Source organism: Galeopterus variegatus, unplaced genomic scaffold (assembly GCF_000696425.1).
Source record: "Galeopterus variegatus unplaced genomic scaffold, G_variegatus-3.0.2 Scaffold3965, whole genome shotgun sequence".
NCBI lineage: Eukaryota > Metazoa > Chordata > Mammalia > Dermoptera > Cynocephalidae > Galeopterus > Galeopterus variegatus.
The window spans coordinates 140,296-204,478 of NW_007730076.1; the positions used below are offsets into that span (position 1 = coordinate 140,296).

The 64,183-nt window shown below is 36.9% G+C and overlaps 3 protein-coding genes across 5 annotated transcripts; 1 reads left to right on the forward strand and 2 right to left on the reverse strand.

Annotated features, from left to right (window-relative positions):
* Nucleotides 1–5,577: 5,577 nt before the first annotated feature.
* LOC103601970 (chromosome unknown open reading frame, human C4orf46) lies at nt 5,578–8,052 on the reverse strand. Its single transcript, XM_008586372.1, has 2 exons — nt 7,780–8,052; nt 5,578–6,285 (listed from the first exon to the last, which is right to left on the reverse strand). The coding sequence occupies exons 1-2, from the start codon at nt 7,963–7,965 to the stop codon at nt 6,130–6,132; spliced, it is 342 nt and encodes a 113-aa protein (XP_008584594.1). The 5' UTR covers nt 7,966–8,052; the 3' UTR covers nt 5,578–6,129.
* Nucleotides 8,053–8,387: 335 nt separating this feature from the next.
* Nucleotides 8,388–43,816, forward strand: ETFDH (electron-transferring-flavoprotein dehydrogenase). The gene is made up of 13 exons (XM_008586373.1): nt 8,388–8,696; nt 16,215–16,355; nt 16,782–17,011; nt 20,942–21,023; nt 21,448–21,566; nt 25,798–25,875; nt 33,758–33,904; nt 35,158–35,298; nt 36,627–36,770; nt 39,712–39,880; nt 41,974–42,156; nt 42,429–42,650; nt 43,471–43,816. Exons 1-13 carry the CDS (start codon nt 8,663–8,665, stop codon nt 43,632–43,634), a joined length of 1,854 nt encoding a protein of 617 aa, XP_008584595.1. The 5' UTR covers nt 8,388–8,662; the 3' UTR covers nt 43,635–43,816.
* A 536-nt stretch (nt 43,817–44,352) lies between these two features.
* PPID (peptidylprolyl isomerase D) lies at nt 44,353–58,874 on the reverse strand. Of its 3 annotated transcripts, XM_008586375.1 has the most exons (10): nt 58,432–58,589; nt 56,365–56,505; nt 54,967–55,073; nt 52,905–53,093; nt 51,897–52,019; nt 51,632–51,738; nt 49,444–49,585; nt 45,758–45,844; nt 45,620–45,662; nt 44,353–44,731 (listed from the first exon to the last, which is right to left on the reverse strand). In XM_008586375.1, the coding sequence occupies exons 1-10, from the start codon at nt 58,514–58,516 to the stop codon at nt 44,643–44,645; spliced, it is 1,113 nt and encodes a 370-aa protein (XP_008584597.1). In that variant the 5' UTR covers nt 58,517–58,589; the 3' UTR covers nt 44,353–44,642. The 3 variants fall into 3 exon arrangements, with proteins under 3 accessions (XP_008584597.1, XP_008584598.1, XP_008584596.1); XM_008586376.1 differs by lacking the exons at nt 44,353–44,731; nt 58,432–58,589 and adding an exon at nt 58,801–58,874 and having other exon boundaries at nt 44,847–45,662; XM_008586374.1 differs by lacking the exon at nt 44,353–44,731 and having other exon boundaries at nt 44,847–45,662.
* Between the last annotated feature and the right edge of the window lie 5,309 nt (nt 58,875–64,183).

The window sequence follows — 64,183 nt, forward strand, 5'->3', positions numbered from 1 at the left end:
AAGAGCTAGAATGCACTGATTCGGAAACTTAACTTTTAGGAAGGAAAGGTTTACATGTACATGTTTCAGTCTAAGGAGAAAATACTGTTATCAAGAGATGGCTTTACCTTCTGTTTGCATGGCCAGTTCATAAGATACTTTTTAGCTAGTCGTTCTTCTCTGGTCTATAAATGAGCTGTTGGAATTTTTTGCTTTCATAAGGTTGAAATCTTTAAACAGGAAAAAAATGTTTTCGGGTAGTTTTAAATACACCAAAAATGTATGAAAATACTTGGACCAAAAACATAATGCCATTATTGAGTATATAATTGTACAGACTTATTTTGAAAATAAGTGACCTGAAATTTCATTCTATTAAAAACATGGATTGCTTTGGGTTCTTTCTGTTCTTACTTGGAAATATCCCAGTAACGTTTTTTTTCTACATGAAGAATATGGTACACTTTCAACAAAAATCAGAACATACAGAAAGCTATAGTTCTGCTTATAATATTGAATCATATAACTAGTTATATAAAATAGCCTAATTTTTTTCTTTTAAAGAGCCTGCAAAAAATAGATAATAAAAAAGCTTTCAAAAAATGAAAACATTTAAATTCTTTTATGAGAAAATTTTAGGATTATTTATTATTTAAAAGATTTATTACTAATATTAAGTAATAGAATAGGAAAATATTTTTCTTAAAAAGGATATCTAAAAAAGAATAAAAGCTATAATCATAAAGATGGGATGGAAAAAATTTACTTCTACAAAAAGCATGATCCTGACCTGTTTAAGGCTCTTAGAGATGCAGTAAATTTACAAAATAAATATCTTTCTTTAGTTTTTAAAATATTTTTAAATTATTTTCTAGAAGTCACCTGGCTTCCTGTCTACTCAGTCACTCTCCCACCCTTTCACAACTCCTTAATTAATTAATTAATTAATTAATTAATAATATACCACATAATTAGCTCCTACTAACTTCCATACAAAATGCAACACAAGCACTAAGTTAACCCAGATACAAGTCAAGATTTTCTCTCTTAAAAATATAACTTTGTTCCAAAATTCATGGACCATGCTCCAGGTCAAATTAATCTTCTAAGTCAAAACAGCCAAAGTTGCTTTAAAATTTAAAAATTTATTATCAGGAAAACCCCAACTTTTCATTTTAAATTTAAGAACCCCTAAGACATCATGCTAATACATAATCTCTCCCAAAGTAATAACTGCATAAACCAAAGCAATTTAGACACCGATGAAGTTGAAGGCAAAGAATAAAGGTGAAGGGGAAATATGCAGCTGGAATTGTGAAGTCCACGCATTTTACTTGACAAACTAGTGAGGTGATACTTGAACGAAATGAACTGACCCACTTTAAATAAGAGACCTCAAAAATACAGTTATTTAATTTTTACTCAGTTGCTCTTCTTTTTGAAAAAATCTTTCACTACAAGCGTCATTTGCTCTCATGGTTTTAAGCCTTTTTCCTACCTACAGACTATGGAAATCTCATTCATTTCCAAGGCTTCAATTAGAATGTATATGCTGATGATTCCCATATTCTTGCCTTTAACCTGTTCTCTCCCCTAAATTGGTCACTTAAGTATACAACTGCCAACTAGACATTTCCACTTGGGTATCTCACTAGCTCCTTAATGTCATTATTATGTATGGATCTGGACTCTGGACACCTGATTCTTCTCCCCTAGACCTTGTTTTGGTGAGTGGCACCCAATGGCCCAAGCTAGAAATCTGGGAGTCATCCTTGACTCTTCCCTCTCCATTACCCAACATATCAAATCACCTAGTCCTCCCTTGATTCTACCTCATAAACATCTCTTAAATCCATCCACTCCTCGTCATCCCAATTCTCAATACCTAGTTTAGGCCAGTATCATGTGTCATTAGAATATTTGCAATAACATTCTAACAAGTTTCTGTACCGCCAGTTCTAATTTGGTCAGGTGATCTCTATAGGCTTTTTGGGCTTTCAACAAAAGTAATCTCAGGGAAAAATTAGAAAGTTATACAGTTACTAGAACAAATATTCCATTTTTGAATGGTGTATTAATTACTCTGGTTTCTCCAAAGATTAAGGAACTAGCTTACACAATTATAAAGGCTGGCATGTCTAAAAATCTGCAGAGCCAATATCCCAGTTCAAGCCCAAGTGTAGAACCAGGAAGGGCTAATGTCCCACTTCAAAGGCTATCGGGCAGGAAGAGGTGATATTCAAAGGCCATCAGGCAGAATTCTCTCTTGCTCAGAGGAGGGTCAGCTGCTGTTCTTCTCAGGCCTTGAACTGATTGGATGAGGCCGCCCACGTTATGGAGGGAAATGTGCTTTACTCAGTCTACCAATTTAAATGTTAGTCTCATCCAAAAACATCCTCACTGAAAAACACAGAATAATGTTTGAATAATTTTCTGGGTACCTGTGGGCCAGTCAAGTTGACACATAAAAATTAACCATTACAGATGGGGAGTGTAAATGATAAACCTGAATATTAGTAAGTCTAACCAACAGCTAGGTGGCTAAGTGTATAGAAAAGCACACCAATTTTGGTGTCAGAAACCCACAAGCAAATTACTTTTATCTCAGTCTGTTTTCTATTCTGTAAACAGAAATAATATCACTTTCCTCAATAATATCAGTAACATAAAATAATATTTATAAAGTTCCTAACATATTACCTGGCACATATTTCATACTCAGATTTTTTGAAACTAAACACATTATATTTAATGTTAAAAATTTAATCTTATTGACTTCAGTCTCTTGAAGCTTTTAAAAATTTACATTATTCAGAATACTTAGTTTTCCTCCAAAGTTTGAATAGAGCTGCTGAGCTAAGAAAAAATTCTGAAGTCTTTAAGAAAATGTTTATGCTTTGAGCTCTCCCCAACCTCTCCCACGAAGCAGAGCAAAAATAAATATAAAAAGGGATCATTTTTTTAAAGCCACTCTTAAAAATAAGACAAACTCCATGGACCACACACGGTAACACAAGCTATAAGTAAGCTGAGCTGTGAGTCTTCCAGACTCCAGATACTAGCAGCTGTGAATTTCGGTGCTGAAGAATAAACTAAAAGCACCCACAGAAAGCTCACTACCTGAGAGGTTGTCCTAAGCTGTCCGCAACTTGGTAGAATTAGAAATCGATAACGTTGTTCTTTTCTTTTATAACTTAAAAAAAAATACATTGGAGGGGGAAAAAAAGAGAAAGTCACATACCATAAAAAGTACTACTTATAAAAAGTACACACTTATAATACAGCTAAAACAGGGAAACTTGCAGGGCGTCTTACCATGGGGTTAAGCAAATAGATCTGTAAGGGAGAAAATATAATTTCTTCTCAACCCTCATAAATTTGTAGTTGGAACAAACCCCTGTAACAAAGGACAGATTAACAAAAGAAAAACAAGCAAGTTTCTTAACATGCACAGTGAGCATCCCATTAGGGAAAACCTCAGTGAAAGGGAACTCTGGCTTATACAGCATCTTTGACAAAGAATATTTTAGAGAAGTGACAGGACAAAGGCTTCCAGAGGTGGAAAACCATAGAAAGGTAAATACATGGGAAGAAATTAATCGAGTCAGATTTGTTTGTAGATTCTTCTGGTGCTGTCTCAGAGCTAATTATCTTCTCTCATGAGTACAGGGAAGTCATCTTTCTCAAAGAAATGTTCATGGTTGCTACATGTACAAAAGGGCAGTTCAGATAGAACTTCTGCAACTTGTTTCTCAAATATCTTCAGTTTGAAATAATTACTATGCCAAATCGGCATATTTTGAGGTGGCATGTTCCGGTTTCCTTCAGATCAAAAGAATGGAATGAAGAGAGAGCTCAGAACCTGGCACTTATATGAGAACCGAATGACAGATGTAGCATTTGGAACACTGGTACTTGGAGGAACAGCTATATACATGTAAAAGCAAACAAAACAAGATCCCAAAGTCACATCTCAAGCAAAAACAAATTTCAGTTGGATTAAAAACAAAAATTTTTAAACTTTTGGAAGGTCATATAGGACCATGTCTTTATGGTACTTCCTATAGAAAATGCAGAAAGAACAAACCATTATGAAAGATTGGTAAGATTACATTAAAATTTAAAACCTTTATTCAAGGAGACTCCATAATCAAAATACAAAGACAAACCAGACTACAAAAAAGAGAGTTGATAGATACATAACATCATTAGTCAGTATTCAAAATATGTAATATCTACAAATTGACAAGGAAAATATAAAGCAGAAAAGTAGGCAAGAGATATGCCCTCGAGAATCACACTGCATTTCCTCAATATTCTGGCGGTTATACAAGTCAGCACTATATAATGTGAGAGAAGGCTAAACAGGGACATGAATACCAGGAGGCAGGGGACCACTGGGACCATCAGGAGGCTGGCTACTACATACATAAGACAATATTATGTAGTGCTTTGAAAACATACATATGTATTAAAAATATAAAAACACAAACCAGAATTTATACCACCTCTAGGACAGCGGTTTACCTCTGGGGAGGGAGGGAAGGAATAAGATCAAAGAGCTAACAAAGCAAGCTTCAAATGTACCTAATATTTACATTTAAGTATATATATATATATATATATATGTTTTTAAAAAATATAGCCAAATACTAACATTTATTAAATCCGCATGGTGAATACATGGGTGTTCTTTAAATCATTCACCTTTCCTGTATGTTCGAAATATACCAATAAAAAGCTTTAAAATAATGAACCCAAATAAATGGAAATAAAATTTGCTTTTAAAAGAGTTTATTTTAGCACATTTAAAAAATTGCAACTTTCAGGACATATAAGAAAAATATTTTTCTAATATTGAAATAAGCATCTCTTTGATATAGAAATCACACCATATGTGTGATCTTTAAAAAAAATTAATCAAAGACTGTGATCTAACATGCTAAATAAAACTATTCTGTGCCCATCCATTTGTCCCCTTTCATAGCCCCATTGTGGGGCTTTAGAATATAGTTCTGTACATCTCCATATCTACAAAGAATTAAAATGCTATATCAAAGATGTCCAGAAGTGATATACAGTAGAGAAATAGTTGGCCTAATAGTTAACACATGACACAAACCACCAAAAAATAACATAAAATACAGGGTAAGTAAAATAGAACACTGTCACTGAGGTCAAATAATACAAAAACAATCAAATCATTAAAATTTGATGTATTGGAAACAAAGTAATTTCTCCAGAATTACTACATAAACAATTTGCAAAGCTCTAAAAGTAATAGCATAGACACATACATTTGATAAGGCATGGTAAAGGACAGCAACCAAACATATAAAAATAGCAAATACAAGAAATATTCACCATAAAAGCAGCTAACTACAGAAATAAATAGGGAAAAAAATATAGAAATAAACAGGGAACAATAACAGGCTTGCATTTTCTGAAGTAAAGTCTTTCTTAAAAAAAATATCATAGAAGGGCAAAAAACACTTATCATTTATTTAAAAAGCTATCATCAAAGTTCAAATCCCCATAAAAAAGAGAATGTTTTCCTTCAAGTCAATGAAGTTCTAATTCATTTATTTTTAGAGAAACAATTACAATCTTCATGTTAAAAATAGCTTTTAATTATGTTTGTCAATTCTTTTATTCAAGAAATATGTAGTGAATGTTGTGTAACACTGTCTTAGGTGCTAGGGATACAGAAGTCAGTAAGACACAGTCACTGGATCCACCACTGGCAACCTTAGTTAAAGTTACCTTGCTCGGTCCATAAAATGAAGCTCAACTTCAAACTCCACCATTCTTGGCATCTTCTTGTAAAGCAAATAATGTTCTAACTAGTTTGCTACTGGTAGCACTGTGGCACTATTACCTACTGATGAAATTAACTTTCATAAAGGAATAAAGGATTCTATGAAAGTTTAGATGGCAGAAGGTATATAAGGATAAACAAATACTGGCCAGCACCAAAAATAACATCAGTATGATGCTTTCACAAAAATCAAGAAAAGCAAGAAAAATTTCATTCTGAGAATACAGAACTGCTAGAAAAATATCATCCTATACATGTGGTACATGTGCAAATATATATGAGAAAGTATGAATTATTACACAGCCATTACTTAAACGACTAAGCATGCCAAATTAGTTGTCAGGTTTCAAAGAATCGTAGCCTTCTTTCAAGAGGTCCCGCCAAGTTTTAAGGAAACGTGCATTTTCTGTACACTTGAAGGCAAGTTCCTCCACTTGAGCTGATACTGCAGACGTGGCCTCAAGAAGTTTGGTTAATGAAAATGCTGCCTGAAATTTAAAAAAATGTCAAATAGGAGTTTATTTTCTAAATTGGCATCTCATCTTATAAATAGTCTAAAAATAACTTCAAACCCTGAATCCAATGCCCAAGTTATTTTCTCAAAAAGCTAAAACACTGGTTCTTTCAGGGGACCCAAGGAGTTCTCTAATATTATATAATATCAATATTTGAGGAAACATGTCTGCTAGAAAAATATCCATTATGTATGAGACAAGTTAGCATTTTTGTTTTAATTTAAAATACACTGTTCTCATTTAGCTCAAAATGACTTGGACCCCCTGACACCAAACACCAGAAATATCTGAAGGACTTCACCATACACAGCTCTTACTGATATTTGAGTAATAAGGGCATTGTTCCAGTATTTTTACCTGTGAACACTTCAGACCAAGACCAAGAAAATGTATAGATCAAAAAACAGATACTCTGACCTCTGACAAATAACATTAACAAAATCACACAAATGCAGAAAATATCCAAATCTTGGTGGAAAACTCACTTTTTTAATCAAATGTTTTCTTCACCTATGCTATAAAATAACACTGTTCCTAGATAACACATCAGCATTTCATTCTACATATTTACTTGTAACCAGTCTTGTTCGGCAAAAATAAAAGCTGGATCAGTACTTTAGTCATAAAAAAAAAAAAAAAAAAACTTGTCCAGCAATGACATAATAGAGCTCATTCCTCAGTTTCCAAACTGTGGTCTATTCCACAAAGCTGTCCCAGGAAGGTTAGGCCCTACAGACCCCACTCCACGTGACCCACTCAAGAGTGTGTAAATACTGAAACTGTGACCCCTCTCCGGTGGTATGTGTGTTAGGGCTGGGAGGCGGGGTGCTAGTTTCCAGGAATTCGAGATTTAACAAAAACCATCCAGCCCAATTATGCATTCTAGCAATCATAGGGAGGAGTCCTGCACTAAACCGTTAATGAAGCCAATCGGGACTACAGGGGCCTAACTAAGCTCTCCAAGCCGGGTCCAGCGCAAAGCAAGCCCGAGGCAGACAGTGAACAGCATCGTGGCTGGCTCTGGGCAGGTGGCCAGCTAGAGCAGCGGGCTCTAAATCCCACGGAAAGAAATCACGGCCCGATCCTCGGCACCAACAGACAAACTGCTTGCACGGTTAAAACTGTTCTCTGATGGGAGAGGAGGGGCGGAAGGAGAGCAGCAGGCGGCGCACGTGAGCTCTCGGGTTACTGCGGCTGATTGAAACCAGAAGGCAAGGCGAAAAGACGACGGGGGGCAAGGGGGCGGTGGACGCCCCCTTCCTCCACCCTACGTCTAAAGGCAGAATCCTCAGGGTGGGGTGCACTTTAACTGTTGGCATCCCCCCTGCACGCTCAGGAGGCAGGAGAAGGGCCAGTCGCGCGGGGTCGGGTGGACGGACTCCCCCTCCCGAGCCCACAGGGTCTGTCTTCCGAGAAGCGCTGACTGGGGCCGCGGTCCCGGGACCTGTCGCGCGACGCGACACTCACGTCTCCGATCTGCAGCTCCACTGCCTCTAGCGGATCCACCGTTCGGCCGCTACTCCTGCTCGGAACTGTCCAGCCCAAACTCACTGGGACGCTGGGGGAAGACGCGGAAGAGGCGTCTGAACACGAGGGAGAAGAGCAAGGCGGCGGGGGCGACGAAGCAACCCGCAGCTCCTCAGGCTCAGCCATGGGCAAGGGCTGGGACTGCAGAATACGATCAGAGCAGCCGAACCGACAGCAGCGTCTTTCAACCGCTCGCGCTCAAAGCCCAGAGGCACCACCTCGTCCCGCCCCAAATCCCGCCCCAAGTCCCGCCCCGTCTCTTCAGAGTCCCAGCCCAGAACCACAAAGACTTCATTCTTCGGGACAGCCAATCACATGTCAGCCAATTCACATTGAGCAGCTCTCTGCTCCTGCGCAGACCTCCAGTCGGACTCGGAGGGCGCTGGAGGTGAAGACTACAACTCCCAGGAAGCCGTGCGCATCGCTCCACCTCCTGCTTTCACTGCGCGTGCTCCCTGCTAGGGGCTTTGTGGGCCCCTCCCGTAGCACTTTGGCTGCTTTATCATGCGTGGGTGAGAACGTGGTTCAGACCAATCCGCAGCCTGAAGCCGCGGGCCGCGCTGGGACTTGGGCTCCCTTTTCTTCTCGTTTGTTCCAGGACCCGGAAGCCTCTGCTGACCGTCGGGTCATGAGTGGCGCCGGCGCAGAGCGAGAGGGAGGCGGGAACGCCGTGAGCAAGAGCGGTAGGCTGAGCGGAGAGCCAAAGTGCAGCGGCGGAGTTGGTCCTGCGCGGCCGGTGATGGCGCCCCCCGCGGCCTAGAGGTCCAGCGCCCGGAGACAGTCCTTCCATTGTATCCGACCAAGAGTCCTGGCCACTTTGAACATGTTGGTGCCGATAGCCAAGCTGTCCTGCCCGGGTGAGAGGGAACTCTGGATGGGGATAAGGGGAGGAAGGTGAAGGAGTTAAGGCGAAACGGACAGTGCCCATCTGTAGGCTGAAGGCACCGTTTCCTTTTCAAGCTAAATTAGGGCAAAGGTGACACTGTCTGCGCCTGGTGGTGGACCCGGTCTTCCTCCCTTGGGGTTGCCCCAGTTGAAAGAATTAACTTCTAGGCTAAAGGTCATGAGCGGAGGAAACTTGTCAACAGGTTTCCCCCTCCCCACTTCGTGGACTCCTGAATTCACTCTTCTCAAATCCTGGTCCTAATCCTCATCCCAAAGCATTGAAAATGGAAAAAATAATATTTGCACAGTTTTTCTCCTCGGTCCTGACCTTACTTTTTGTCTTTCACCCATCCTAGTTCAGTCTTAAGAATTTGAAATCTGATCTGTCACATCATGATTAACATTCATATGCTGCCCAAGTCACTAGGTTATATATGGAGCCAGGAATTTTTCTACATTGTCTAAAATTAACTCTAGGGGCTTTATCGTTTTATGGGTGTTCCTTGAACCATCACGATGACCGATGGGTTTGGATACTTTTTAGTTTTACTTAAAAACCAGGGCTGGCCGGTTAGCTCATTTGGTTAGAGCATGGTGCTGATAAAACGAAAGTCTAAGGCTTCAGACCCCTGTACCGGCCAGCTGCCAAAATTAAAAACCAAAAAATTTTTTTAATTCAAACAGAAAAGTTTACTAAAGAATCTTGAATTCTGTAATAACTGGCTGATTTTTTTAAAGTTTTGCTTATAGAACATTTAAACCGGTATACATATTGCAAATTGAAGTATGTTATGTAAATTTCACGAAAGTAGAACTTTGTTAAATTTGGCCTAATATATTAAGAAGTTAGATTTTGTTTAAAGTTCGTGTTACCCATGCATCTATTAGTACACCTGATGTACAGATATACTTTATGTTTTTTGGAGCATTAAAGTAGTCAGATGTTATCTGCTCCGCAGCCTAATTTAGATACAATTGGTCTTAGGCCCAGTGCTAACCAAATTCTTCTGAAATTACCCTTTCTGTTTTCTTTGGATGCTAATTTATTGACATTTTCATAACCTAGTGTTAGCACTAGTGGCAACAAAGAGTTGGACACAAATGTGCTATCAGTGTGACTTTGATATGGTGATGTTGTGAGGTTAATGGATTTTGTGACCTCATTTATCAACCAAAATTCAGCCAAGGTGGCTAAATGTTCACATATCCAAAGTGAGATATCAGATTTGTTTTCAGAAAAGGGGAAAAGGTTGTGACTTTTTTTTTTTAATCCCCCAGAGGAAATCAGACTACATAGTTCCAAATATTCTCAAGAAAATCATTAGCCTACAAGTAGTGGAGTTAAAGTTTGTCATATTCCAATCATCAGTTTTCAGAAGTAAATGATAACTTCTGTACCTCTAACTACAATGCATCGTATAATAAATATTCTTTTAAATGATGAAAACAGTATATTTGAACTCTGGAACTGAGTCCTCCTATAATATCTTTACTTATGTGTCTTATTTACTTTTTTTCAAGATTTAGGATAGGTAAGTTGTTATCTAAGGTTAAAAAATGTATTCCTAATACTATAGTTTCTAGTATATGTTTGCAGGTAGAGAAAATTAGTTTCCTTGTCACTTTTTTTTTTTTTTGAGATTGATTATCAAAAACAGACTTTAAGTGTTTAAAAGGATTTAAAGTTCAGCTGCTCCAAATCTCTTTCCCTCCTGCATTCATCATAATCTTTTTAATTATTGATTGTCTGATGCCAGGTTATTACTTTTTTATTTTTTCCTTTTTGTCTTTTTTTTTACTGACCGGCAACGGGATCGCAACCCTCGGTGTTGCGCCCGCTCCGTGCTCAGCCAGTGAGCGGGAACCGGTCTCCACATGGGATCCGAACCCTCCGCGGGAGCGCCGCCGCACTCCCAAGCAGCACACTCTCCAGTGCGCCACCGGGCCGGCCCCAGGTTATTACTTTTTTTAAAAAAATTTATTGGAAAGAATAAAACATCAACACATTTATTGTGCAGTTGAGTGCTAAAGAATAAAAATAAATAGGCTGTGACAGGCTAACTTTATTAAAACATGTCATCTCTGCATTTAATCAGAAAGAAAGAAAGAAAACAACTTGATTTTACCACAGCCTTATGTTCCATGACTTCAGAGATAATTTCAAATTGAAGTATAATCAGAGCTTGACAGCATGTTTGAAAGGACTGAGATTGAGTTTGGCTAGAGATCATCTGAATTTCTATTTATCTGCTATAAATGGGGATTGTAGCTACCTCGCCTCATGAAGTTTTAAAGGATAAGGTGTGGTACTAAGATTGAAAATTCTTGACTGTTGAGTATGTCCATGAAAATGTGAATTGTATTATATACCCTAAATCCATGTGAAATTCTTTACTATTTGTTACAGTCCATTTTTAGAAATTGTTCATTTGCTGGCTGGCCGGCCTGGTGGCGCACTGCTACAGTGCGCCGCTTGGGAGCGCGGTGGTGCTCCCGCCGAGGGTTCGGATCCCACATACAGACTGGTTCCCACTCACTGGCTGAGCGAGGTGCGGGCACGACACCGAGGGTTGCGATCCCGTTGCCGGTCCCAGTCCAGTACAGGCGCGACACTGAGGGTTGCAATCCGTTGCCGGACACGAAAAAAGACAAAAAGGAAAAAAAAAAAAAAAAAAAGAAAGAAAGAAATTGTTCATTTGCAAATAGATACTCTATAGTAAGAGACAGTATAAAAGTTAGGCAAGGCTTCATTGTTATTATTGCTCTCTGCCAGAAATTAAAGCAGTGATTTGCAGATTCTTGGATGACAGTTGAAATTGTAACTAGGAAGGTACTTATTCAGTTAACAAATAGGTATAGGCGACTTGCTTTGTGTAAGACATATACTGGATCTGTCATTATTGTATCAATGACCTAAAAAGAAATTGAGACCAAATACATATAGCAAGGATTTATTGAGCTAATATGATGATTGCAACCAGGGAGATGTGTAGGTCAGGTTGCCCTGAGAAATGCTCTCTGAAGGGCCGGCCCGGTGGCGCACTGCTACAGTGCGCCGCTTGGGAAGCGCGGCGGCGCTCCTGCCGAGGGTTCGGATCCCATGTGCAGACCGGCGGCTCACTGGCTGAGCGAGGAGCGGGGGCAACGCCGAGGGTTGCGATCCCGTTGCCGGTCCCGGTCCGGTACGGGGGCGACACTGAGGGTTGCGATCCGTTGCCGGTCACAAAAAAAGACAAAAAGACAAAAAAAAAAAAGAAATGCTCTCTGAAGAGGGCCAACAGAGCTTAGCATTTTATTACCCCACTTAATTACTTCGTCAAGTTGTCTATTGGCTGTACATGACTATAGATTTGGAATCGTTACTAGGTTACATCCTAAATTCAGGGATCTAGAACGTGGGTCATAAGAAGCATTCCAGGTTATTTTATGGCTTTCCGGTACCATCTTTTCTGCTTTAAAGAAAAAATGGTCTTATAATGTTTTCCAGGACGGGTGGACATGATTACTGACTTAGCCCAAATCTCCCAAAGCACTATAATTTAGCTGACCCGGTCAGAGCAGATTTTTTGTTTACCAGTATCTACAAGACAAAGACTGACCATAAACTTCCGAGCTGATTCAGTGGGGAGTTAAATAACTTGCTGAAGCTTTCATTGCTGTTAAATTCAAACATAAAGTAGACAGATTCTAAAGCCAGTGCGCTTAACCACTGCCTTTCCATATTGCCCTTTTTTTGGTTTTGTTTGAATTAATAAACTTTTTTTTTTTTAACAGTTACAGGTTTAAAGAAAAATTGAGCAGAAAATACAGGGTTCCCATGTAACTCTCCCTGCCTCCCCAACCCCAGTTTCCCCTATAATTAACATCTTGCATTGATATGGTACATTTGTTACAATTGATGAGCCAATATGAATACATTGTTATTGACCAAAATACATTGTTTACCTCAGGGTTCACTCTGTTGTAAATTCTATGGGTTTTGACAAATGTACAATGACATTTATCCACCGTTAATTAGAATGGGCACATAGATCGTTTAAATTTTAGTCAAATGATCTTATGATTTTTGAGATTTTTGTAATACTTAGAAAACCCTTTCCAAATCCTAATTCTAAAAAAAATTACGTGTTTTCCTCATAATATTTTTGTATGTGACTGTAAATGTGCTTTTTTTTATAACAGCTTTATTGAGATGTAAGTCACATACCATTGCAATTTATGCTATTTAAGATTCAGTGGTTTTTAGCATATTCACAGAGTTGTGTAGTCATCACTACAATCTACTTTAGAACATTTTCATCATCCGCAAAAGAAACCCCATACGTATGAACAGTCACTCACCAACCTCTCCAGCCATATACTACAACTAATCTACTTTCTATCTCTATAGATTAGTCTATTCTGGATATTTCATGTACATAAATTCATATATGTTCTTTTTTTGCAACTGGCTTCTTTCACATAATATATTGTTTTCAAGGTTCATCCATGTTGTAGCATGTGTCAGTACTTAATTTCTTTTTCTTGCTGAATAATATTTCATCTTATGGAGGTATCACTTTTTATTTATTCATTAATTGATGGGTATTTGGGTTGTTTACACTTTGGGGCTGTTAGGAATAAATCAGTTATGAGCATTCATGTACAAGTTTTTGCATGGATGTATGTTTTTATTTATCTTAGATATATACCTAGGAGTAGGTCATATGAAAACTCTATGTTTAACGTTTTTGAGGAACTGCCAGACTGTTTTCCAAAGCTGTTGCACCATTTTTTTAAATTTGAATTTATCAATATACAATGTAGTTGATTTTCGTGTCCCTTTACCAAATACTGCACCGTTTTACATTCCCACCAGCAGTGCATTAGGGTTCCAAATTTTCTACATCCTTGCCAACATTTCTTGTTATCTGTCTTCTTGGTTATAGCCAACCTAGTGGATGTAAGTATCCCATTGTGGTTATGATTTGCATTTCCCTGACTGCTGATGTTGTTGAGTATCTTTTCATGTGCTTATTGACCATTTGTATATCTTCTTTGGAGAAATGTCTATTCAGATCCTTTGCCAGCTTTTTAATTGGATTATTTGGTTTTTTTATTATAAGACATGAGTTCTTTATATATTCTAGATATAAGTTCCTTATCATACATATGAAAAACTGTTAATTAAACTATAGACTATTCAGATTTTCTTGTTCTGTTCCAAGATTCACTCCAGGGCACAACATAGCTTTTAGTTGTCTTATCTCCTTTGTCTACTTCAATGTGACAGTTCCTCTGTCTTTTCTTATCCCTCTTGACCTTGACATTTTTGATGTGTACTGGTCAGGCTTTTGTGGAATGCTTCTCAATATGAGTTTGTCTGATGATTGGTTATGGTTAGACTGAGGTAAAAGAGATGTTGTACCACAGAGGTGAAGAACCTTCTCGTTGCATCGTATGAGCAGGTATGTAATATCAGTATGTCTTATTGCTGATAATGTTAAACTTGATCACTTGGCTAAAGTGGTCTGCCATATTTCTCTATTGTAAAGTTAATATTTTTTCTTTCCATGCTCTACTTTTAGAAGCTAGTCAATAAGTTAAGACCAGACTGAAAAGGAGAAGAATCAAGGAATTTGTGGATATGTCACCATAATCTTTTATACTTTGAATTTCTCTGTTAAAATTTTCAGCAAATGGAATTATTTTGAAATAAGGAGCAGAGTATACTTTTTCCAAATGGAAAAATACCAAATCCCTATGTGTATTCTATGGGGGTACTTCAAAAGGGTGGTGGGAAAATAGAATTAAGAGACAATACAAATTCTTCCATGAACTTTTTGAAGTACTCTTGTATTTCTCAACTCTTTATTCTGTTTCTCTTGTTATTCTATCCCTTATACTATAATAGACTTCTAGTTACAGTTATCGCTTAATGATGGGGATACGTCCTGAGACTGTTAGGTGATTTCATCATTGTGCAAACATCCTGGAGTGTACTTACACAAACCTAGATAGTATAGCCTACTACACACCTAAGCTATATGGTATAGCCTATTTGCTCCTAGGCTACAAACCTGTGCAGCAGGTTACTGTATTGAATACTGTGGGCAATTGTAACACAAAAGTATTTGTGTACCTAAATCTATCTAAACACAGAAAAGGTACAGTAAAAATGTGGTATAAAAGGTTAAAAAAAAAACAAAAATAACCACGGTGCACCCATTTAGGGCACTTACCGTGAATGGAGCTTGCAGGACTGGAAGTTGCTCTGGGTGAGTGAGTGGTGAGTGAATGTAAAATTAGTAATATGTAAATATGCTACATATTACTAATCAGTGAGTGAGTGGTGAGTGAATGTGAAGGCCCAGGACATACTGTACACTGCTGTAGACTTTATAAACCCTGTACACTTAGACTCCACTAAATTTATAAAAAACTAAAGTAATTGCACTATGATGTCACTAGATGATAGGAATTTTTTACTTCATTATAATCTTATAAGGCTATCATCATATATGCAGTCCATCATTGACTGAAACATATGAGGTGCATTACTGTATTATATAGTTTCAAATATAAACTTTTATATCTATCAGGGCTAGTACCATGGGAGGATTTTCTGTCCTTTTTTTTATAATAGGAAAGACTATCAAGGAGAACAGAGGCAGAGAAGGGAGTCAGAAATTCAAGATACAGGAAGAAGGGAGATCAGATGGAGGAATTTTTCTAAGAACACAGGAGAGATAAGCCTCATCATTCAAGTAAAAGAATTAACCTTAGTGGGGAGAAAAGACATCTCTTCGGTTATAATCAGAGAGAATGAACAAAATACAGGTACAAATAGAGATTATATTAGAGGTTGTTGCCAAAGAATTGAGAGAGTTCCTGTCTAATTGCTTCTGTCTTTATGAGGTTTGATGCTAGGGTAACTGCACCAGGTAAGGGAAAGAGGAGGTGGAGTCGAGGTTTTGAGGACAATTGAGAAGGTTTAATGAACATTTTTACAGATAAATCTTTGCATACTTCTGTTTATTTCCATAAAATACTGTTTGCTAACTCAAAATATATATACATTTTTTTGTGACTCTCAGAAAATACTGCCATATGGGTAGGTCAACTTAAAATTTTAAACTTTAAAACAACTTGAAAAAGAAGCTGACCATAAAACCCAGTTTACCGTTGGCCCAATATAATCATTAGTACTGCCCTGTTTTACTCTCAAAAGTGTCCAGTTTGAACGACTAATCATATTGTCATCCTATTTATAGGTTAAGCCTGACATGAGCTAAATCAAGTAAATTTATTAAATAGTTATAAGGTATTTAAGATTTGAAAACATTGCTTTATAAGAAAAAGCTAACTGAATTGTTCATCTAGGAAATAATACAGTTTGTTTCAATTTATATGACTTATTGAGTATGATCATGGAGTTTATATGTTTTTTCAATCTACTCCTAAGGAAAACTAATTGAAAAAAGATAATAATGTTCATAATTTTTGTGCAGCATATCAGTGCTTTCATGCCTTAAAAATTAAGAAAAATTATCTACCTCTGTATGCTACAAGATGGTCTTCAACTTCTGTTGTACCTCGAATTACTACCCACTATACTGTTTACCCCCGAGATAAGGACAAGCGGTGGGAAGGTAAGTAATAATTGTGTAAAATATGAGATTCTTCTAGATACTTCATATTATTTTGTGGAGGGGTACATTATATTTTTTATGATAGTTTAAACACATTTAATATGTTATGGCTTTACCAAATATGTTACATATTACTATTTAGATAAGCAAATATTTGTTAAATTTATAATAATAAATCTCAAAGCCAAAAGTTGGTTAATGGGAGCTAAAATAAGATATAACCTGGAGCAGAACCTAAGAAAACATCAAACTAATACAATAATATACTTAATGTAATTACTGTGCAAAGCACAGGGAGAATTTTTATAAATAATGCTCTAACGTATAGAGGATATTTTTAAACCAGCATGTGATTTATTACACGAATATCAGGTCATATTAATTCCAGAATTTTTGTTTATTTTTAACATTTTTTTTTCCTCCCAGGAGTGAACATGGAGAGGTTTGCAGAAGAAGCAGATGTAGTAATAGTTGGCGCAGGCCCTGCAGGGCTCTCTGCTGCTGTTCGGCTAAAGCAGTTGGCTGCTAAACATGAAAAGGACATTCGTGTGTGTCTAGTGGAAAAGGCTGCTCAAATAGGAGCTCATACTCTCTCAGGGGCTTGCCTTGATCCAGGTGCTTTTAAAGAACTCTTCCCAGACTGGAAGGAGAAGGGGGTATGAAAAATTGTTTTTTATACAAACACTAATCTTTATTACATCATTATTTCCAAATTAATGGAATATAGGGAACCTTTTCCATGTAATTCTATCACTTAGGGAATAATTTTATATATATATTATTTTTTTTATTTGAAAAGAGCAAAAAAGATTGAATCTTAACAGATAGAGTTATAATTTAAGATATTAACTCATATTTTTATATAATGTCATCTACATATTGTATTTATGTACTAGATTTATGAGAAGGCATAATCTTGAGAAAACCTTTGAATATTTATACCAAATGAAATACAGCATTTTTTATTTCGAGAGTATTTTTTAACTTGTTCTGTAGGTATTTGTATCATGGGTTTTTTTGTTTTTATTGCAGAGTGAGGGGTTGGATGGAGGTGGGAGTGGAGGGCAGGGCTGGCCTACAGCTGGCTCCTTCACTGGTCTCGTTGCAGAGGGTGGGGGGTGTAGCTGAGGCCCAGAGGCCACCCCCTACTCTGGCTTGAGAGTCTGGGGATTTTCTGGCGACGGCTCGGTTGTTGCTGGGCTGGAGGTGAACATCAGCGGGTGTGGCTGAGACGCTCAGCACCCACACCCCAGCTCGGGAGACTGGGGGACTGCCATCGGTGGCTCAGTCATCTCTGGGCTGGATGCAGACATCAGGGTGGCATGGCTAAGGCCCGTGGGCCCCCTCACCCCAGCTCAGGAGCCCAGGAGGTTTCCAGCCCTTCTGGGGTTTGTAGGTCTTTTTGGTGGTATTAGACATTTACTGGTCTACAATATCAGAAATTTGTCTCTGATCTGTGGGTTATTTGTGTTTTCTTTCAGTTATGTGTTGGATTATTAGCTACCCCCACCACATAAACTCCACACTGGAACAATTCGTCATCCTTTGCTTACTTCTAAAATGGGGGAACTTCTTGTGGGAATGAGTCCTGTGGTTGAGCTAAATTGCTGCTTTGCTGCTGATTCTCTGGGAAGGATTTTTGTGCAGCTCAGGTTTTAATTGTTGACCTTTTAAGCACTGTCTGGTCTTGTGAGGTCCGATACACCTGTCTTATGTGGAAACTCTGGGCTGGGCCTGAGTCCTTTTAGCAAACTTCACCTCCTGCAGTTCTATATTTCTGACTAGTCTCCACTGAGTGGGCCTGTGCTGATTGGGGGGCAGATCAGCTGTCCATGCTGTGTCCCAGTTTTCCCCCAGTAGACCAGTTTCCCCCACCCCCTGTATTCCAAACACTTCCCATGGGGCAGGCCATGCGCCCGTCCTTTGCAGTGACTCACCAGCCTTTGAGTAGCTACTTTTTTCAGTTGTCTGTGGCCCCTTGCTCCTGTATGGGTCCACAGAAACCCTGTCAGTGGTCTTGCTGGCCTAGGAGCCATCAAGGCCTTCCTCTCCTCTGCAGTCTCCAAGCAACTTCACACAAGGGGCACAGCTGTGGATTTTGCCGGCTCTTGTTCTGTGTGCTCAACAGGGCCAGCCTTGAAATGACTGTCTCTCGAAACAGTCAAAGCGGCCCCTTCGTTCTTTCATTGTGGCTTCTCCCACCTTCATGAACTCTGTAGTTCTCTACTCCTCTTCCCCTGAGCTCTAGCGGCCCCAGCTTGGTGGTCTTTGCTTTTTAATAGTTGTAAATTGGTCGATTGTGGGAGAGAGTGACACTGGGGGCCATCTATTCTGCCATCTTGATTCTCTCTGTATCTTTGTTTTTAATAAAGTGTTATATAAAATTTTCTGGGACAATGCAATATCTAAAGTCAAAAAGGATAATCTAATTTTCTTAAAAAATTAGAAAAATTTTTCTAAAAAAAGATTAATTAATAGGACCACCCATAAACTAAGCAGAAAAGCTACGGGTACAATATGCAGAGGACCAAGTGCTAGTTTTATGGCCTTCAGAATTTGTATGAACTTGGTTAAAATCTCATTCTCTCAGTATTTTCTTCTGTAAGGTGGGTTATATGTGTCCTACCTCCAAAGTTAGAATATTCAGTGTCTATGAATATACTTGGTAAAGGTCTAAAAATTATATAATTATCATCTGTATTTTTTCCATGTGGAGTAAATTGAATTCCAGAAATTTATTTATGCTCTTTTTAAAATATCAAGTTCCTTTAAACTAGAAATACTTTAATCATGCCTAATTAAATTTCTGTTCTCAATATTTTATCAGAAACAGATATCATTGAATTATTATTCCCATAATATCAATTCTAATATGAAACATCTTAATAAAGTTCATGAACAATGTGTATGAGGGAAAAACTATGCCTGAATTTCAAAAATTTTTTGGTACCAGAAGAAACTCATACTGACTTGTTATAAGATGTCTCAACAGGATCTAGTTTGAAGCACTAAAAAAGATAAGACATTAGTTTGGAAGGATCCCCTATAAGAGCAACATAAATTCTCCTAAAATTGAAGCAAGAACACACGTAAAATTGATGGTGACACATGGGTGGAAGAATGGTGAAATAATTGATGCTTTACAAAAGTTTATGGGGATAGTGCCCCCAAAGAAATCAGTGGTTTACAAGTGGATAACTCATTTTAAGAAGGGATGAGATGATCTCAAAGATGAAGCCATCAGTGGCAGACAATCTAAATTCATTTGTGAGGAAAAAATCAATCAGAAACAATAGCCAACACCATAGACATATCAGTTGGTTCATCCTATAGAATTCTGACTGAAAAATTACAGTTGAGCAGACTTTCTGCTTGGTGGGTGCAAAAACTTGTGCCCAGACCAGCTGCAGACGAAAGCAGAGCTTTCAGTGGAAATTTTAAACAAGTGAGATCAAGATCCTTAAGCATTGCTTCAATGATTGTAGCAGGAGGTGAAACATGACTTTCCCAGTACCATCCTGAAGACAAAGCTCATCAAAGCAATGGCTACCAAGAGGTGGTGTAGCCCAGTCACAGCAAAAGCAGACCAGTCGGGAGCATAGGTCATGGTAACAGTTTTTTGGGATGCTAAAAGCGTTTTGCTTGCTGACTTTCTGGAGGGCCAGAGAATAATAACTTCAGCTTATTATAGAGTGTTTTCAAAAAGTTAGCCAAAGCTTTCGCAGAAAAATGCCTGGGAGAGCTTCACCAGAGAGTCCTTCTCCACCACAACAGTGCTCCTGCTCAATCCTCTCATCAGATAGGGCAGTTTTGTGAGACTTTCAATGAGAAATCATTAGGTAACCTTACAGCCCTGATTTGGCTCTTTCTGACTTCTTTTTGTTTTCTAAGCTTAAAAAAATCTTTAAAGGGCACCCATTTTTCTTCAGTTAATAATGTGAAAAGACTGCATTAACATGGTTAAATTCCCAAGACCCTCAGTTCCTTAGGGATGGACTAAATGTCTGGTATCGTTACTTACAAAAGTGTTTTGAACTTGGTGGAGCTTATGCTGAGAAATAAAGTTTATAATTTTTATTTTCATCTTTTAATAACATTTTTCATGAATATTTTAAAGTCCCCTTGTAGAAAGAAAACATTTTTCATATCAAAGGCCTTTATGGCTTTGGCACTCGCTTACATATATATAACTGGCAGGAAAAATTTATTGCATGTATATTAAGTGTCTTCATCCAAAAGAAAAATAAAACTTATCTTTTCAACAATCAGGAAGTTTCAACTTGGAGTCAAGTGCCAAGGCTAAACTCCTACTGACACAGGGACACACGCTGTTCACATTTCAAAGATGTCTCCAAGGCTCCCAAGAAAGACATTTTGGGGATGCGAAACTGGCAAGAGGCTTATACATCTCAAAGAGACAGAGAAAGGATTTACATTTACAAGTTTTCTAAAGGAAATGGGTAAAGAAAAGTGAGGGGGATTTCCCTTTTCCTTTTGTCTCCATAGTAACACTAAAAGCGTTTTGTATTTATATTTACCCTTACAAATATGAACTAGAACCTCGTTCTTTCCTCTTTTGTTTCTAGGCTCCACTTAACACTCCTGTAACAGAAGACAGATTTGGAATTTTAACAGAGAAATATAGAATTCCTGTGCCAATTCTTCCAGGTAAGGTATGACAAATACTCGTAGAACAACGGAATTCTACAGCTGAAAGGAACTACATTTCATCTCGTGAAATTCCGCCTTTTACAGATGAGAAAACTGAGGTCCAGAGATTTGAAGGATTTACCCAAAGATACAGCTAGCTGGTAGGAAAGCAGTCTAGAACCCAGTTCTTTTGTCTTCCAGTCTAGAAGAATTGAGGTAGCCTTATAAGCCAACCAGGAATTTTTAATTTGATGCTTTAATGTTGTTTTTAATTTAATAAAGTAAAACTCTAGACCAAAATTATAGAAAATAAGTTGAAAGCATGACCATCAAGATAATGTATACGTTTATGCAGAAATACACAATGATTAGAATTTTTTAATTATTTATTATTTGAGATATTAACAAAAAGTCAGATTTATAAATTAAGCATTTATTTTAGGTCTTCCGATGAATAATCACAGCAATTACATTGTACGCTTGGGACATTTAGTGAGCTGGATGGGAGAACAAGCAGAAGCCCTTGGTGTTGAAGTATATCCTGGTTATGCTGCTGCTGAGGTTTGTGTAGTTTTGTTTTCTTTTTAGTATTTATGGAAGTAATCTCTTAGAAAAGCCATAGAATTGTAAAATTGCAAGTTTAGAAGGCACCTTAAAAAGATCTATTCCAAACAGTACTTGAATTCCTTATATTGTACCCTCATAAGTGATTTTCCAAGTTATGATTAAACACCATAAAGGATGAAAAATTCTCTCTGATTTGTGGACTGTTGGTAATTTCTCTCTTATATTCAACTGAAATTATCTACTGTTTTTATAGTGTACAGAACAAATTTATGCCCTCCTCCAAGGACAACTTTCTGATTATAATTATGCCCTGCTCTCTCTTCTTTCACACCTTTACTCTGGAGTTTTCTTTGTTTAGTTTTTGTTTTTCTCAGTGGCTGGCTGGTACAGGGATCTGAATCCTTGACGTTGGTGCTGTCAGCACCATTCTCTAATAAAGTGAGCTAACCAGCCAGCCCTGGACATTTTCCTTTCTCAGTGTAGGGGCAGAAAGGTGTAACGTCTTTCCTCACCCATCATAAGGGTCACGGAAGACACTGCTATAAGGAAAGACAGGTTAACGAGAGAAAAGCATAACAAATTTATTTTGTTCAAGTTTTACATAACAGGGGAGCCATCAGAAATGAAGACCCCAAAGACCCAGGGAAAACTATGTATTTTTAAGCTTATGTTCCATGAAGAACGGGCAAGCATATACAAATGTGATTGGACAAACGGGTACGAACTCATGTTAATACACTGAGGGGGCAAACCCAGCAAGGCCCGTCTGCTCACGATCTTCTTGACCTCTCTGTACAGCATTCCTTCTTACTAGGTATGGGGCAAGTCCCCTCTGTTATTAGGGTCTTGAAGGGGAAAGGGAGAGAGTAACCTTTTTAGGTTTTATGGCTTGCTTTGAATAGAGGAGTTCTAATTTCCATGACCCACCTTGGGGAAGAGGAATTCTGGTTTCTGTGACTTGCTTTGGGGGAGACAGGGGGGCAGGAGAAAAAAGGAAGGAAGAAAGTCAGAAAGACCTTGCTTCTGAGGTCTTTCCAATTTTCTTCAGTTCAAAGTATTCAGCATCTGCCAAGAAATTAATATCCATGATATACAAGGAACTTAAACAACTCAGGAGTAAAAAAACAAATAATCAGATTTTAAAATGGACAAATGAGCTGAATAGACATTTCTCAAAAGAAGACATACAGGTGGCCATAGGTATATGAAAAAAATGCTCAACATCATTAATCATCAGAAAATTGTAAATCAAAACTACATTGAGATATCATGTCGCCCCAATTAGACTGGCTATTATCAAAAAGACAGAGAATAACAAATGCTGAGGAGGATACAGAGAAAGGGGAACACTTATACACTGTTGGTAGGACTGTAAATTAGTACAGCCATTATGAAAAACAGTATGGAGGTTTCTCAGACAACCACAGATAGAACTGCCATATGATCCAGCAATCCCACCACTGGGTATATACCCAAAGGAATGGAAATCATCATGTCAAAAGGACATCTGCACTCTCACGTTTAATGTAGCTCTATTCACAATAGCCTAGATATGGAACCAACCTAAATGTTCATCAACGGATGATTGGATAAAGAAAATGTAGTATATGTACACAATGGAATACTACTCAGCCATAAAAAAGAATGAAAAAATTCTGCCATTTGTAGTAGCATGGATGGGCTTGGAGAAAATTATGTTAAGTGAAGTAAGCCAGACACAAAAAGAGAAATACCACATGGTGTCACTCATAAGTGGAAGATATAAATAAATAAATAAATGAATGAATGAATGAATGAATGAATACATACCACATGGTCTCACTCCTAAGTGGGAGGTATAAATTAATTTATTTATTAAACAAACAAAAGTTGAACTTTCAGAAGGAAAGAGCAGAACTGTGGTTAATAAAGGTGAGGAAGGGGGAGAGGAGATAGTGAGGTTGGTTAAGGGACACAAAACAGCTAAATAGGAAAAATAAGTTCTATTGATGTACAGTCAAGCTAAGCATCTATAATTAATAATAATTTGCTGCATGTTATCAAATGTCTAGAAAAGAGGTCTAACGTCCTCATCACAAAGTTTTATGGTGATGTGTTTGCTAATTACCCTGATTTAGTCCTCACAGGTTGTATAAATGTATTGAAATATAACTCTGTACCCCACAAATATGTATAATCAATACATTTCAATTTTTAAAAAAGTACTCAGCATGCCAAGGTGCCATACTTTGGGGTATCTTGTTTTGAGCCCCAACACTGGGCTAAATATTCTCAGTTCTTTCAACCATCATGTTACACAATTTGAGTTCCTTCAGTATTCTTGTTGCCCTTTTCTGAATGCATTTTCTTTTTATATCCCTGTATGGTAGCACCCAGAATGAATAAAATTCTTCAAACCTAGTGTAGTACAAGGCTGTTATCCTCTTCATTCTAGAAACTGTTCTTCCATTAGTTCCCCTGAAGTAGTAACTTTTTTAGCTGCCATATCTCACTGTTCATTCTCATTATGTATTATTGGGAAAATTATTAAAAGCAAAATCTATTGGCAATCCAGAAAAATTCTCTACACAAATTATAAAAAGAGTGAAACTTTTATTGTTGAATGAGCATTAAACCAAGACTGCAATGCATGTCACAGACCAAGACAGAAATCTCACCCTTTTAAATAACCAGGAAGGTACAATCCATTACATACATTTAATTGTCTTTACCCAAAAGAAAAATAAAACATCTTTTTTTGACAAACAGGAATGTACAGCTTGGAGCCAACCACCTAGCCCCAACTCCCACAGAAGACAAGAAGACAGGACCACAACCTCCTTGATGTTCATATTTCAAAGGGATTGCTCCAAAGTCCCCAAGAAAGACATTCCTAGGATGCAAAACTGGCAAGAGGCTTATTTAGCTTGTAGAAAGGTTCCCATATATTTCAGAGAGACAGAGAAAGGATTTATGGTTAGACGTTTGCTAAAGGAAATGCTAAAAGAAAAGTGAGGGGTGGGGGGAAGTTCTCTTGTTTTGGGCACCAAAGAAAATTCAAATTTTTTTAGATTTATTTTTACCCTTACAGTATGTAAGTCAAATAAAACATAGGTCCCTGTGTTATACTTGCTGCTGCATATTTCTGTTTTCCCAGCCCATACATATGCATTTGGTTTTTTGGACCCAGGAGTAGGATTTTGCATTTCTTGTTGTTAATTCTTTACTGTGATCAGTGTCAAAAATCACACATAGGTGGTTTATGGAATCTGTGATTTTCATTTTTTAGTACACACACATACTTACAGTCTCTTGTACCTCTCCACTTTTCCTCAGTTCCTTAATGATCTTCAACAATAGATTTCTGATCTATTTACCAGTTTTGGGTTTTTTGTTTTGTGGTGGGTTTTGTTTGTTTGTTTGTTTGTTTGTTTTTGATTTTGTGGTTTTCTGAGCCAGACTTCAGTCCATAGCCACATTTTACTGTTGATTTGTTTTCAGGGTATCAAATAAAACCTTTATATCTTTTTTTCCCCCATCTCTATTGCTGCTCATTCTTGTTCTACCTCTCCATTCCCATGCTTGCTTATAATCTGTTGTGTGATTCCAGTGTACATTTTGTACTTTTCCATTCAAAGAGCATTTTCCTCCAGAGAGGAAACAGAAACCAAGTGAGGGTTACAGAGTATTGCTGTTTCTCATCTTCAGAATTATGCTTTTGAACTATTTTCCCCCTTCCTTCTTGCTCCAAAAATAATCTTTAATCACTTTTGGGCTGTCTTCAGCCTCTCTCTGTTTTGTTTTCTTTGTTTTTTGTTTTTTTATTTCTTAGCTCATTTGGAATATAAGATTTCCTAACACTGTTTCTTTCTCTCCCCACCTTCATGTTCTTCATTTGTTATAGGCCCTGATTTCAGACACTTGACACATAATTTGATACCTGAAAAGAGCTTCTTGCTTAATCTTACTGGTTTCTCTAGTAACCTCTCTAGTAGCGTCTCCCTTTTCTTTCTCATCAAGGTTGTGGCATCATTTTCATTTCCAACTGTCTGAGCTGTGTTCTTTTATACTTTATAAGGGAGAACCTTAATAGCATGTCTCTTTTTTTGCTTGAACACTTGAAGACCTGTATTTCTATAGTCTAGAGAACATGTTCACTTTCTGAGAAATCTAAGACTATTTACTGTTTCTTTTCAAGGTTATTATGCATCCTAAGGTGAAAATAAATTTGTTTTTATCTTTTCAGGTACTTTTTCATGAAGATGGTAGTGTGAAAGGAATTGCCACTAATGACGTAGGGATACAAAAGGATGGTGCACCAAAGGTAAACCATTTAATAGTTATGTACTTAAAAAAAAGTGACAAATGGAAAAGAAAGAACCAACTTAAACTTAGGAGTTTAGGTCTTGCTACAAACTTCACATTAATTATTATTTAATGTGGCTTTTATTTTTTTTTTCCTTTTTTTGTGTCCGGCAACGGATCGCAACCCTCAGTGTCGCGCCCGTACCGGACCGGGACCGGCAACGGGATCGCAACCCTTGGTGTTGCGCCCGCACCTCGCTCAGCCAGTGAGCGGGAACCGGTCTGTATGTGGGATCCGAACCCTCGGCGGGAGTGCCGCCGCGCTCTCAAGCGGCGCACTGTAGCAGTGCGCCACCGGGCCGGCCCTTAATGTGGCTTTTAGAATATTATTATAATGAGAGAAAAATATGGAAAAATTGTTTAAAAATATAGAAGCAGCTTTGAGCTAAACATGATTTAGGTAAGTAGATATAACATGTTTAAGAATAATTTTTTAAAAAGATAAAAACATGACTCATACAAATATAAAACAAACCCATGTCAAAGATTTTATTTCACTCAGTTAATGAGGGAATCAGGTGTTAACAACCAGTTGAAGGAGAATTCAAACATTCATACATACATAGGTCATCAATCAACTGCATTGCCACCTCCATAGTTTTCATTTCTATGGATAAGAATCATTTGCATAACTATCAGTAGGTAATACTGATAGACTTCAACCTGATTTTAATGTGTTTTGGTAGATGTAAAACTTATTGCCTTCCTCTCATTCAAAATATAAGCCTGGATGGTTTTCAGGTTTTTACAGTTTGTGTTTTTGAATCTGAGAAAGAAAGCATTTAGAACATAGAGCTCTCACTCAACAGGTGCCTTGGAAAAGACAAGGAAAAAATACCTTTCTTTCCTATTGTATTAGTCAGGGTTCTCCAGAGAGACAGAATCAATAGGATATGTTATAAATATATGAGAGGGAATTTAGTAGGGGAATTAGCTCACACAGTTGTGAAGAAAAGTCCCACGATAGTCCATCTGCAAACTGGATACCTATACTGTGGTTCAGTCTTAAGTCCAAAGGCCCCAAAACCAGGAAGCCGATGGCATCCTTGGTATAAGTCCTGGAACCCAAAAGTTGAAGAATCTCGAGCTCTGATGTCCAAGGACAGGAGAGAAGAGTGTATCCCAGCTCCAGCAGATAAGAAAAACAGATTCACCTTTTTTTCATTTTTTTTGTTCTCTTTTGGCCCCTAGCGGATTGGATGGTTCCCATCCACACTGAGGGTGGGTCTTTCCCACTCAGTCCACTCAGACTCTCATACTAAGCTCTGCTGGACACACCTAAAAAGATGGCTTTACCAGGTTTCTCAGCATTCCTTAATCTAATCAAGTTGACACCTAAAATTAACCTTTAAACCTATAATAAGAACAAAATACAGATTAACAACTCAATAAATTACCTTGTCTAGTCATGTTTATTTGTTTATTATCTAATTTCCCAACTAGATTAAAAGCGCCACTAGGACAGAAATCATGGAGGGTTACTCCAGTGCCTGGCGTGGTACCAGATACATATTAGGTCTTCAGTAAATATTTGTTGACTGGTACTTTATCCTTTCTGCCATTCTTGAACAGAGTTAGGAATCTAGTCTGGAGTCTCCTCCAGTAGATCTGCCTGTCTCTCACTATTTCCTGCTTAGAAAGCAAGTGACAAAGCTCTCAAGAGTCTTACCTATTTCAGGGCTTCTCCAGTGGCTTAACTGGCTACAGCAGAATCATGTGAGGTCTTGGGGCTCATCATTTCCTGCAGCAGGTCTGAAGCAGAAGCCCCCAGGGATTCTGATCCATAGCCAGGTTTGCAAACAGCTGTTATATGACTCTCATAATGATAAAAGAATGCTGGCTTTCCTATACTATGGTTATTATTTTCTGTATTTTGATAAGTTAATTATAAATTATGTTTTATTCTTTAAAAAAATTGGCGGGGGGCAATTGGCTGGTGGTACAGGTATCTAAACCCTTGACCTTGGTGTTACAACACCACACTCTAACCAACTAAGCTAACCAGCCAGCCCCTTTTAAAATTTTTGTATTTAATATTATAACAAAATTGAAGCACATAAATTCTACCATTTTGATACTTTATTTTTTGTGTGTTCTCATTTTTGTTCAAATAAGGTATTTTATGTTTTATGTTTTGTATTTGTAAAAACATTTATATTTGGTATATTGTATTTATACAGATATAAAAGCATAGAAGAATACAATGGAGTCTTAGTAACTTCAGTCCCCAAATCTAGGTTTTAAAAATAATTATTTTACAAGGATGCAAAGAAAGGGGAACTCTTATACATTGTTGGTAAGGTTTATTATTAGTACAGATGTTATGAAAAATAGTATGGAGGTCTGTCAAAACACTGCAAATAGAACTACCATACAATCCAGCAATATCACTATTGAGAATATATCCAAAGGAAAGGAAATCAACAAGTTGAAGGGACACCAGCATTCCCATGTTTATTATGGCTCTATTCATAATAGTCAAGATTTGGAACCAACCTGAGTGACTATCAGTGGATGACTGGATAAAGAAAATGTGATATGTACACAATGGAACACTACTTAGCCATAACAAAGAATAAAATTTTGCCATTTGTAGCAACATGGATGAGCTTGGAGAAAATTATGTTAAGTGAAATAAGCCAGACACAGAAAGAGAAACACCACACGTTCTCACTCATATATGGTGGCTGACAGAGTTGATCTCATGGAAGTACAGGACAGAAGAGTGGTTACTAGAGACTGGTAAGGGGAGCGGGGAGGGAGGGAAGAATAGGGAAAGGGTAATGTAGTGGATTGAATTATGTTCTCCCAAATTCACTGAAGCTAGAATTGTGTCCCCCAAGTTTTATATATTAGAAACTTAGTCACCACTGTGACTGTTAATAGGGTGGGAAATCCTATTATGGTAATTGAAAGGTGGAGCCTTGAAGAGGTGATTGGATTGTAGGACATGCAGTAGTGAATGGATTAAAAATGGTGGTCGGGGTGTGGTTCTGAGGGCTTTAAAAGAAGAGGAGAGTCTGTCTCTCTCTCTCTGCTTCCACCATCTTGCAATGTGAGACCCCTGGGCCACTGTGGCCACCTGCAGTTGGAATTTGGACTTCCCAGCTTCAGAAACTATAAGCATTAAATTTCAATTTTTTTATAAATCACCCAGTTTCAGGTATTTCGTTATAAGCAACAGAAACGGACTAATACAGGCAGTAAATGGATAAAAATTGTAGAGGGATAGAAAGAATAAGATCTAGTGTTCGGTAGCATTATAGGGACACTACAGTCAACAACAAATTATTTTCAGTAGCTAGTTGAGAGGATGTTGAATGTTCCCAACACAAAGAGGTGACAAATGTTTGAGGTGATGGATATGCTAAATGCCCTGATATGATCATTGCACACTGTATAAATGTACCCAAATATCATGTTGTACTCCATAAATATATACAATTATCATGGGTCTCAATTAATAAAAAATAAATTTAAAAGAAAAAAAATTTTCAGGGACAGAATTAGGTTTGAGGTTACCAGAAACTAAGGGGAAGGAATAATGAGAAGTTATTGCTTAATGAGCACCTAGTTTATGTTTAGGACGACGAAAAACTTTGGAAATAGATAGAGGTAGTGGTTGCATAGCATTGTGAGTGTAATTAATTCCACTCAGTTGTATGTTTAAAATGCTTAGGGCTGGCTGGTTAGCTCAGTTGTTTAGAGTGTGCTGCTGGTAACACCAAGGTCACGGGTTTGGATTCCCATACTGGCCAGCTGCAAAAAAAAAAAAAAAAATTGCTTTAAATGGCAATTCTTATATATATTCTACTGCACTTTAAAAAAATAATGATAAAATAATTATTTTAGTACCACAAGTTTGGAGTGGGGAAAATCAAATTTTCTGTTTACTCTGTTGTTTTATTCCTTATTTAACTCACTGTAGCCAGACTTGCTTCCCTTCTGTTTCACTGAACAGCTTTTATCATCATCACAGATACCTCCATCTTGCCAGTCTGGTAGTGGAGTCTCTGTCTTCGCTTCCCTGACCTCCTAGAAGGCAGCAGTGACACAGTTGAATAACTTTTTCCCTCTTGACACACTTTCCTGACTTGGCTCTTCTCACAGCTTTTGGTGTTCTTGTTTTTCACTGGCTCCTCCTCCTGTTGCCTATGTTTGCTTCTTCCTGTCCCCTAAATTGAGTTCCTCGGGCTGAGTGTTGAGTCCTCTATCTACGTTTTCTCTCTAGTGATCTCATCTAGTTCCATGGCTTTAACTACTCTTCCCTGAGTCCCAGAATCATATATCCTGCTGCTCATTCAATAGCTCCACTCCTGTGTCTAATAGGCATCTTATTGTAAGAATTCTGATTTGGACATTTTTAAGTTTCATAGGTTAAGTAACCTGCCCAAGGTCAGACACCTGGTAAGTAGTGGGGCTGGTATTTGAATACAGGCAAAGCGACTCCAGGGCCTGTCCCTTGTACACTGAGGAGCATATTGCCTCTAAGAGGAAAAAGAAATATATTAAGTAATATTTTAGTTCATTGTATTAGTCTCTCTCTCTTGCTTATAACAGAATACCTGAAACTGGATAACTTACAAAGACATGAAATTTATTTCTTACAGTTTGGAGGCTGGAAAGTCCAAGGATCAGGGAACACATCTAGTGAGGGCCTTCTTGGTGTTGACTCTCCACAGCAACAGAGGGTATCCCATGGTGAGAACAGGCTGAGCAAGAGAGCGAACTTTTTCACTTGCTGTCCTTATAAAGCCATCAGTACCACGCCCGTTACTCTCTGAATGGATCAGTCCACTCACAAGGCCACAGTCCTCATAGTCTAATCACCTCTTAAAGAGCCCACCTTTCTAATACCATAATTGGATTTCCCACTCTCTTAACAGTATTACAACGGGGATCAAGCTTCCAGCACATGAAATTTTGCGGGACACATTTGACCCATAGCATTCATTAAGATTAAATTGTTTTGTAACAATTAATGCTGGGAAAACTGTATGTCTATCTGGAAGCAATAGAGTTGGACCACTATTTTTTTTTTAATTCTAATGATTTAAAACAAAAATCCCAGAAATAAATCTAAGACATTACAATTACATTTAGTGATAGGATAAGCCATACAACAGTGAGAAGAAATTAAAAACCTACAAAAGAAGAGATAGACTTTTTTTTAACTATATAAAAATTATGCACTTCTACATACCAAAAGATATTATAAAGTCTGTGAATTAAAAGTAGGTTGGGAAAAAATTTTTGTCTGTCTCTGATACCAACCAGCACTTAAACATTGACAAGAAAAAAAGACAACACATTGGGAAAATGGGTAGAGTCTAACAAATTGACAATTCATGGAAGAGTGAATCTAAATGATCATTTACCATAAAGAAAGATACTTAAATACCTTTTCTTCAGAGTCCGCAACTTAAATGTCATTTCTTAAGAGAGATCTTTCTTGTCCACCCAATCCAGAATAGCTCCCTTCTATTGTTCTGTCTTATAACACCCTGTGCTTTCTTTCATAGCACTTAAACACAATTTGTAATTATATACTCATGTATTTATTTAACATCTGCCTCTATAACTAGCCCAAAAGAAAGGAACATGTCTTTTTTTATTCATCCTTACATTCCCAATGCCTAGTACAGAACCTGGCAAATTGTAAGTATTCATTTATTCTTGAAGCAAAAAGAAAAAGATGCTCAAAATAGCAGTCAGGGAAATGCAAATTAAAATAGTTATCATTACCATTGTTACACTAGCAAAAATGTGAAAGGAACAATTATATCTGTCACTGCCTGGACTTCAGGGAAAAGACTCTTCTTGTATACTGCTGGTGGAAATATTAATTTCTTCAGGCTTTTTAGAAAGCAATCTGGTAATGCATGTTAAAAATAGGTGTACTCTTTGACCAAATAGACCCACTTCTTGGAATCTATGTTATAGGAGTAAGAGCAAGGATGTTTATAACATTTTTATATTTCTGCATATATTGGAAACAGGCTGAATAATTGTTATACATTAGCAGAATAGCTGAATAATCTATCATATCTCCACATAGATTACAACCTAGTCATTAAAGACAAAAACTTGAACTATACAGTAAAAGATTTCCATGAGGTATTATTAAGTGAGAACAGTAAGATAGAAAAAAGTTTGTATTATATCATCTATTTTTGTGAAATAAACCAGGACCCCAAAAAGTTTAAGTGTATATATAAGCATCTCAAAATGTATATTTTTATTTTTGCATAAAATGGTATATCATAGGTTGTTAAAGTGGATCACTGAGTGAAGAGTAGTGAGAGAAAGACAACAAAATAAAAAGTTTGCATTGAATAAGTTATGTATAGGATATATGTGCATGTGCAATATACATATATGCATATATATGACGTGAATAAGCATTTCACAAGAAAAGTAGAAGTTACCAATAAACATATGGAAGATGTTCAAACTGTAGTAACCAAAGATATTAAGTTAATAATGAAATAATTCTTACCCTTCCGACAAAATGTTTAGCACCAAGGATATTGATCTAAGCAATGCTTATAATAATAAAACACTGGAAAAACATAAATGTCCAACTATCAGTAATTGGCTGGAAAATTGGGAAAGCTATTTAAGCACTGAAAGAAATGCTTCATTTGATGTATATTGCCTTAGGCAGAACACTTTAAAATATTAATATGAAAACAGTTACAAAACTATGTCAGTGTAAACCTGTTACTTGTATGAATGTATCTGTGTACACACATAAATGCAAATCCATGAGTAGAAAAATATTGGAAAAGATATATTTCATAAGAGACTTTCCTGCTTGTTCTGTATTCTTTCATTAAGTAACTTTATGTAATACCTATCATGTACCAGACATAAGTGCAAAATATATAGCAAGAGAAGGAGAGAGAAAGACTTTCATTGTAGCTTTTTTTATGCTGGGAAAAAACATTTCAGTTTTACAGTATATGTTTAACAATAGGGAGCAAGTAAAATTAAAGTGAAAAAAGCACATAGCTGAAGAGTATGTTTAGTGTGACCTCATTTGTGTTAGAAGGATAGAAATAAGCTCTATATAGTATTTTATTCATAGAAATTTTCCTGGCATGATTCACAAGAAAGCTATTAAGTGTTTCTTGCTTCATGTTAACATTCTTTCCAATGTTAGGATTGGAAAATTAGAAACAGTGGAGAAATGGCCTCTTCACTTTATATTCATTTGTAGAGAATTTTTTTAGCATGTTATATTTATTTGCTTTTTTAATTCTTGCAAACTTAACTATTCAATCGAGTACTTTTAAAGTAAAAAAGAAAATAAATATAACAAAGACACAAGATATATTATAAAAGTTGTTAAATTCTGCTTATAACAGTACCTTAGTTTTATTTCTAATATTACCAGTTAAGTATTCCTTATCCAAAATGCTTGGGACCAGAAGTGTTTCAGATTTCAGATATTTTTTGGATTTTGAAATATTTGCATATACATAATTAGATATCTTAGGGATGAGACCCAAATCTAAACACAAAATTCATTTATGTTTCATACATACCTTATGCATGTAGACTGAAGGTAATTTTATACAGTATCTTTAACAATTTTGTGCCCGAAACACAAGGTCAAGTGTGGAACATTCCACGTGTGGTGTCATTTTGGCAAAAAAAACTCTGATTTTGAAGCATTTTGGATTTCGGATTTTCACATGAGGGATGCTCAACCTATATATTCGTATATTTGCACTGACTCTTCTGTACCTGAATCATAGTTCAATTTAAAACTGACTGGAATGTGGACATACATTAAATTGTCAAGTGCTGCCATTTAACACGTTTTTGCTTTTTAGACAACATTTGAGAGAGGACTAGAACTACATGCCAAAGTCACAATTTTTGCAGAGGGTTGCCATGGACATCTAGCAAAACAACTATATAAGAAGTTTGATCTGAGGGCCAATTGTGAGCCCCAAACCTATGGTATTGGACTGAAGGAGGTATGGTATCCTGGTTTGTTTTTGCAATTTTAATTTTGAAAGATGGAACTTAAATTCATTTATATTATCATGTAGTTTATAATATTAATTTAATTTTACAGTTACATTTTTTTCATTGACTTGAAGTGTTCATTATGACTAAAAATATTTGTGATATTTTTCAAGGGGCTAGAAATATTACTGATCAAATTCCATAATTGTCTAAATTGTTTCTACATGTTGGAATTGTTTTATCAAACGCTGCTTGAAATGAGTCTTCAACTTAAAAATATTTGAACCTTGATTTTCTTTTATTTTAATGCCATCTGCTCTAGTATGATGGGACTTATTATCCACATGCTGTTTGTAGGACGACCACATCCTACAACAAATTATTTATTCAAAATTGTAATGTGAGGATAATTTGGTTTATGAAATATACATTCTACCATAGCATATTGATCTGCAGTCTAAAATTTAATTAGGTTAAGTGTTGTATATTTTCTCAATTTACTCATTCTCTAGTCTATTTTTCCAAATCCTAGGCTTATTAAAATTGTAAAATTTTCATTATTTTGTTTAAAACACTTATTACTGCATTATTTTGTTTAAATTTTTATATTACATCTCAGAAAGGTTCAAATTCTATATATAGTTAGATTCATAATATTGTGAATAAGGGCTTAATTGTTTTGTTAGATTGCACATAATATTATCATCTAATTTTTAGATAATATTTCAGATGGAAATTGTTGTTTCAAATTTAAAACTTACCAGTCAGAAAATAAGACAAACAATTTGCTTCATTTGGGGGTGGAGTGGGGGGCAGGAAGGAGTAAACTGTTTTATTGAGGAATACATATGTATCATAAAATAACAGACCTTAAGTGTAAAGTTCCATTAATTTTTACACAGTGAACGCACCCTTATATCCACTTCCCAGATGCCCAGATTCAGATACAGAACATTACCAGCATTCCAGAAGTTTCCCTTATCTTTTCAGGGGTGTTTCCTATAGTTGCATTTTAGTCTTACAAATTTGAGAATCTAATTAATATCTTAAAGAGTTCATAACTTTTCCTACCTGTTTCTTTACTCTGATTCATTATGCTGCACTTGGATAAAATTTTCTTTGATTTTTGAAGTAATTTTTGTGTGTTTCTCATAGCTTTTCACTTGTAATTTTCGTAAGTCATAAAACCTGGTAAGTTTTATGCATTGTGGTGATATAAAAACATTTAAACACTGTGGTGACTTTTTTGTTTATTTTTTAGTTATGGATTATTGACGAAAAGAAGTGGAAACCTGGGAGAGTAGATCACACTGTTGGTTGGCCCTTGGACAGACATACTTATGGAGGCTCTTTCCTCTATCACTTAAATGAAGGTGAACCCCTGGTAGCTCTTGGTTTGGTGGTAAGTTATGTCCTTGTTATGAAAAATTCTACTGTTAGAGTGTAGGATCATCAGTGTTACAAAATGAGAAATTTGAATCTGGAGAATGTAAAATGCTTTTCATTTAAAGCTTACTTTCTAATTTTATCAATATGTAAAATTCTTATGGTTATTATAGACAATCTACTCAAACACATACAGCAATAGTAATAGTAGCTACTACATTCTCGGCACTGTGCTAGATGCTTTACTGAGATTTATAAATAAGTTTCATAACAGTCCTATTAAATACGTATATCCTTATTTTACTGACGAGAAAAGTGATGTCCACACAAGTTAAACAACTTTCCCATATACATACATTAAATGTCAGAGGCAAGATTCACGTCTGAACCTATCTGTCTTCAAGCCCATTTTTCCACTATGGCATGCTGTCATTGGAAGTGAAATCAGCACTGGGTTTGAACATATAACTTTTTTTAAACACAAGCAGTTTTTTTTTTTGGTTTTTTTTTGGGGGGGGGGGCCACCTGCATCTTTGCAGTAAGTTATGTCTTGAACATTTCAAAGAATTTGGAAAAATAACATAAAAGAGTTTTTGTACCTTGTTATTGGTGGCAACTTCATAGTTTAGTGTCATGATTAGACACTAATCAATTTATCACCTTTGGGTAGTTATTCCAGTGACTTAATCTTATGGAAGGAAAAAGGTATGGTTATTAATTTCAGCACTTTGATAATGCCTTGTAAAATGTAACCTTCTATATTGCTTGTCCCCTCTTTTACTTCACATGATTCCTTTTGCTTCATTTTTGCCAAGTGATAGTACTGTATTACAAATTATTAATTTCTCAAGATGATATTAATAAATGAATAATGAATATTTACAGCTCCTTTTGTAGAGAAATAATCTAAGACATTTTCCTACAGATATTTTTCTAATTTAGACTTTGATTTCCAGAGCACAATGATTTGTTAACACGTTCTAAATTTTTTAAGTTTTGCAGATTATAGATGTGTGGTATCCTTTTGTTTACCCTTTCTTTTCCAAACAGATTTTATACAATTATTTACTTAAATTTGCATTATTGCATATATTTCTCCATATACATTGAGTACGAGAAATTTAACATGTTTTCTGATATTGTTCACATTTTAGCTTGATTTAGTTTGAAATAAAAATACTTAATTATATCCTCAAAGTATTTTTATGAAGTTGGTTAAACCTGAAATGTACAACTTCAGAATTATTTGGTCTGTAGATGTATTACTTTAAATAAATATCTATTGTAATCATAAAAAAAATCTAGTTGTATAAATATATCAAATTTAAATATTAAAATGTTAAGGTTGGTCTCGACTATCAAAATCCATACATGAGTCCATTTAGAGAGTTCCAGAGGTGGAAACACCATCCCAGCATTCAGCCAACATTGGAAGGTGGAAAAAGGATTGCATATGGAGCCAGAGCTCTCAATGAAGGTGGCTTTCAGGTAAATCTTCTAACTTTTTTTTTTAAGCAAGTCACCAACTTTTTAATTCCTTATTTCTGTATTATAAATTTAGAATTGAAAATGTAACAAATTCAGATAAAGAATAAAATTATTCATAGGAAGAAAATTTAAGGAATTAAGCAAAGTACCTAGCGTTTATAAAACTGTGTCATACAGTAGTTAAATTACACCATGAATTTAGTGTTAAGAATATATTGATCTCTAGAGATAAATTCATGGGCTTTTTGTTTGTTGGTTTGTTTTTAAGCAGAAAGTAAAAGCTATGTGAAAATAAACATATTTTCCTTCAGTCCTTAACTGCCAGGAAATTCAAACACACATTCAGTTTTCGGCAAACATAATTAATTCATCCCAACTACCTAGTAACATCCATGCCTTTTAGAAGGCCTCAGTTAAGCTTTTACCCTTAATTATTATCCTATTTTAGTATATATTCAAAATAAATCTTATCAAAAGTAGTTAATATATTCAGTATGTATTAATTTAACAATGAAGACCTAAATAGCTAACTGTGATAAAAGCTGTTAGTTCTGTTGTGTGAATAGTATCAGACTGATAAAATGATCTAAAAATCAACTCTAAAACATACCAAATGAATTGGAGCAAGTTACTTAACTTCTCTGGCTTTAAGGGATTATCTGTAAAATAAAAACAATTTCTTCTGTCTAATATTCTAGGAATCTATTCTTTTTTTAAAAAATCTATTATAAAAGTAATAAATAGATAATAGGAAAATGGGGGGGTTGACTTAACCTTAAAAGTAAAGTTCTAAATACTTTATTACTGTAACAATAATAGCTAAATTATAAACATAATCACTAGCATCTTAAACTAACATGGTTCCTAAGTTCGGTTATGAGATTACTTCTCATGAGATTGTTTTTGTTTCTAGAGTAGTAATTCATTTGCTAGAAATATTTATTGAATTGCTAACTATATTCAAACCTATTAAACTCCTTTGAGTGATGTCCATAATACCTACTGTCAATCTAATTGCTCTTTGTAATTTATAGTATAAAGATTTTAGTATATTCAATAGTACATACAGATTTTTATTTAAAAACATCTGCTTTGTGCATATCAACATCTCAGATGATTTGCATATTGGCAGGAAGAGATGATGACACCCCCCTACCCGCCACACACACTTTTTACCTGAATTTTCTGTCTTAGTCAAAGATTGAAAAACTTATTTCCAGTAAGTTTTTGAAGACCCTAATAGACAATAATTTGGAACATTCAATTTTCTTTTGAGCTAAGAAATATTGTCCTACTTTTTCTGTTTCTTCAGTCTATAACAAAATTCACCTTTCCTGGTGGGTATCTAATTATTTGTAGCCTTAGTTTAATGAATGTCTCAGAATACAACATTTCTCAGCTCAGCTTTTCCTTGGTCCCTAGTTTCCTAACAAGATGCCCAAGTGCTGGTAACACTGCCCACACAGGACTTAAACACACACACAGTTTCCTTAGGCCTTAACATTTTTATTCTTAGGATTTAAGCACTCTTTTGAAAGAACTTGCACTAACAGTCTGTCTTTTTATTCAACTTTATACTTTTCTGATTCTTGAACATTGTCATCAAGGCCACAGCCTTATTTGAGAAGAGCATTGTCATTATCCAAGTCCCTGACCATTACCTCTGTTTTTAATCTGGTAGCATTCCAGAAAGCCCTTTGTCCCCACTGTCTCTGTGCGCTGTGATCCTGATTTAGTTATTTTATCTAGGTGGTTCTAATACTGAGTTTGGTCTGAGAGCCAGTCACAAAGTTATTCTCCACATATCCTGTGAAAGGACCTGGCCCTGACCCTTCTCTCTCGTCGGCATTCCTCCTGCCCCCCAGTTTTGCCTCTCTCCACTTCTCTCTCACAGTTAGAATTCAGTCAGGGCTGACCGGTTAGCTCAGTTGGTCAGACCAAGGTGAAGGCCAGCCGCAAAAAAGAAAAAAAAAATTCTGTCATTGATGTGGCTATGGCCACAGGGCCCTCACCTTGTCTCTTTTGCAGCTGATGGCAATAGTTTTCCTGTTTGCCCTCTCTCCTCTGAGTCTCTCTTAGCACCATAAGCCAAACTTTTACCACCCCATCACGTTCTCAACAAAGACCATGGCTTACTTTAAGAAGCCCTTAGAGAAGAAAAAATACAGAACAAGGAAAGTACAACTCAGCATTGGCTCTCTCTTTTTTCCCTTTTCAAACTATAAAGTACATTTTCCCAGGCAAACAGTCTGTGGTTCAACTACTACATTGTGGGCTATACAGACTTTTAATAACTAAACCAAAAAATATCCCTACCCTTTTTTTACACAGTTTTTTATCAGAAATATATACTGAGGTCCAAACAACTGTCTTAAAGTTTATTTTGGAAATTCACCTTATTTTTAAGTTAATCAAAATATATTATTTAGGATAGTAGCTAGTTGTAGTGATGCCATGATAAGATTGCAGGTTTCCATCCCTAGATATCAAACTAAAATAAAAAGGGTATATATTATCCTTTGTAAATCATGTATTACCCAGAATACATGTAGAAGCAAATCACAATTTAGAAAACAGTTATTCAGGTTTAGAGAATATTTTTAACTATGGCATGGATATGTATAAATAAAAACATTTAAAATATTCTGATGCTTCAATCTTAAATCTGTCCCAGTGGAGGTCAGTCTAGGGAAAAGGAAAAACTCTAACAGAAAAATAGCAATAGTCCTAATCCTCACTATTCCTAATCCTCCCCCCCAACCAAGGGGGAGGAAAAAGAAAACTGTCCTTGCTGGTTTTTCCTTTGCTGTATTCATTTTCATGTATTCATTTTCAACCTTTCCCTACAGCTCTAGAAGACTTTAATAGGCTGTGATTTGGAGTATTCGGTTTTGCTTGTTTAATTTGAACTAACAAATGTATTCTGAATCTTTCTTTTCAGTCTATACCAAAACTCACCTTTCCTGGTGGTTTACTAATTGGTTGTAGTCCCGGTTTCATGAATGTTCCCAAAATCAAAGGTACCCATACAGCGATGAAAAGTGGAATTGTGGCAGCAGAGTCTATTTTTAATCAACTAACCAGTGAAAGTCTCCAATCAAAGATGATAGGTAAGAAATTTCTGTTTAAGGTATGGGAAAGAAAATTGTCAGGTTATGCCTATTCCAGTTGCATCTGTCCCTGTATACTAAGTATTAAGATGTGTGCTACACAAAGAAAACTATGTGACCTATTCCCAATTATTACAGTCTGAATCTTACAGCAGTGTTCTTTTTCTTCACATCAAAAGTACGAGTGGTGTCCCACCTACTTAGAAACTATTTCAAATTCAGCAGTACTGTACTTACATTGCATACATGTAATATACACAGTAAGATACCTTACAAATACTGAAGTATCTTTAGGTCGAAATACAACAGCTTTGCAGAAGGCAGAATCAGTACCATGTTTTAGCAACTTTGCAAGCACGGGCTTATGACCCTTCTGCTGTGCTAAAAAGGAATAGCCAGCAGTTATACCTCAGTAAACTCTTTTTTTTTTTTTCTCAGTAAACTCTTAATCTAAAACAACACTCTAGTGTTTCTCACTTTTTCTTGAAGCCAAAGTTTTCCCACCCCTCTAACTTCATCTCTTGTTACACTTCATTCTAGCCACACCAGCTTCTCTCCAGTGCCTGGAACATGCCAAGCATGTTCCCATCTCATGGTCTTTGATCATGGCTACCTCCTTTACTCTCTGCCTTTGTTCAGATATTACTCTTGTGGTGGCAGTATCTTAACCATAGCAATTAATTTGCAACACACATAGCACTCCCAATCCCCCTGGACTGTTTTTTCTATAGCATTTTCCACCTTTTGGCATACTATATAATTTATCAACTTTGTCTGTCTCCTGAGAGAGCAGGGACTTTGTTCACTATGAATCCTGAACACCTAGGGCATAGTACCAACACAATAGATATTTGGCAAATAAGCCTTATTGCTTAGAATACCAGATAAGAAATGTTCCACTAGTTAGAAGTATGCAATCTGGTTATGCCTTCAAATGTCATCATAAGAATGGAGGCCCAGCACAGAGGAGTGGAAGGAGATAGGGTAGAACACAGAAGAGGCAAAAGGGTGCTTCATAGAGATCAGAACGGGCAAGACGGAGTGCAGTGGTTGGGTAGAACTTTTTTCTGATTTTGTCATTCCTTATTGGACCACCAGCCGTACTTTAACTGTATCATGTACACATAGTACCACACACAGATAGTATGGGATCCAGTATATCACCAGACTAAAGATTAATGCCTGAAGGAAAGAGAGTGGAACCAGAACAGGAGACAGTAACTGGAAAATAGTCACTATGGGATTAATAAAAGGCAATAAGAAGAACCAATGTGTCCCCTTAAATATTAAATGCATGTACCAAGTTTTGGGTATAGTTATGATTTCCTAAGGCTACTGTAACAAAGTACCACAAACTAGGTAGCTTAAAACAACAGAATTTTATTCTGTGTTCTGCAGGCTAGAAGCCAGAAATCAAAGTTTTGGCAGGACCATACTCTGTTAAGTCTTTATAGATGCATCCTTTCTTGCCTTTCCCAGCTTCTGATAATCCTAGGCATTCCTTAGCTTGTGGAAATACAACTCCAATCTCTGCCCACATCTTCATCTGGCTGTCTTCTGTGTGTGGGTCTCTACTCATAAGGACAATAGTCATATTGGATTAGGGATCCATTCTACTCCAGTAGATCTCATTCTAATTACATTTACAACCACCCTATTATAAGGTCACAGGTTGAGGTACTGGGGATTGGGACTTCAAAATATATTTCTGCAGTGACACATTTCAACCCATAACAGGTAGAAGTAGTTTCAATGATAAATTATAACATTTTCACTTTTATAGGTAGCATGAACTTTTTATCTTAAGCTTCCTTCTCAGTTACACTGAATTTTGAAGCTAATTTTCCATGCTACCATTATAAGAAATCAAATGCTTTACTGCTTATTAGCAAACAATGTTACCAAATGGTTCTTTTTGGAAGATGCAACATTTATACATGAAAGATTCTTCAGTGTGTACGCATAACATGACCACCTGTTTAAAAAATTACATAAGATTCACTCATATTTCAGTAGCAAAATGCCTTAACAATACAGTATTTTATATGCCTTAAGCTGTTCTCACACTTAACATTTCATGTTTTTAATAAAAGGAATCCACGTAACTGAATATGAGGACAATTTGAAAAAATCATGGGTATGGAAAGAGCTATATGCTGTGAGAAATATAAGACCATCCTGCCATGGAATATTGGGTGTATATGGAGGGATGATTTACACTGGAATATTTTACTGGATATTTAGAGGAATGGAGCCATGGACTCTTAAACATAAAGGTAATTCAAGTATATTTGAGAGAATGAATGTTTATAATCACTAAAAATACATGTATGGGATCCATTTAGAGGGGAAAGTGACATTGTCTTTTACTTTAATGTTTTATAGTTGCTTTATTAGAGAAATTATAAATTCATTGTTTTTGAAAGAACTGTGTACTGCTATAAGGCTAAAGTCATATTTCTTTGGTGTAATATTTTCAAATTTTTAAAGATATGCTTAAGAAAATACTTTAAAATTATTTTATTGAACATCTTCCTCAAAACCGAAGGTTCTGATTCTGATCAGCTTAAGCCAGCCAAGGATTGCACACCTATTGACTATCCAAAACCCGATGGGCAGATCAGTTTTGACCTCTTATCATCTGTGGCTCTAAGTGGTACTAATCATGAACATGACCAGCCAGCACATTTAACCTTAAAGGATGACAGTATACCTGTAAATAGAAATCTGTCGATATATGATGGGCCTGAGCAGCGATTCTGCCCTGCAGGTCAGTAATTCCATCCATTCCTAAATATTAATACAAATATTTGATTTAAACATTTCAGAAGTATGATTCCATTATTTTAAGGAATTATTTCTATGTCTCCTTCCAGTGCTTGAAAATTGTTGTAAATGACTCCTACTTTCAGCTTCCTTTAGGAAATTCATACTCTTTAACTAGCAATGTCAAAATAAAAGTAGGGAATTTTTAAGTCTAGTTCAAATGGCATTTCTCCAAAACAGTCTTTCCTTGTCTACTCTCAGACTCCAGGATAAGATTAGGGAACACAAAAAAATACCTGTCTTTGCATGATCGTGTGACTTTTTAAAAACTCATTTCTGTAATGGCAGCTTGTGTGTGTGCATGCATGCACACACTTAAAATAGTAGGTTATAGCCACATTCAGTTCAAGGAATGATCCCAAACTTTAAATTCACCATTAATACTATATATTTTTAGTGCTGAGCTTTCAACTAAAATTACAGAAGTAGGAACTGGATGTCAAATGAGGGGGTAAAGACTGGATCTACCTTGTTTTTTCAGCTATATCAGATATATGGAACTCAAACACTGCTAAGTGTTAAGTACCCTTTTTAGTAAGACTAGCAACCCAAAACTGCTATACTTCCTCCTTTATTATGTACAAATAATTTATTCTAACAGCAGTAGCACACACCAAAATCTTTATATTCTCTACAGGTAAACATTTAGAAAACCACCTTATAGGTTTCTAAAGCTGCTGTTTCTATTTTCAATTTCTACTTTTGAATTTAAGAATTTACTTACAAAGTTAGGTACTTCAATACTATTTATTTTTGCTTCACAGGAGTTTATGAATTTGTACCTTTGGAACAAGGTGATGGATTTAGGTTACAGATAAATGCTCAGAACTGTGTGCATTGTAAAACATGTGACATCAAAGATCCAAGTCAGAATATTAACTGGGTGGTACCTGAAGGTGGAGGAGGACCTGCTTACAATGGAATGTAAACTGCAGCTGATTTCATTTACAGGCAGATTTGATAGCTAGTTTCTTTAAAATGTATAGCAAGCTAACTTTAAAATGTTTAAAGCTTAACGAATGTCAAAATATCTTACATTGGATGGCCGGTTAGCTCAGTTAGAGCACAACCTTGTAATACCAAGGTCACGGGTTCAGATTCCCAAACCGGCCAGCCGCCAAAAAAAAATGTTGATCAGAATGTTCACAAAATACTCATCAGTGCAATAAAAATTTTATATCTAATATTGTCCCACAAAAAATTATGAATATTCCCTTTAAATAAAACTATACATTATGTTGCATCTCCTTAGCTCTTCAAAGATTCAGTCCCAACAGCAAAATGCACTGTTGGACTTTACATTTGACTTTCCAGATTTAAGTCTTTGAGTCTAAAAATGAATGTTCTAGACCAGGGGTCAGCATCCCACTCGAATGAATAAAGTTTTATTGAAACAAAGCAGTGCCCATTGGTTATGCATTGTCTAAGGCTAATTTCAAGTTATAACTGCAGAGGTGAGTAGTTGTGACAGACTATGTGGTCCACGGTCCACAAAACCTAAAACTTTTACTATCTGGCCTTTTGCAGAAAGTTTGCCAACCCCTAAACAGGTATATACATGTATGTATTATCTATAAGTATAAACACAAGCACAAACCAACCACAGATACATCAAAACATCGAGAGGAACAAAATAAATATACAAATTTAAGCTTTCATCTATTTATTCAACAAGATATGTCTTTAGGACTTTAAAAATAGGACGGACACTATTCTTTGGGAACAATGCAGATAGCCATTTAAAAAAAAAAAATCAACCTCACTGTATTTTGTAACACTTTTATTCAGAGCGAACCCACATCAGCATTGCTAAACTTTGAACAATGGGGTACTGACGTGTCAAAGGAAACACATTATGGATCATGTATAATAGACAATTACATTTTCTTATTGCCTTTATACAATCAATGCATAATATTTAAGCAAAATTGAATCATTATGCAAACATTTTTGCATATACTGCCTTCTCTTTATCTTTCTGTGCCTTTATCTTTTGTTTGACTTTCAGCAATTCCGCCTGGATAGCTGCAAAATAAATATGAAATATGAGTTATTTTTCAAAACATCCAAAAAATTAGTGACCAACACATAGTTTTAATGATAGTTAACTCCTCCTGATAAAACTTTTCTTCTCCATAAAATAACTGAGCCCTATTAACAGAAAATTCTACTCTTTTAAGAAAGAGCAATCACACAAAAACAAAAATCATGAAGCATAACTTGAGAAAACTGTCAACTGAGAGAACTCAATTATATAAAAGAGTTGCCTTCTCCCTCACCATTAGAGAGGGCAGTAAATGCCTCCCTTGTTTTATTTTAGCAGTAAGAAACCAAAGATAATTTTTAAGTATCTAGATCTAGTGTCACTATGCACAGTTGGCTTATTTAAAAAACAAAAGGGCTGGCCAGTTAGCTCAGTTGGTTAGAAAATGGTGCTGATAACACCACGGTCCAGGGTTTAATCCCTATACCAGCCAGCCACCAAAAAAAAAAAAAGAGAAAAGAAAAAAGCTTATTTTTGAAATAGCCTTCCTGAAACATTATATCCAGTAGCTAGAACACTAGGTTATGGCCACATTCAGTACAAGGAATGATCCCAAACGTTAAATTTGGCATGAATACTGTATTTTTTAGTACTGCGCTTTCAACCAGAACCAGGTTTATAGATATATAAATGATATATAGAACAAACAGTAATCAGACACATGATAAACTAACACATTCTTGAGGGGGACTAGAATGTAAGCTCTTTGAGGGCAGGTGTTCATTGCTATATGATCAATGTCTGACCTACTGACAGGCATGCTGTAACATTTGTTGAACAAATAATATCTGGCAAAGTGTACAATGGTTCATGAGGATAAATTTTTAAAGGACAAAATGAACTGTCACTGCAAAAGCCTTCCAACTCACCTTTATCTTCTGGTGCTATCTCCTGAGCTTTCTTAAGATCAGCCTTTAATTGAAAAAAACGTTTAAGAAAAATTAGGTATATGATTTATAAAGGTGATTGTCTATTTTAAAAAATTAAACATTTGGAACAAAATTTACCAATGCTTGATCATATTCTTTTAATCCTTGCCATCCTTGAGCTCTGCGGTACAGGGCTTTGGTATTTGATGGGTCTATTTCAAGAGCCTATAAAAAAAATTATAAAAATACTTATATCTACGTATTAAGTATTAATGTATGTGCGAGATCTCAACTTATTGCCTGTCAGCTGCAATTCTACCCTTCACTGCTCAGTGATAATTGAGCTGGAACCTGTAAATAGCTGTCCTCTGCCAGCTGGCACAATTTTAAGTTTTATTAATAGAGGGCACAGAATGGACATGGAAGACAAAGATGTTTCTTTTCCAGGTTCCAGTGTGCTCTTCAGCACTGCAGTTCCTGTCTCCTGATTGGGCCCTAATATATATATTAAAGAAACCATTTTGAATAAAAATATGCATACACTATTTTACTTGAAATGTAGGTTTTTTAGAAACATAACTTTTAACACATCTCCCCCCTGAAACAGACATTTTTAAAATAATATATATTTTTTACATAACATCTTTTAAAGGCCAATATTCAGATTTTTACTGAAGAGGGTGTATTATCTGTCTTACAAAAGTCATAAAGATCCAGGGTATAAAAAAAATTTTTTTCCTCTGCCATATGCTCCCTTTTAAATATGAGCATATTCTTATCCCTTATTCTACCTACCCTAGCAAATTGGGATCTCATTTTAGTTCTACTTGCTCTGAGCATAGCTAATCTATGTACATAGTTTAATGTGCAAAGTACACAAAATGTTTAGTTTGGACAATTTCTCAAACTACAGAAAAGGGAAAAGAGTCACAATTGCTCTATTATGCCGTCCTTCCTAGCTTTCTCAGTATACCTTGATAGCCCTCACATAGATGACCTTTCTGTGTGTTCCAATAGTACCCACTTTCCCTATACAAACCTTTTTTTCTTTTAATATTTTTTTTTTATTTAATCATAATTGATTTACATATATTTTGGGGTTCAATGTTGACGTATGTTGATCAAATCAATATTACTAGCATATATATTACAAATCATACTTATTCTTTATGCCGCTGTGCTCCTTATCCAATCTCTTCCCACCCCCCACTCCCTCCCATCTCTGATAACCCTAGATTTCTTCTCTCCTTCTGAAAGAGTAATGGTTACTTTGTTGATTTGTTGCTTAAGTGATCTGTCCAGTGCTGAGAGAGGTGCGTAAAGGTCCCCCACAATTATTATAGAGCAGATGCTGCTTCTATCACTCTGGAATGGGCTTTATGGACAAAGACATCCTCTTCTTTTCCTTGGTCTCCACTGGTGACTCTCCTCGTGTCAATACATACAAGTGGCTGGTGGGCCATCCGCACAAGTGACTGTGGCGCCTAGCCACTTTTGTGGCAGCCGAGGCTATTATGATGGCTATAGCAGGCCAACCACATGGAAGCGTTGTTTTTGGCATGCTACTTGCCTGGTTGTGGGAGGAGGGGTCAGTCACCGTCTCCATGCCTCAGGACCCTGGGCAGCCCCGTGACAGTGGCGGCAGGCCTGGTTGCAGGAGGACAGATAAGTCCCTGGGCTCCAAGCCTCAGGAACCTGGCAGGGCCTTGTGGCAGCAGTGGTGTGCCTGGTTGTGGGAAGAGGGGCCGGTCCCTGGATTCATCTGTTTGTAAGTTCTACATTGTTGTGGAACAGTTGGATGGGAGGGGGAGAGGGAAAGGGGAAGGAAATAGGGCAGGAAGAGGAGGGAGTAGGGGTGTGGTTCAGGCCCACGGCATGCCCCTCATTCCTGCAGGGTAGACCAGAGGTCTTCCAGTGGTGTCTTGATCATTGCTGGGCTGAATGCAGATGTCAGAGGGGTGTGGCCAAAGTCCTCAGCCCACACTGCCCTGGCTCTGGAGCTCAGGGTGCTTCCTGCAGTGGCACAGTGGTTGTTACTTGGCTGGTTGCAGGTGTTGGAGGGGTGTGCCAAGGCCCTTGGTCCCCCACGGACCCAGCTCAGGAGCTCAGGGCACTTCCTGCAGTGGCTCTGTGGTTGTTGCTAGGCTGGGTGTGCGTGCTGGGGGTCATGGCTGAGGCCCCAGGCCCTTCCCGCTCCCTGCCTTGGGGGCCCAGGGGACTTCCAGTCCTTCTAGGTGTTATAGGTGTTCTTTGGTGAAGTGAGACTTTTATTAGTTAATATCAAACTTTGTCTCTGTTCTGTGGGTATTTTTTGCTTTCTTTCAGTTCTGTGTTGGATTATTTGCTGTTCCCCCTACTTAAACTCTGTACTGGAACTAATTTGTTGTCCTTTGCTTACTTCTAAAATGGAGGAAAATCCTGTGGGGACCAGCACTTGAGCTCTGTGGTTGAGCTAAATTGCTGCTTTGCTGCTGATTGCCTGGGGAAGGCCTTTTGTGCAGCTCAGGTTTTAATGGTTGACTTTGTAGGTACTTCCAGGTCTCGTGAGATCTGGAGCACCTGGGTTGTGTAGAAACTCTGGTCTGGACCTGAGTCTTTTCAGCAAACTGAACCCCCTGCAGTTCTATATTCCTAACCAGTCTCCACTGAGTGGTCCAGCACTGACTGGGGGGCAGATCAGCTGTCCTTGCTGTGCCCCAGTGCTCTCCCAGTGGTCCCATCTCCCCTACTGCCCACATTCCAAACACTTCCCGTGGGACAGGCCATGCACCAGTCCCTTGTGATGACCCACTGGCCTCTGAGTGGCTCCTTTTTCCAGTTGCTGTGTCTCCTCACTCCTATGTGGGTCCACGGGAACCCTGTTAGTGGTCCTGCTGGCCTGAGGGACACCAAGGCCCTCCTCTCCCCTACTGACTCCAAGCTATTTCATAGTAAGGACATAGCTGTGGCTTTTGCCACCTCTTGGTCCGTGTGCTCACCAGCTCCAGCCTTGAAGCAGCAGGGATTCAAAATGGTAGGAGCAGTCTTTTCTTTCTCTCATCATGGTTTCTCCCACCTTCATGCAACCTCTAGGTCTCTGCTCCTCTTCCCCTGAGCTCTAGCAGCCCCAGCTTGGCTGTCGTTGCTTTTTAATAGATGTAAATTGGTTGATTTGTGGGAGAGAGTGACGCTGGCAACCGTCTATTCTGCCATCTTGACCAGAAGTCCCCTATACAAATCTTAATGACCCTACTGACCTCCCCTCGATGCCAAATCAATTAAGCTTCTTGAAGGCATGGATCTGTCTTTTAATTAAAATAACTAGTCTCTATTATGTGCTTAAAATGTGCCAAGTACTATGCTAAATACATTACATATGTTATATATTTTTTTATAACCATCCAGGAGGTAGGTATTATTTGCATTTTACAGATAAAGAAATTAACACTATAAAATTAGGAATTTACCCAAGATCACAAAGCTTATGAGTGGCAGCACCCTAATTTAAAAAACCATGTCTGACTCCAAAACCCATGTTCTTAATCATTCTTGGTTTTGTCTTCCAATGCCTAGCACACCATAGGTACACTTTAATGAAGAAATGAGGTGATATATGTGCTTTGAAGAAAAAAAGGAAAGGATCTTCACAGATATTAAGTGACATAGTGTTATAAGCAAAATGAATGGATTGAAAGGAAGAACTGAAGGTTCAAAATATTTACGGACAAGATGACTTAAATTGTTTTATCAAGTCTCATTCGATCCTATGCTATAAGATCTATTAATGTGCATAAAAACTGCTCTTGTTCAACTTGGTAAATTACAATCCAATCAGACAGACTTACCTCCAAACAACTGTCGATTGCTCCCTGCCAATCTGACATCTTCAGTTTACAAGCACCAATATTCAGTACACAGCTTAAAGCTACAGGTTGTAGCTTGGATCTTTCTGCATTCTCCATAACAACCTTTGAACCATCCAAATATCTGGAGAACACATTAATAAAAGCAGTATGTAATGCCACATAAACAAGATTCACCCTGCTGCTTCAACCATGTCAGAAGGGTTTTTTGTTACTTCTGATACAAAAAACTCATCAAATGCTAATATTAACACTCCTTTATTAAATACTTATTTTTCTTTAAAAGGTTTTTTAGTTTTAATTTGTTCCAACTTTTTTGCTCAAAGTGTTCAAAGAGGTCAATTTAAGAGCAATTCCAAAGTCTAACTATGCACTGGTAACACTTTTCTATTTTAAAAACTCAGATCCCCATTAAGTACCTTCCATTGTAATTTTGTTTGGAACCAGGATTCTCATAATGGGAGAAGGGAATTTAATGGGGAAAGGTGAAGAAGAACCCTGTAGTCTTGAGTTTGAACTGTCCATGGAAAGGGGCCCAGAAACTGAGCACACCTGGCCCCCTGCATTTGGTTTCTAAAGTTTCCTTTCTCTGGAAGGAGGTAAGTATAAGATGAGCCTGGAACATCTTGTGCCAGAAAGCAAGCAAGTGCTTACAGAATAGGAACATGTCAAAAGGAAAGGGGGCTTCCACTGGACAAATCTGGAACCCCCAGGGCATCAAAAAAAAATATGATGGTAATCGTATATTAACAAATTGAACTGATAAAAATCCATAGGTCTATAGTGATACTAAAAAAAGGGGGGGGGGGGGCTCTTGCAAACAAAAGAATGCCAGCTAATTAACTGTAGAATGGGGGCCGGCCCGGTGGCGCACTGGATAAGTGCGCCGCTTGGGAAGCGTGGCGGCGCTCCCGCCCGAGGGTTCGGATCCCACGTACAGACCGGTTCCCGCTCACTGGCTGAGCGAGGCGCGGGAGCAACACCGAGGGTTGCGATCCCATTGCCGGTCCCCGGTCCGGTACGGGGGCAACACTGAGGGTTGCGATCCGTTGCCGGACACGGAAAAAGACAAAATACAAAAAAAAAAAAAACTGTAGAATGATAGAATTAGAAAAGTATAATTCTGCAACTATCAATGTAGTAACTAATTCAGACAAGAATCTTCAATGATGCTAAAACCATTGTGTGAAAGGTTGTTGGGGCCAAGACAGTCACAGTATTACCTCACAGACTAATTATTTACAAAGGGGAAAAGGTACTTTTATAACAGATGCATCTGGCTGACATCACTTTAACCAAGTGCCAACACTCTAAATAGGCCAAACTGACATGTGCCATTGGGATGTGATATCATTGGTAATACACCACCACCCACATAAGTCCTCTCACCAAAATATTTAATCTCAAACTAATCTTAAGGAAACAGTCAAACAAACAGATAGTATTTTATCAGACAACTAATTTGAATTCCACAAAAATGCAAATGAATAAAGAAACACAGGAGGAGATAGGGGCCATTAATGATTAGAGGACACTAAAGAGAGATTACAACAAAATAATACAATTCATGATCTTGGTTTGGACCCTGAATTTTTTAATTTTTTTAGTTTTTGTATATTCTCATCAGTGGTTAGTTTATAAGATTTAATTGAATTTAATGTAGACTTTTATTAGTTTATAATTAAAATAACTTGTGCAGCAAAAAAAAATTTTTTTTTAATAAAAAAATGATTTTGAAACAATTAGGGAAATTTGAATATGGATTATATATTTTGTACAATACTATTTTGGCGGCATTTTAATGGTGTTGAGTCTATATAAAACATTTTTGCTTCTTAGGAAATACATGTTGAAATATTTAGGGATAAAGTATCATTGTATCTGCAACTTCCTTTTGAAATAATTCTGCAAAAACAAAAATAGTGCAAATCAAAAATTGGTGAATGTACATATAGGTATATGAGTAATCATGTACTTACTGTTCTTTCAACTTTCCTGCATTTTAAAATTTTTCAAAACAATCTGGGGCAACAAAAGAAATGCAACTATTTCAACACACCTGGTTATCCCACAAGTAATTTGCCAAAAATATAATGAGCAATTCTGAATTTCAATTTATAAGTCAATTTATAAATTCTTAAAGATAATTTATTAAAAAATATTATATTACCTTAAAACTTTTGCATATTTTTTAATGGCCATCTCCCAGTTCTGGGATTTGAAAAAAGTATTTCCAATGTTTTTTAAGTCTTCTGTTATTAATAAAATTTTATCTACCTGTATAAAAAGAACACAAATATGGTGGACTTTAGTAAGTAATGTGGTTTAATGCTAGGTTCTATCATTATGACAGATTGATTCAAAAGCTCAAATTTTTGTAATAAATTTTTTATTTATTAAAGTTATTAAAGTTTGACTAATCTGAAAGTACTTACATCTTTTAAATCTATATCTGCATCCTCAGGGAAATCTGGATGACTATCACCAGAGCCATCTTTTGGGAATATTCCCCAATCATCCCCTTCCTTCAATTCTCCACATTCTGCAATAACACACAACTGCAAAAATAATCCTAAATTGTAGAAGTGTGCTACCATATTAATGAGAAATTTAAAAAATAGTCTGGGTTCAAAAGCTACACAGCGGGAGGTCATGTGCAACACAGTTCAAGTCACAGGTATTTAAGTTAGGAGGTTCATCTATATTCTATGATTGCAATAATGCCCTTTATATACATTCCAACTAATAAGAGTATAACATCACTACTTAAGTATTTTATTACTATTCAAGAGCTCAGTGAACACAAAATATGTTGAAAATTTTTATCATTCTCTATGTAACTGTCTTTAGGTGAGGCATAAGCTTTCAGTTTACCACAGCTTACTACTATTCCCTTCATACACTGAGTGACAGCCTACCTCCGACAGGTAACTGAGTTTCCAATTTCCCACTCATAACCCTGTCACTTAGGTTGGGTAGTAGTATGGTCACTTTGATTGACAGACTTTAGAACACAATCCTCTCCAGAGATTATCTAGTCAAAACCTTAAGTAATTTATATAGAATGAGGAAACAGGCCAAGAAAAGCTAAGTAACAAGATCAAGGTCAAACCTCTAGTTAAACGGCACAGTCCAAACAAGATTCTTGGTTGGCTGCCCTCTTTCTACTTTGGACTAGTATACATACCGACTCAAAAGTTGAGCAGGTATAGGAAGATTTCAGTAATCTAGCAAAGATCACCAACACTGAAGTTGAAATAAGAATAAAAATCTCCTTCAAAACTATCCTTACCTTCCTTCTCATTATAGAAAAGTTTCAAAGAAAAAGTGACAGATCTAGGTTCATCTAAACATCTTTCCAGCTATTAATCACCTGATCCTTTTACTTATATTTCTTTAAAATAGCAACTAAGATAATAGTGTATTTATAACTTTTCACTTACCTTGGCAGGTTTTTCACCTTTCACTTCTACATTTTCCAGTATCCTTGCCACACCTATCCCTTTAATTACTTGGCCAAACACCACATGTTTCCCATCCAAATGAGGAGTTGGAACTGTTGTAATAAAGAACTGAGAACCATTTGTATTGCAGCCTGCATTTGCCATGCTCAATAAACCCTCACGATCATGCTGTAGAAATAAAAGTCATTAAAAGAAAACCAAGGTTAGAGGTATTGCTCTAGATTGTTCTTTTATTGACCATTCACATAAAACTGGGGAGGACTATGCTACCATTTAAATCAAACTTTACTTTTTTACTTTAATTTTACTTTGTATAAATTGCAACCTTTAATTCACAAAACATGGGGTACTTAATCACTTTTTAAACTTTAAAAAAAAAGCTTACAAAACCAAATAAGACAACAAAAACAATAGTGGGGCATGGGCTTACTTCTAAATTGGCCATCTGGAGATGCTTATACTTCATCTCTAAGATGAAGATGCCACATTAACGAAATCTAGTAATATACAGTACTTTGTCCTTTTTATGACGTATGCTCTTTTTTTCTGAAAAGACCTGAACAGTCTTCGCACATTCATAAATGCGCCTATATTATGATTCTTCCTTTATGAATCAATAAACTGGGACAGTAAAGGGATACTGAATTTAGACAAGACATTCAAACAGGTAGTTTCATAATCTCAGAAGAATCCAAATCTTCTGCCTTTCATCCCAGGTGAATCACCTCTTTAGAGTGCTCAAAAGAAATTGCTGTGTAAGCTTGAAATCAAAATTCTACCTTGGCATCAACTGTTCCAAGGTTCTGTGAAACAAACTTCTTCATTTTTCTACTTATTCCTGTTGGTGCATGCATTATAACTCTCATGTTAGTCTCCCCACTTAAAATGCCCTTTAACCCTCCAATCTGAATTGAATACAGCTTTCAAGTTTGTAGAAGACAACAAATAAGACATGTGTCCTTTCTATAGGCCCCCTTTCTTAGTTTTCATCCTTTTGGTAACTTCCTTTGTTTGGTGCTTTTCCCACAATACTAACTAGAATGTCAACCTTATTTCCTCAGCTTCCCATTGCTTTTGTCTTTCCTCACCCACATCCCTTCTTCAATTTTGCATCTGTACTTTAGTTCCTGCCTAACCAAATTTCAGACTCCTTGTGAAGCTTAGTTTGCATAGCTAAAGTACCCATTCCTCCTCAGTGTCTTCCCAAATAATTTGAACCATATAAATCACACTTTTCTCTTATAGTATACACAGAAAGCATATACTATCAGTGTTATACAAGCAAGTATATTCAATCAATTTAGCATCAATTTGCATATTACTATATTATTCTCCAGTTGTCCCATGTGTTTTAATCTTGTTTCCATGGTAAGTTTATAAATTCCTTGTCATTGAGACTTTCATTTTTATAACCTTTTGGTGCCAGTGAGTATGGAGCATATAGCTGTAGTCAATAAATACTGTTTATAAGATTGACAACATTCTTTTCAAATTATCCTAATTACCTTGCTCATATCCAAAGATACCACTTTACTTTTGTACTTACATGTCCATTCTTATAACTTGAATGATGCAATATACCCCGATTACATCTTGGGACAATGAAGATAAGAAGGCACAGGCACCACTAATGTCCTTTAGGAGCTTGAACATTAACCATATCCTCTAGTTTGCAAATCCCCTGACATCCTGGATATTAGCGATGGTTTTGTTGCTCTTCAAATTCAAGGATAAAGATGCATAAGTTACCATCCTTCCGATAATGAGAACATTTTACCTGGAAACAATTTTGCCACACGGTGGTCGCACTTAAAAACTCGCTGGCTTAACTGAAGCATGTTAAAAACTGGATCACACTGAAAATAACTACAGTATTTTTGCCAAATAAAATCATTACTAGATGAAAACTTTCCATATTAAAGGTACATATTTACAAATATGATTCCTTTTATAAGAGAATCTAAGCACACTTGAGACTTTTTTTGGTGTATTAATCCAACAAGTTTTTTTATCTGCAATAAATGCATTTTCTCTACTGTACCTTATAGTAGAAACTTTCATCTTCAAATTTTTCACCATATATACTTTCTCCACCTGTCCCATTCTGATTTGAGAAGTCTCCACCCTGAATCATAAATTTCTTAATAACTACAAAAAATGAAAATTGCTATTAGTGACTGAGACATGGATGAGTTCAGCAGTGTTAACTAATGAATATGTAATAATAAAGACAAAGACAACTTCCTAAAGCTTGCCTCTAGTCATGTCACTCTCCTGCTGGTCTTTTCTTACCCATCATCACAACTTGAAACTCTTAAGTCCTTTTACAATCTGAAGTCCAACCTACTGTTAGTGCTTGACTCCCCACTAACACTCAAAGGATTAGTTCAAATGGTACCCTATAAAATTGTCACTGAAACCCCAAAGTTGGATCTCCTAATTTTCCTCCCACAATATCTTCACCTTACCTACACTTTAAAACATATATCACAATGTTCTGTCTTCCAACAAACAATGAACTCCATAAGTACAGCAACTCTTTTTCATCCTTGTAACACTTGGCACATATTAGTTACTCAATAATGTCTACTGAATAAAGACCAATTGTTCCCAGTAGATGTTACAACCTAATGGAAATACTTCAGCAAATACTATCACTTTGTGTCAAGGATTACCAAGACCGCCCCCATGTTCAGAGATATGTAGGGTTCTGCTCTTGGTTGTATTGCAACAGTAAGGACACATAGCCAGATGACAAGGGAAAAAGGTACAGGGAGAGTTTGAAAGAATCCATGTGCAGGCTTCCTTATGCTCTTTCTTCCCATGAAGGGTCACAGAAAACACACTTCCCTTAGCAATGAAAATGCAGCAACATGTGAACAATGTTTCTGCCCAGAAAAGCCAATTAGAGACTGAGCACCCAAGGTATTTATTGGGGGCTTATCACATAGATATTCTCTGCCTAGCATGTACCAAAATTCCATATTCCCAAAAAGAAAGCATATGTTCAGCATCAATCACATGTATGTACAAACAGTCAAGACACAGTAAATCACCCTTACAGTCAAGACATAGTAAATCACCCTTACAATTTAAGGACTAGTTCAAGTGCCAAGTTCCCAGACTCTAGCCAAGTGCTATCCTTGCAAGCAGACCTTTCTAAGGATAGCAGTCTCAGGCCTGCTATGTTAACTATTCTCTGCATACACTTTATTAGCATATTTTGATATTTTGTTAAATACAAAAGAAAACAGTTTAAATATTTTTAAATTAATTTTAATTTTTTATTAATAAATCAAGTTTTTATGTCAAAGGATCCTCTGGCAAACTAAAAGTTCTTTTTAACCTTCACCTCCTACTTAGTGTTTTCTTCCTTAACTCAGAACAGGATTTAATTATTTATATGAAGAATAATCAGATTCACAAAATTCACACATACTTCGATGGAAAGGGCATCCTTTGAAATGGAGTGGTTTCCCAGTTGTGGGTCCAATGCCTTTTTCTCCTGTACACAATGCACGAAAATTTTCTGCAGTTTTGGGTACAATGTCTGCAAACAACTCTAAGACAATTCGACCAACTAAAAGAAAAGAAAATCAAATCTTATCAGTATGCAAAACAACCTCACAAGCAAATGATAAAAGGACAGTTGGTACAATTATGATGACAGATCACTCATGAATTACCAAGTTCTCTTTTACTGTCATTTTTTCTTTTGCAATTTCAAGAACACAACACATTGTTATTAGCCATAGTCACCATGTATACAATAAATCTCTGGAATTTATTCCTCCTTATTCCTCCTTTCTAGTTGAAATTATGTATCCTTTCACCAATTTCTCCCCAGCCCCTGGTACCCACCAATCTACTACTTCTGTGAGTTCACTTTTCTTTAAAGATTCCACATAGAAGTGAAACAATGTGTTATTTGTATTTTTGTCTTCCTGTGCCTGGCTTATTTCACTCAACATAATGTCCTCCAGGTTCACCCACGTTGTCTCTAATGACAGATTTCCTTCCTTTTTAAAGCTGAATAGTATTTCATGTGTGTATACACACCCCTTTCTTTATCCTTTCATCAGTTGATGGACACAGGTTGATTCCATTATCTTAGCTACCGTGAATAATGCTGCAGTGAACATAGGAGGGCACATATCTCTTCAACGTGCTAACATACTAATTTTATTTCCTTTGGATATATACCCAGTAGTGGGATTGCTGGATCCTATTGCCATTTTTCTACTATTCAAATTTAGTCTACCCATAGTTAAGTGTCATGTATCTAGATGAATTTGAAACATCATACAAAGGTCATAATCAATTACCGTAGCCAGCAGATTAGCACTATGTAAGGGACACCATGAAGTACAAACGGTTTTAAATCCTGAATAATTTCCTCGACAGGTACTCATTATTTCCAATCACCAAGTAATCAATAGGAGAAAATTATATACCCTTCGACTGGTCAGGCCATCCAAGTTTTATGTATACCTACCTGCAGCCTTTGTGCTGTGTGGAAACTCTACTGTGGCCTCTAAAGCAAAAGCTGAAAAAGTGCCTCTTCTAGACAATTCCAAGGACAGGTGAAAATAAACCTAGCACTAGTTCCAAAACAAACTGAATGTATGTGTAAGAGAGCGTGTGTGTGTGTGTGTGTGTGTGTGTGTGTGTGTGTGTGTGTGTGTGTGTGTGTGTGTGTGTGTGTGTGTGTGTGTGTGTGTGTGTGTGTGTGTGTGTGTGTGTGTGTGTGTGTGTGTGTGTGTGTGTGTGTGTGTGTGTGTGTGTGTGTGTGTGTGTGTGTCCTGTACATGCATTCAAACACACTGCCTGGCCAGCAATTTTAACATTTTCCAGAACAAGACCAATTCGATTACAAAGCAACATGCTCCCTAATTCACAAGGCCTTAGGAACTTCTGAGCTATGTAACCTAGGCAACCACATTGCTACTTTGAGCCCATTTCCCCAACGTCAAAATACAGAAATCGTTTGCCTATCTGACTAGACCTCTGAATTAAAAATCAGTAATAAGGAAAAAAGCAATAAGCAAATAAGTCGCCTTAATTTATAAATAATATGGTAGGTGCTGGTCTATTTCGTGTGGAAGAAGATATGGCACTACTGGAGCCCAGCAGACGCATTTCCCAGGAGCTTTCTGAACTCTCCCACTGCAATTATAAAATAACCTTATTTTAAGCTTGGGGCGGTGCAAAGGTAGCAGAGAAGTACAACCAATTCAAGAGAGAGAAACCTAAAGGCCGCCACAATTCCCGAACCAGAAATTACCAGAAACTTCCACAGGACCGATGGCATCGGTACAAGGGCGCTGGCTCGACCTAACCCTGGACACCCGGGCTCCGCGCTTGTTCCAGTGACCCAGCCTAGGCAGCCGTCCCCTCCACGCCACTAAACAGCCCCCAGCCCGAACCGCGCCCCACCCTTGGGGTCCCCGCATCCCGGGATCCCCCGCCTCCCGGGGCCCTTCCGCGAGCGTCAGACTCCGCTCACCTCGCTCCCCTCCGATGTCTACGTCAAAGAAGACTCGGGGGTTACTGAGGTTAGAGGGCTTAGCTTGGGGGGACGGGTGCGACATTTCGACTTGCAGATGCCTTGGTAAGCAGGATCCAGACACCTCGCGGCCAACCGACAGCTCCAACTCAAGAGCGTCCTCTTTGGCCAAATGCCAGCCCCGGCACTGACGATCCACTTCCGGCGTGAGGACCGGAAGCTGCGCCCTGGCTTCCGGCACCGCCTCCTCGGGGCGTTTCCACGCGCTTGATTCGGCGCATGTGCTGTGGCCCTGTCGCCCTCCCTTGGTTGTTCTTATTCGTTGAAGTTACACCCCTAGTTGTTTTCATTCTTTTAACCTGTGCTTACCGCCTTTCCTACCATCCTGGTGTGGAGAGCTTTGGAGTCATCTCCATTCCAGCCTCAGCTCTGCCGCTAACTGGCTGTGACTTCTCTGAAATTCGCTTTACTCGTCTGGAAAATAGGAATAAAATTGCTAACCTGGGAGGGTCGTTTTGAGAATTAAGATGTAAATCACTTAGCACAATGCCTGACACAAACTGGTGATTACCTAATCAATAGTAGCGGTGTTATTATTGCCATACTGTTATAATTTGATCTTCACATTACACTGTAAATGATACGGGTTAAACCAAAGGCTCCAAATGGCTGAAGCTGAGTGTCCAGAAGAGAAAGCATAGTTTTGATTTCTGATAAAACTATAATGTTATAGTCCACTTTTCCTTTATGAGAATTTGTGTAAAACATTTATTTTACCTATAGGAGGGTACTTCAAAAAAAGCTAGTGCAAAAAGTGAGTTAAAAGATAATAGTACAGGCTTGTCTGAGTGCAGTGGTGTTTACAACTAATCACAGTTAGCAGATGCTTTTTTCCTTCGCTACTCCCAGTGCTTCACCAGACTAGCCTTTAAGATAATAATATGAATCCTTTTTGAGGACCCCTTTATATAGGAGGAGAACATACTCTGTCCTCTTGATAAAGCGTAAATTTTGGAGAAAAATGGTACTTTCCGGTGTTCTGTTGGGGCCCAGCCATTAGGATTCAGCTTGATGCTTACTTTATCAGCAAGGCACAGGGTATCCGTAGACGCTTACCATTTTTTCATATCAGAAAGTTAAAAAAACATGGTATTTGAATACAACCCTCAAAGTATATCTCAAAAGCCAGGAGCTTTGTGTTCATTGCAGCAGCCAGAGTGGCTTTTATGGAAAGAGAGACCAGTGCTGATTTTCCCCTATCAGAACTGCCACCATCCATCCAGTGAGATGAAGGCTCATGTCCTGCTTGCTACCTGGTCTTAGGATATGTAAAAATTAGAAGGATTATGGTTCCTTCTAACAACCAGGTTCCTACTCTCAACTTGAAGTGGCCTGTAATATTATACACTGGACTAAGCACTAAAGTTAACATTAAAAAGGAAAAAAAGCAATGGGTTCAAGTTCTGTCTACAATTATATTAGGAGTGTGACTAAAAAACAGTCATTTAATTTCTCTGAACCCGCTTCCTTTTCAGTAAAGTGGAAAAAAACAAAGTATGAGAATGGAAAGAAATAACATGCATGTAGTTGCTTTGTAAACTCTAAAGCATTCTTATACAAAGACTCTTCTTTTTAAAAATCACTGTGGCAATGAAATGCTATGGTATCTGAGTTTGTTTTAAAATAACCAGGGGTCAGGTGAGTGGGTGGAGCTGTGATGAAACAGAATTGGCCAGGAAGATGATCGGTGCATGTGGGTTTATTATACTATGTTCCTTATTTTTGAAATTTTTAATAATAAAAAAATCTTTTAAAAGATAAAAATCTCTTAAATAACTTCTCCACTTTTTAACATGTATTACTTACTAGATGCTTATTATAAAACTAACTTGTAAAGTCACCGTTAATTAAAATTAAAAAAGTGAAATTTTAGGACAAATCAATAGGACATTATCCTGATTAAATTTTTCTGTGTAATCACAGAGTTACATCATTAACAAAATGCGTACATACAAGTTCATAGGCATGCCCACATAGATACTTAGCCAAAGATGATTCATTTATATAAGACATATTTATTGAGCCCTTACTATATTCCAGTCACTATTCTGAATGATGATGATACAATAATGAAAAAATACAGTCCTTATCCTTAACTACACAAATTTTACAGGTCTAAAGCTCTAAGGTCCTAAGCTCTGCCAGGTCAAGAATCTTTCATTTTGTTTTTTCATTATTCTATCCCCAGCACTTCTAACAGTGCCTGGCACATAGTAGGGGCTCTATAAATATTTTTAAATGAATGAAGTTATACAGAATATTAATGGCTTTGAGAATGTATGTAAGAAAATATTAACGGTAATATCATTTCCATTGTCTTTAAGTATAATTTGAGAAGATTCTCTGTATCAGATCTCTATGCCGATCCCTTCAAATTTCAACACATTAAAGTTAATGTAAAATGTTCATTTCCTATATCCTTCAGTTTTGTGATATTTATTTGTTGTGGTTCCCCGAAGACCTCGGACAGCTCAACACAAAATTTCTGTATCCCTTGATAAGCAGGAGAGTCAAAATCATTCTCTAACCTGGTCTCATGTCTGGGCTGCAAACTGGTAACTTACACTTTGTTTCACATATATCACAATGATAAGTTCACATTAAAATTTTAATTCTCATCTACTAGCTTAAAATTGGCCTTTAGCGTATTATTGCAATAATTGTCACTTTTTTGCCATAACCTCCTAACCATTATTATCATGGTGAATATACTTATTAACTAGGAAGATAGTTAAGCACTTCTACTCTGCTATCAGACTCAGGTTCAAATTCAGTCTCTAATAGTAGTTTGTGACTTTGGACAAGTTACTTAGTGTAGTGGATTGAATTATGTCTCCCCAAAACTCATTGAAGCTTGAATTGTGTCCCCCAAGTTTTATTTATTAGCAACTTAGCCCCCACTGTGACTGTTAAGAGGGTGGGAAATCCTATTATGGTAATTGAAAGGTACTTGAAGAGGTAATTGGATTGTAGGACCGTGCAGTAGTGAATGGATTAAAAATGGTGGTCAGGGGCATGGTTCTGAGGGCTTTAAAGGAAGAGGAGTCTGCACTCTCTGCTTCCACCATCTTGCAATGTGAGACCCCTCGGTCACTGTTGCTACCACCGATGGACTTTGGACTTCCCAGCCTCAGAAACTGTAAGCAATTAATTTTGTTTTTTCTTGTAAATCACCCAGTTTCAGGTATTTTGTTATAAGCAACCAAAACTGACTAATACACTTAACCTCTCTTTGCGTCACTTTCCACACCTGTAAATTAGTGTAATAATATGTATCTCCTAAGGTGTTTATGAGGATTAAATGAAGAGGATTAAATGAATGTGTTTTAGTATCTGACACAGAGTACTCAACAAATGTAAGCAAATATTATTAACCATGGATACCTAATACTTTATTATTATAATTACTAATATCGACATATTTAAAAATGGAAGTTAAAACTGCAAAAGTGCTTTGAAGATGCCTCTGCATTCTTAGAAAAAAAATAATGTGATTCTTCTCACTGTGTCTAGATTTTTCACAGTACAGTAACAGCTTTATATAAACTGTCATATTCCTAGAATCAAAACAAATAAAAGAATTATACCTTCAAAACCACTCAGAACCAGATCTCTAATGAGAAGATAAGCCTCCTAGAAAACAACCTGTACTATTGTCAGTCTGCTTACTTAGAACAGGTCCTCTGAGTTCTCACATCATGTCTGTGCTTAGCAGGGAACAGAGCGGAGGAGCCAAGAGCACGCAATATTTCCTAGGGCTATGGACACTACTGAATCTGGATGGAGAAGAGAATGTTTGCTTTGAAATAAAAAAATAAAGATTAATTTTTCCTTTTTATTTTAACTTCTCAATATACATTGTCATTGATTTTTTGTGACCCTTTACCCGTTTCTCTTTTCCCCCTTTTTCTCTCCCCTCCTCCCCCCACCCACACCTTATCTGCTCACTTAACAAGTTCAAGGAATTGTTGTGATTGTTGTGTCTTCTTTTCCCCTCACCCTTTATTTGTTTGTGTTTATTTATTTATATATTTTTAGCTCCCACAAATAAGTGAGAACATGTGGTAGTTCTCTTTCTATGCCTGACTTGTTTCACTTAATATAATTTTCTCTAAGTCCATCCATGTTGCTGTGAATGGTAGTATTTCATTCTTTCTTATAGCAGAGTGGTATTCCATTGTGTAGATATGCCACAGTTTCCTTATTCACTCATCTGATGATGGACATTTGGGCTGATTCCAACTCTTGGCTATTGTAAATAGTGCTACAAAAAACATTGGAATACAGGTATCCCTTCTGCATGATGATTTCCATTCCTCTGGGTATGTTCCCAGCAGTGGGATAGCTGGGTCATATGGTAGATCTATCTGTAATTGTTTGAGGAATCTCCATACCATTTTCTATAAAGGCTGCCCACCATTCTGCAGTCCCACCAACAGTGTATGAGAGTTCCTCTTTCTCCACAACCTCACCAGCATTTTTATCATTCTTGGTCTTTTGGATATTAGCCATCCTAACGGGAGTAAGATGGTAACTCAAAGTGGTTTTGGTTTGCATTTCCCAAATGCTGAGTGATGTTGAGCATTTTTTCATGTGTCTGTTGGTCATTTATATGTCTTCCTTTCAGAATTCCTATTTAGCTCCTTTGCCCATTTTTTAATTGGATTAGTTGGGGTTTTTTGCTGTAAAGTTGTTTGAGTTCCTTGTATATTCTGGATATTAATCCTTTGTCAGATGTATATTTTGCAAATATTTTCTCCCACTCTTTTGGTTGTCTTTTCACTCTGTTGATTGTTTCTTTTGCTGTGCAGAAGCTTTTTAGTTTGATATAATCCTATTTGTTTATTATTCCTTTATTTGCCTGTGCTTTGGGGGTCATATTCATGCAGTCTGTACCCACTCCTACTTACTGGAGTGTTTCCCCTGTGTTTCCTTTAAAGAGTTTTATTGTTTCAGGATGTATATTTAATTCTTTAATCCATTTTTATTTTGGAATATGGTGAGGTATGGGGTCTAGTTTCATTCTCCTACTTCTGAATATACAGTTTTCTTAGCACCATTTGCTGAAGATGCCATCTCTTCCCCAGTGTGTACACTTGGTGCCTTTGTCAAAGATCAGATGGCTGTAGGTGTGTGGGTTGATTTTTGGATTCTCTATTCTATTCCACTGATCCATGTGTCTGTCTTTATGCCAGTACCATGCTGTTTTGGTTATTACAGCTTTGTAATATAGCTTAAAGTTAAGTAGTGTTATGCCTCCATCTTTATTTTATTTATTTATTTATTTATTTTGCTCAGGATTGCTTTGGCTATTTGTGGTCTTTTTTACTCCATAAAAATGTCTGGATAGTTTTTTCCATTCTGAGAAAAATGTCATTGGAATTTTGATGGGGATTGCATTAAATCCATAGATCACTTTGGGTAATATGGACATTTTCACAATGTTAATTCTTCCAGTCCAAGAGCATGGGATATCTTTCCATCTTCTTGTGTTCTCTTTAATTTCTCTCAACAGTGGTTTGTAGTTCTCTTCAGAGATTTCTCACGTCCTTGGTTAACTTTATTCCTATGTATTTTACTTTTTGGTGGCTGTTGTAAATGGACTAACTTTCTTGATTTCTTTTTATGCACGTTCACTGTTGGAGTATAGAAATGCTACTGATTTTTGTGTGTTGATTTTCTATCCTGCAAC

Bases quoted from the DNA above. Each gene is read 5' to 3' on its own strand.
- LOC103601970 (XM_008586372.1), bottom strand. From the start codon at position 7,965: ATGGCTGAGCCTGAGGAGCTGCGGGTTGCTTCGTCGCCCCCGCCGCCT. The intron at 6,286-7,779 runs GTGAGTGTCGCG...TTTAAATTTCAG, and splicing joins TGGAGCTGCAGATCGGAGAC to GCAGCATTTTCATTAACCAA.
- ETFDH (XM_008586373.1), top strand. From the start codon at position 8,663: ATGTTGGTGCCGATAGCCAAGCTGTCCTGCCCGG. The intron at 16,356-16,781 runs GTAAGTAATAAT...TTTTCCTCCCAG, and splicing joins TAAGGACAAGCGGTGGGAAG to GAGTGAACATGGAGAGGTTT. The intron at 42,157-42,428 runs GTAATTCAAGTA...TCAAAACCGAAG, and splicing joins ATGGACTCTTAAACATAAAG to GTTCTGATTCTGATCAGCTT.
- PPID (XM_008586374.1), bottom strand. From the start codon at position 58,516: ATGTCGCACCCGTCCCCCCAAGCTAAGCCCTCTAACCTCAGTAACCCC. The intron at 49,586-51,631 runs GTAATATAATAT...TGTGTTCTCCAG, and splicing joins AAATATGCAAAAGTTTTAAG to ATATTTGGATGGTTCAAAGG. The intron at 45,663-45,757 runs GTAAATTTTGTT...TTTCAATTAAAG, and splicing joins AAGAATATGATCAAGCATTG to GCTGATCTTAAGAAAGCTCA.